This window comes from Pecten maximus, chromosome 2 (genome assembly GCF_902652985.1).
Source record: "Pecten maximus chromosome 2, xPecMax1.1, whole genome shotgun sequence".
In the NCBI taxonomy this organism is placed as follows: domain Eukaryota; kingdom Metazoa; phylum Mollusca; class Bivalvia; order Pectinida; family Pectinidae; genus Pecten; species Pecten maximus.
Window position 1 is genome coordinate 7,495,722 of NC_047016.1, and position 72,089 is coordinate 7,567,810.

Genomic DNA, 72,089 nt, shown 5'->3' on the forward strand with positions numbered 1-72,089 from the left:
GTTTCCAGTGGTTTATTTGTTTGTATATGTAGGTGACATATTACAGTTTCCAGTGGTTTATTTGTTTGTATATGTAGGTGACATATTACAGTTTCCAGTGGTTTATTTGTTTGTATATGTAGATAACATATTACAGTTTCTACTGGTTTATTTGTTTGTATATGTAGGTGACATATTACAGTTTCCAGTGGTTTATTTGTTTGTATATGTAGGTGACATATTACAGTTTCCAGTGGTTTATTTGTTTGTATATGTAGGTGACATATTACAGTTTCCAGTGGTTTATTTGTTTGTATATGTAGGTAACATATTACAGTTTCCAGTGGTTTATTTGTTTGTATATGTAGGTGACATATTAGTTTCCAGTGGTTTATTTGTTTGTATATGTAGGTGACATATTACAGTTTCCAGTGGTTTATTTGTTTGTATATGTAGGTGACATATTAGTTTCCAGTGGTTTATTTGTTTGTATATGTAGGTGACATATTACAGTTTCCAGTGGTTTATTTGTTTGTATATGTAGGTGACATATTACAGTTTCCAGTGGTTTATTTGTTTGTATATGTAGGTGACATATTAGTTTCCAGTGGTTTATTTGTTTGTATATGTAGGTGACATATTAGTTTCCAGTGGTTTATTTGTTTGTATATGTAGGTGACATATTACAGTTTCCAGTGGTTTATTTGTTTGTATATGTAGGTGACATATTAGTTTCCAGTGGTTTATTTGTTTGTATATGTAGGTGACATATTACAGTTTCCAGTGGTTTATTTGTTTGTATATGTAGGTGACATATTACAGTTTCCAGTGGTTTATTTGTTTGTATATGTAGGTGACATATTAGTTTCCAGTGGTTTATTTGTTTGTATATGTAGGTGACATATTACAGTTTCCAGTGGTTTATTTGTTTGTATATGTAGGTGACATATTACAGTTTCCAGTGGTTTATTTGTTTGTATATGTAGGTGACATATTACAGTTTCCAGTGGTTTATTTGTTTGTATATGTAGGTGACATATTACAGTTTCCAGTGGTTTATTTGGGAAATCCTACTGTGTAGTTTATAATGTAAAAATGTTGGTATTTCCATTCCAACGCCATTAATGTTGGCTTGGTTAAATGGTTATGCATTGACAGGATATCGGTGATCACGAAAATCAAGGAAAAATATTTTGTTTGTGAAAATTTAACATCGACATATAAAGGTGGAAATAATTTCCAAATACCGAATTCAGAGTTATTCAAATATTACTATTTCACAAATGCACATGTAAATAAAATAAAATTATGCCACATTTGGCAGGTACATGTACACACCATTTTTTGAAAGTTTGATAAGCCTAAACATTTAATCAGATAAAGCTTAAGTTTAATGATATCTTTAACAGAAACAGTATAAGTGGATAGTTTAACCACAAATGTTTCATGTTTAATCAAGTTAAATAGCGGAATATATTTTCAGATAATTTTGCAACAGTTTTAATGAAATTTGGATGTGTATGTAAACGACATGGTCTAGATAAGCTTTACCAAATACTTTCTAGAAAATTGGTGTTTGTCATATTGTCATACTCATTGAAGTAAAATGTAGTAAGTAGTTACAATAAACATACATCAAGTCTTGGATTGAGATTTTTAGCCAGACAATTTTCAAGTGTAAAATGGAATACAGACTTGAACAAAACTATTTCTTACTTCGACATAAAAAGTCATAAGTAAACAAGGGAAATAACTCGAAGTGTTCCGAAAATATAACAATCCCCTCTTCTATCGACAACAATCACGACCCAAATATAGTAAAAAATCAAAGTAATTATATTCTATCAAAAATGAGGAAAAAATGTAAATTAGAAAAATGCATTTTTATTTAAAATCAACAGTCATACAGCTACACACATATAATATATATCTTCAATCACATGATGATCGAGACTGTGAGAATAAATTGAAATTACTCCTCACAACGTAAGAATATATAATTTTTTTAGATTGATATAGCCTAATGGCGAGTTTGACTTGGAATCAATTACACCAACCATAGATAACTGAATATTCCATTGGTACGTCAGTATTGTTGTCTTAAAAATAAAAATACTGAAATCAAAATATGCAATACATTACTTTGGGCTAAAAAAAGTGAATTTTAGAATACACAAATTTCATACATAATAAACAAAGATTTGATTTGAATACTATACCAGCATACCAGCAAAGAATGATGAAGTTAAATTTCGTTTTTCATCTGGAATTCAGTATATTAGAAACTAGAAAACAGTAAACCAGAGCAATGACTGATGGTAAACAATTTAAAGTTATTTTACGTCATTAGGTTTACAAGTATATAGAAAAAGAATTAGCACTAGTTTTCAAATATTCTCGTATTGATGAGTGTATTCAGACTCAGTAAGAAAACACATTACAGTTCACATGATCTGTTTCACTTTCCAAACAGAATACAAATCTGCAGACAAAAACCTAAATCCTCATGTTTGTACAGGTATCCAAATAAAGTACAAAGCTACGTGGTTAGTACAATCACACTTGTTATACAAATGAAGCAGAACTAACCAATGTTGTGGAGTTGGGACGTCAATGTTTACAAATAACTGGATGTCCACAAATACCTCACAATTAACTTGACATATCTAGATATTGACACATATAGACATGAATCAGTTACTGCACAGTACAATACAATTAGTATATCGTGTATATTTCTTCTAGCTACAAAAGTATAAACATATATTGTTACAATATTAATGCTTGTTTGTTTGAATCTGAGAAAAAAAGTGTTCATTGACCATTAAATTGTGAATAGTTATCCACAAGTATAATATTAAAGTTTGATATAAGTTAATGACCTATCAGAGTTTGTAAAACTTAAAAAAAAATTACAAATCAATAGCAACTATTAAAATCATTGAAGCATTCTATTTGTATAAACACCAGTATTACAGACTGGTCTTACCATGAAGTCCCACAGATATAATCAAGATCTCTCTTTTCTGAGGCTGTTTAATTAAAGCTTTCCCCAGACATTTCAAACTGAAGGCTTACTTTTCTCTTGAGCAAGACTTCTTCAAAAAGCCTAGAAAATGCTTGAATGCAAAAACAATGCCCTTGCTTTTCGTGATCACATATTTTAGATTGAGAAAATACCTTCTTCAAACAGCCCTAATCAAAGTTTTAGGTTAGCACTTTTTCAGAATGTTTCAGTTTATAATAGCATAATAACCCCTTTTTCATTATTTCTTTCAAAAAACATGAAGAATTAACAAATGCCTTTACTGCACGATAGAACTCTGAGCAAAAACTACATTACGACCTTAACTTGATAAAATAACACTCATTTAATAATTAAATGTAATTGTCATTTTGTTACTTTAATATTCATATTTTCTAATTTATGACCAGGTTTATTAGGGTCCAACCTTCCTTGAGGGTAGGACAGAGAAACTGAAAGACTGTCTAACCTGAAGAAATCCCTTAAATGTACAATACTTCTCTGATCTACCCTCTCCTCTCTGATCTACCCTCTCCTCTCTACCCTTTCCTCTCTGATCTACCCTCTCCTCTCTGATCTACCCTCTCTGTTTTGCTGTCTCCTCCCTGTTCTACCCTGTCTATTCTACCCTGTCTGTTCTACCCTGTCTGTTCTACCCTGTCTATTCTACCCTGTTTGTTCTACCCTGTCTGTTCTATCCTGTCTGTTCTACCCTCTCTCTTCTACCCTCTTCCCTCTGTTTTACCCTCAAGTAGGATTCATTTTGTACCACTTTTTCTACATAACAAATTACAACAAATTAAAGTGATGAGACACATGTAAATGGCATACAGAATGACAAGTTATTTTATTTCACAATTGTTTAACAAAGACAAATTTCACAAATGTAGGCAAGCCTTGCACCAATCAGTTACAATGTACAACCATACAGTGAAGACCGTCCCAATAAATTCACCAGGAGAATGCGTGGGAGAATGTGGCATGGTTATAAAAAAGGTTGCACTACGCCAAATTGTCTCCTCAAATCATTTGCTATGTTCACAACTTTCAGGGATCTAATTTGAATATGTTCACAACTTTCTAAGAATCTGATTTGAGCATGAATACCATCTGTACTGATGTAAGTGTACTAGTATGTAGTAGTACCCTAAAGCATCAATGGTATGCCTCAGTATAACTGTTTGTAGATCTGAAAGATTTCCTATACAAAAAAAAAAAAAAAAAAAAACAGAACTGTAAAACAAACCTATGCATCTAGAGTAATCACTTTATAAAACAAAACTACATTTATAAAACACAAGAGTTACATACAAACATACACAATGGCACTCGGACTGAAGTACTGGATTCCATAGAATTTACACTTCCATAATACAGGTATTACAATGTAACATTGTACAGGGTTTGGCTTTCCCTGCACTGCTGTATTTTGTAATCAATGGTTCATCAGTAGTTACAGACAGTTTTTGTCATTACAAGTTACATTTAAGACAACTAAAATGTACACTGCCAACATTTGTAGCAGTAAATCAAACCAATATACTAAATTAGATTACATGTATATTGCACATCATAAAGGATGCATGTTATAATGACATACACAAATATTATCACATTTCACATAAAATTAACATTACAGTACATATGTGACCTATTTAATATCGATCCCCATTTGATATCATTTGTTAATAACATCTGTTCTATGTGTTAAAAGGTTTCTACTATTAAAGATGGTCACAGCCGAAGCAAATTACAACTTTCTGATTAAATTGAACAAAGTGAGATTAAAGATTGTAAACATCCCTAATCAAATTGTGCAATAAACAAAAATGGTTGAAGAAAAACGTGCTTGAAAAAATCTTTAACAGATCAGTCTGCCACAAAAAGAGGAAAAGATTATGACACAGACAGTATTTCAAGATATTTTTTGGTGAAGATAGATGGTGGGAATGTCATTCAACAAGAAATGGAGAAGCCAGCATCCTACTTGATACCATAGGCTATGCCTTGTTCCCTGTCTTACTTTTTTGTTCGCTATGCCCTGTTCTGTATCTTACCTTTTTGTATGCTATGCCCTGTTCTGTATGTTCCATTTTTTATGCTATGCCCTGTTCAATATCTTCCTTTTTGTACGTTATGCCCTGTTCCGTATCTTACATTTTTCGTACGCTATGCCCTGTTTCGTATCTTACATTTTTTGTACGCTATGCCCTGTTTCGTATCTTACATTTTTTGTACGCTATGCCCTGTTTCGTATCTTACATTTTTTGTACGCTATGCCCTGTTTCGTATCTTACATTTTTTGTACGCTATGCCCTGTTCCGTATCTTACATTTTTTGTACGCTATGCCTTGTTTCGTATCTTACATTTACTATGCCCAGTCCTTCCTACTGCTTTCTTATGCCTACACTATAACCTTAATGATTATTTTAATCTCAATCAGTCTTTATGAATGAAAATCTAAAACTTTGTAAAAAACTAAATCAAACATTTGATCTTTGATAAAGCTGTAGTTCAAATGAAAACAAAGTCCACAATGTGGGTACTGGAATCTTGCTCAGATCTGGCAAACAATTTACACTCAAACCAATGTTACGTAGTACATGATGTAGTTTCACTTTCAATAATATTGCATCACATGCTCAAATATAGCATTTAAAAGGGCTAGTCATAGGAGAGTTTTTTCCTGATCAAGCTGGACACTAGACTATCCAATAAAGTCAATGAAAGTAGAAATGGACATCTGATGACAAAATGTATCTATTTATGAAATTTGATATTTTCTCAAATTTATATTATTACGCTGGCGAAAACCACCTTTAAACACAGTTGATAGAGGGGCTCAACCTACCAGGATTTTCTGACACCAGAAATTTAAGTAGAACTGTATTCAATGCTGCATATAACTTACTGAAGTTCAAATATTTTTGTTTCTTTGGCTTTTTTTCATACATCTTAGATATTCTGCCGTTTCATTTGATCCCTTTTACATCAACACAGACCTAACATAAGATTCACTAACCTCTTCAGATTGATTGAGGAACTTTTTTCAATCCTTCATTGCAAATTCATTAGGTGGAGACTTCAATCCTCTTAACATATGAAGACGGAGAGCTATAAAAATGAATATAAAATCAGCTGTATGCCTGCTTCATTTTTACCTCAAAAGGTTAAAATACACACCTTCTGCTTTGAGGATCTCCTCTATTTCAAAGTTTGAAATTCCTAAGTCTGGCCAACAACAAATCAAAAACATCTTAAATGAAATTGCTATATGTAGACATCATTACATCATCACAGATCATGCTTTTTAAAACTCTATAATAGTTTAATATTAAGTTCATAATAATATATATTGTATGGAGACCAACATAAATTATCTATAGATGATTGAGAAGGCAAATAAAAATTATTACCAGAACATTTCTGGTGAGACTTAATATACAAATTAAACCTGCTTATGTTTACCAGAACTACGGAAAAAGTGTTGACGGGTGGTTCGACCTACCAGGATTTTCGGACACCAGAAACCAAGTTGAAATGTAGAACTGTTAAGCTGCTGCACATAACTTACTGAAGTTCAAATATGGATTTTTTTTTATACATTTTAAGCATTGTGCAGCTTCTTTTTTACCCTTTTGAGAGTGATGTGTCAAAACAAATCATGAGATATACATTTTGATGACATAATCAATTGTATATCAATCCTTTGTCAAAATAATGATACAGTGTATTACAAAGTACTCTTTTTACTATTCCAGTTTCTATTCGGGCAACTGAAAAAGAATGATCTGTTCAAATTAGGAAGGGGGCATTAATGTCAATATGATTTTACTGCAGCAGAGAATTAACTATTATCACATTTTAAACATCATCATGACCATGCATGACAGAATTTCTTTTAATTACATAATGACAGTTCTGATAACTTATCATACTATTCTCACATTTGTTTTTCCCTACAGATATGACACTTTCAGCAGAACAATATAATAGATTAATTACACAATGTGGTGACCAATTCAGGTTTAAGACACATAAAACTGTGTTGTAGCCTAAGTGTATGATTCCCTACACACAGTACACCCAAAAATATAACATACTGCATTACTACTCTGAAGACTATTTGATTACACCAACACTTTCATACAAACATGTCCAGGAGATTCCAGTGTTTAGATTAAACCCGATGTAGCTACAAACATCCAGGTTTTCTGTCAATGTCCAGCAAATTTAACTACCCAGGATTTTAAGCCACAGTAACAATAAACATCTAGGTTCACAAAGACAGCTGTATAAATACTTATATAGTCCACAACTACACTACTATCTGGGTAAGACTACTCCCTCCTATATACCCCCAGTAGTCACAAATATCTCAGAGACAATGTATAAGTTACAGTCTGCAGAACTACATTACCTAGATTTTATAATTAAAACCTTCGTCAGTAATAAGCACATAGCAGCCACAGACATCCAGGTTGTCAGTTCTTTAGACTCCACTTCCTCTTTCTATGGGTATGACGCCTACACCGACCCCTCCCTCGTGGGCCATCATAGGAGCCACAAATATCCAGGAGTCTGACTCTGGATTATACATCTCAACTGAAGTCAAATTACTGATACCGTCATAGCCACCTATGGCATACAGCTTCCCATAGACTGTTACCAAGGCAACACGGCTACGTCTTACTTGCATGGATTTGATCTCTGACCATTTGTCTGTTATGGGGTCATAACACTCTACGGTATTTAGAAACACCGACCCATCATATCCTCCTGCTGCATAAAGTTTCCCATTTAAGACTGCCACACCAAGACGACACCTCTTTGTCAGCATGGAAGTGACATAGGCCCAGTGATTGGTTGATACATTGTAACATTCCACCTGAACAAAATAAAAGACACTACAGTTCATACAAATTAAAAAAAAGTCTTATGATACAGTAACCTTATATTCATGACAAATTTATTGATAAAAATATTCAACTTTAAATATCTAAAACAAAATACAGTGAATACTACAATAATAATATCCCTATCTACCCTAGTTATCACTTACAGAATCAAAAATAGAGAGACCATCATGTCCTCCACAGGCATAGATAAGACCATCTAAACAGGCCACACCCGAGGCACTGCGAGGCTTCAGCATGTTACAAAGAGGGTTCCATCTGTAAACAATTTCATTCCATATTTAACACTTTGATTAAACATGATGTAATGATAAACCTGCTCTCAAACCATTTTATAGGTAATCAATTACTGTATTTATCCTCAAATAAGCCTTCTCCTCTTGGCTCTTATGCTTAAGTTTAGTGATGTAGTTATCCTCAAATAAGCTCCCCCCTTGCCAATGCAAAAAAAAAATAGCATAATTAAAGCACAGGTAAGGGCTTATCAACCACTTTTATAGCTTACCAATTTAAAATTCATGATTCTACAAAAGTGAAGAAAGGGCTTATTTCTGGGAATGGGCTATTTTGTGAAGTATTCTTGTATAGTAGTTGTCACAGTTGTGTGAGGTTATATTTATAGGCAAAATACTTACCTTTACCCAACAACAAGTTTCCAATTAATTTTTGTTTATACTTTTAATACCTACCTGTGAACACTTAATCAGCATATCAAGTTTGTTTGCATTGTTTGACAAACTATGATATGGAAATGAATATTGATGGATACTGGATGTCTTGTAATGAAGTTGAATTAAACCTATGTGATGGGAAGTCCCAGACACATGTTGAATTAAACCCATGTGATGGGAAGTCCCAGACATATGTTGAATTAAACCCATGTGATGGGAAGTCCCAGACATATGTTGAATTAAACCCATGTGATGGGAAGTCCAAAACATATGTTGAATTAAACCCATGTGATGGGAAGTCCCAGACATATGTTGAATTAAACCCATGTGATGGGAAGTTCTGGACATATGTTGAATTAAACCCATGTTACAGGAAGTCCCAGACATATGTTGAATTAAACCCATGTGATGGGAAGTCCCGGACATATGTTGAATTAAACCCATATGATGGGAAGTCCCGGACATATGTTGAATTAAACCCATGTGATGGGAAGTCCCAGACATATGTTGAATTAAACCCATGTGATGGGAAGTCCCGGACATATGTTGAATTAAACCCATGTGATGGGAAGTCCCGGACATATGTTGAATTAAACCCATGTGATGGGAAGTCCCGGACATATGTTGAATTAAACCCATGTGATGGGAAGTCCCAGACATATGTTGAATTAAACCCATGTGATGGGAAGTCCCGGACATATGTTGAATTAAACCCATGTGATGGGAAGTCCCGGACATATGTTGAATTAAACCCATGTTACAGGAAGTCCCGGACATATGTTGAATTAAACCCATGTGATGGGAAGTCCCAGACATATGTTGAATTGAACACTTAAATGGCCTTTCATTGAGATATATAGGCAAACCATTGTCTCAACAAGAAATCAGACAATGCCAAAACAAGATGCTGATGTTAAAAATCAGTTAGACACTTATACCAACAAAGTCAACGAGGAAATACTCACTGGTCTCGTTCAGTATCGTACTTCTCCACAGAGCGTAGGGAGGACAGGCCGTCATAACCTCCACACACGTACAGGTGACCATTCAGTGAAACAGCTCCCAGAGCACTGACAACATATCATCATTCACTTTATACCACATGCTATTTCTTTTTAGTCCAAACTTTTCAATTTCAAATTGCCTTGTCATCCAAGTATCAGGCGAGCAGTCAAACACTAACAGAGTATATGAACAGTCAATATCTGTGTTAGGTAAATAAAACATTAGGGAAACGGTCCTTAACGGTCATCTGACAATTGAACCATTACACATAGAGGATCTAACACTGGTGTCCCAAGTGATTTGACCCTGTTCCTCAGTCGGGAGGTGTCAGACCTGCTTCATTTATATATAAAATATGATTGTCCTCTCCCAATGATGTTTCACACCAAATTTGGTAGAAATTCACTTAAGGATTTAAGGGATAAGTGTTTTGAAGCAAAAGTGCAGCCAACTTCCCCTTCGGGACCCCACCACTCAGACACAATTGGTCACACCATGACTGCTCTCCCCAAATGTTGTTTCATATTAAATTTGGTTGGAAGCCAGCCAGGTTAAGAAGGAGTAAGGTTTTAAAACAAAATATCAGCAAAGTTCCCCCTTTTGGATCTGGCCCCTAGCGGGACCAGCAACATCTATATAAAATATGATCACACTCTCCCAATGATGTTTTACATCAAATTTGGTAGTAATCCACTTTGGGGTTAGGAAGGAGTAGCATTTTAATGTAAAAGTTTTAACGGCGGACAACCGACAACGGCGGACGACCGACAACGACGGACAGAGCATGATGGCCTATATATAGGTCATCCTGAGCCTTTGGGTCAGATGACTTGCATACTAACATTACTGTTTTGTTATTTTAACATTTCAGTGAGGACAGTGCACTGGTAAAAGGCATGACCGTACATGTTTTCCACTGATAACAGATACTCACCTTCTCTTACAATTCATGCTAGCCACACATTTCCAGGTCTTACTGTCCCTGTGGAAAACTTCCACGGTACTGAGTCGTTCTGATCCGTCATATCCTCCTATGGCATACAGACAGCCTGCAGTAATAAAGTTTGTATAGAAAATGTAGGCCAAGATGTACATTTGGTTTACAGAAAATATTCTTGTGAAATACACTATCATAATGACATTTTATCAGGTGTGAATTCTAATTCTACTCCAAGTGACTGTTTTACATTTGTATCCTTTCATCTGCCTAAAGCTCACCATTGAGGATGGCAACACCGACTCGGCTGCGTATTGTACTCATGGCCTCCGCTACAGCCCACCTGTTCACTATGGGGTCATAGTTTTCTACTGTGCTAAGTGAGTCACCTGGCGAAACAAATGATTTCAAGCTTGAAATATAAATATAGTATGTATTGACAAATAATACTGCTCTACTGCTCTGCTATCCCATCAAAGATTAATACTGTAATTATCATGTATGCATATGTATGGAAGAAAATTAAAAAAAAAAAAAAAAATAAAAAAAAAATAAATACTGTAATTATCTGCAAATGAGCCCATGTCCACAAATAGGCCACCTTCAACACTTTTGCAGAATCATCAATTTAAAATTAAAGTAAGCACGAAATTGTTCATAAATATGTTTTACCAAAACTTTCATAATAGGCTTTTACATTAGAGGAAAGCTAGGGCTAATTTGAGGATAAGTGGGGTGTGTGTGAATCCTACTGGGCAGCAGATCACCTGTATTGCTGAGCAATGTCAGACTTACAGGTGCTATTTACAGAACGTGTGATGTACAATATAAGAATACCTCAGACTGAACAATATATGCTCAGCAGACAATAACATACTGCAATACAAAATGGACATCATATGATTTCATCAAACTTATACCAGAAGAGGTAAGGCCTCCAACAGCATATATAATTCCTGGAATGTCTGAACAGCAGCGAGGCCGGGTCTTGAATGTCTGAAGGAGATATCGGCGTTCTGGCATCAAGTGGTAGTCCTTCGCCTCGTCAACAAGGTCCCTGGGAAAAACACAAAATTAATATCAACAAAAATGTGGCTCTAATTATGTTCTTTTCCTCCAACTACTGTTCCCAGATTCATTCATTCTCTTTGTTTTTTTAGCCTAAGGCATCTGATTTCTAGACAGCATCTATCCTGATATCTTCGATGTCAAAGTTGGGAGTAGAAATACAACTGTACCAGTATTATCTGTGATAAGTTATATCCAGACTTATCACATGACATGAAATTTCTCACGCAATTCATATCTATTAACAAACCTGCACAGAAGACAGTTTTTGATGAGATCCTCAGAGGCGACTCGATCAGAAAGGTACTGAGGGGTGAGGAGAGGCAGTCGCACATTAATCATTAGCTCTGGTAGGATTAGCTTACGATCAATATCATCTTCCTTTTTCACCCAGGATATCACAGACTCAAACACCTGTAATTTACACAGACTAAGACTGAGAATTGACAACCAAGACATCATATACATTGTACCTTGAGAACCACATGGTCTATTACCGACATCAGGTTAGACATAGAATGGAAATGTTTGGAATTTTATGTCCCAGCTTTGACTCTAAAATGGCTAATAAATTTTCAAGATTAAAAAAAAAAGTTGAGTGATTGGACAAAATATCTCATTCACATGTTAAACAGCCATTTGTTTATAAAATGTACATGTATATGCAAAATCTTAAGTAAACCTGAATATTATTGAAAATATTTACTTCTAGGCTAATTCTCAACATCCACTGAAATTTCTTGTTTTTCACCCAAAAACTAGATCTATGTGTTAAAAATTCTAAGATGAACATCCATAATCTAACTATTTGCCAAATATGATTTCTGTAATTATACTAAAACAATGAGATAAACGTAAATTTTAAATTTTTAAATGAATGATGATCCTGTTGATGAGAAACTTAGATTCAAGACACTACAGTATTGATTCCACTGTCTCATTCTGGATGGTAAAAATTTATCATCATTACAGATACCACAGACCTCTTCCTCAGACTGTACATGGAGCTCGTCCCTACTGATGATGTCAATTATCTCAGTTTTACTGAGGTTGAGGAACTCCTCGGTATGGGCCACATCCTTGAAATTTTTCTGGATGTGTTTGTCAGCCTCAGCAACTAGGCCTGGACACATGTACTGGTCAGCAAACGACCGGATACCCAGCACATTCTCGGGATGTAATCTGAACCAATAAATAGTGTGTATTAGAGTTTTATTTTGATGCCACAGATACATGTACATGTACTACCATTTTTATTATTTCTGTGTTCTTTTGCAAAAAATCATGAAATCTATTGAGTCATATTTGTTCAAAAAAATGCTAATTATAATATAAGCTTTTTTCACACTTGGCTTTGGAAATTGTCACATTCACCTGAATTGCTAATTTCGCATTGTTACATCAGGTGGGCATATAATGTTTTACATGCAGACGTGACAAAATATGTCGTCCCCTGTAAGGGATACTGGTACCTGTATCTACATTGACAGATGCGAGTGATTTAGTGATATTTCATAAATGACTACAATCAATGACATCATAAACATCTTACTTGACCTTATAACTCTAAAGGCAGTATTTTTTCTGTCTTTTGGCCCCAATTTTGATACTGATAAAATGATTAAGTGCTTCAGTATACTATGATACTTAAGAAATTAAGGTGACATGTCAAATCATGATCTTAAGGTCCCCTGGGATTGTACCAATTTTTTTCCCAAATTTAATCTGCCTACATAAAATTACCAATGCTCTAAACTGTATGTTAACTACGCAGCAAAATAACTGTTTAAGACACGTCTCACTGAATGAATCACTGTTTAAGACACGTCTCACTGAATGAATCACTGTTTAAGACACGTCTCACTGAATGAATCACTGTTTAAGACACGTCTCACTGAATGAATCACTGTTTAAGACACGTCTCACTGAATGAATCACTGTTTAAGACACGTCTCACTGAATGAATCACTGTTTAAGACACGTCTCACTGAATGAATCACTGTTTAAGACACGTCTCACTGAATGAATCACTGTTTAAGACACGTCTCACTGAATGAATCACTGTTTAAGACACGTCTCACTGAATGAATCACTGTTTAAGACACGTCTCACTGAATGAATCACTGTTTAAGACACGTCTCACTGAATGAATCACTGTTTAAGACACGTCTCACTGAATGAATCACTGTTTAAGACACGTCTCACTGAATGAATCACTGTTTAAGACACGTCTCACTGAATGAATCACTGTTTAAGACACGTCTCACTGAATGAATCACTGTTTAAGACACGTCTCACTGAATGAATCACTGTTTAAGACACGTTTCACTGAATGAATCACTGTTTAAGACACGTCTCACTGACTATCAATTAGTATATTCTTTATATGATAATAATGCATATATTTTCATTAAAATATTGGATATCAAATGTACAATCCTATTGAAGGCTCTTACTGTACCTTCTCTGTAGGAAGTTACAACATCCCTCCTTCACAGCCTGTAGATGTAGGAAGCTGGCCGCCACCAGTAAAGACTGAACGTTGTGAGAGTCTATCTCCACTTTACCATTGTATGCGTAGTTCACCAACGATTCTAATGCACTGTAATAAACATTTAATGCACTGTAATACAACATTTAATTTAAGTCATTAATGTCAGAATATCAACTTTTTTAGAAAAGGAATCTGCATTCCTAAGTTTAATTCTAACAAGCTTAAGTGATTAGAAGTAAATGATCAACGGATATAGTGTACAGGGTAATTATCATTAGTAATCATCATTAGTAATAGGTCAAGGGAAACACATTAGATGTGTGAAATTCAAGGGCAACAAAGTAGCCGTGTGAGGGTCAAAGGAAACACAGAAGATGTATGAGAGTCAATGGAAACAATAGATGTCTGAGAGTCGAGGCAAACACACACTATATCAACTTACTTGGGGTCGATACCCTGCATGGATATTTCATCCTGTTTTGACTCCACCATGTCATGTGTAAACATAGCATGGAAGTAGGGAATGGTGGCTGCTAACACTATACGGTGGGCTGTAAACTTTCTATCCTCCACCTAAAGAAAAAACAGGAAAACAGTTTATTTCAAATAATAAAAAAATGCAGAAGTACTTCAAGCATGTTCTTACGTTAAATGATGATGTAATGATATTTTCCAAACAATTTGTCTGCAGATTTGAGATATTTAAAGCTCTACAATACTTACATGTACGGTAATTACATGCATGCAATAATATAAATCAAAGTACTGGAAGTACTGTAAACGAACATTATTGTTTAATGCAAAATCAGTAATCTTCTTAGTTTTAAGTTGATAAATTTACTGATATCGGTTTAGGAATTAATTGCAAATAATTTGAAATGTTTGCAGCTGTTCTGATTTGATTGTACACATGCATGTTTTTGTAAGGTCCTAATTGAAATTGGAAGTTTGTTGATCTATCTTGGATCGATGAAAATAAAATATGTCTTCTTTCTTTCGGGAAGGCATCATCAGTTATAATACAGCCAGGACTATGTGACCTTATTGATGCCAACTTCTAATATGAACTAAATTTAGGCTAGTTCCATCGTTAGTTTGTCATACATAGTTGTATTTCAACTTAATATGATGAAACACACAAAGAATTACTGAAAACCAAAACCAGAGCTGCTAATCAAGGCCCGAATTAGGAATGTATCCTATTGAAACTGTACTCAAGCATTTATGGTACTTCAAAACAAAAAACTTGACTCCTTTTGTTCAGGAATCATTTGAAGTTAATAAATCTGTATATGAGAAGATAAACTTCTGGTATAATTACAGGATGGTAAACAATGTGATAAAGAATTACAACCAGATAAAGACTATCTTCATCGAATAATTCAGCAAACAGGAAAAGAAAACTTCAAGATTCATTTTCAACTTCAAACCTGATCACAAAGATTACAGTCCATTCGATGGGACGACACATTCCCTATTTATTGTCCCTTTCCAATGTTGATCATCCAATCATACTGAACCACACAATTCAGCAATGTAATTGCACAAATCACACCTTTTGGTGGTGAGAACATTTTTGGGGGTGTTATAAGATTCCATAACTGTATGCAAATTGTGAAGCATTCCATATCTATAACTATATATATATATATACATACAGTACGTATGTGATTGTATTTGTGATTTTTTGTGTTTTGATAAAGGGGCGGATTGCCTCGAAAATTTAACAAACCTTATTGTTTACACTGTTTGAATTACTTCTTTGCCCCATACAGTACGTGTATATATTTACACATATCAAAATTGGAATGACACAGGAGATTTGCAAGTTTAAGTTCACCATCAGTCATGGGAGGTTTATGTAAAATGTTTTATTTACCGGGGTAATTAGTAATTTTGAGAATATATTGATGAAGCTCTATTCTGTACATTCTACCAGTGCTTAGAGAATGGACACAATTTTATGTTCTCCAATGTCAAAATTAATCATATGTAAAATATTAGGGGTTTATTCGCCATTCTAGGCCTGATTGCCGTCATAGTAAAATTACCAAAATGGACTTGAAATCAATATTTTTAAGAGAATGATCTATGACTTAAATATTTCATAAAAATAATGTAATACATCGTTCATTCACTTCATTCAGATCTTCAGACACCACATAATTTGTGAAGTCATATATAGAAATATATGAACCATTTTGTTATTGATTTATAGTTCACACAAGTAAGCACGAGATGTAAGCAGTACGTATATGTACCGCTATCTACCGGCATGACTGAGTACAGTAGACTACACTCGCTTTGTGGATATTGACAGTATAACATATATTTACATACAAATTCAATTTTAGAATTATAACTGAAATCTTGTAACAGCATGGCACAAATAGTCATCTGAACATGTGTTGTATATTGAAAAATTATTTAGGTAAATATTAACTCATTTGCTTGACTTCAATTTTCAATTTATCAATTCATTGATTACTGTGTTTGAAGTATGGTGTAGCGAGAATTTCAAGTCTTGATCATGACTTGATGAACGTTCTAAATTGAAAAATTATCAAAATGAATTTGTTTGAAAAATAACACAAGTTCCACAGCAATATTATATAGAGAATCGATCACACTATTTCAGAAGTTATAAAACTACAAATAACAATTAATGGCTGAATGTCAAATTAAGTGAATATCACAAGTCTTTTTGCATTTGTTTTTAGATAATCCGGATTTCCGTTTTCCGTCTTTGAAAAAAAAATACGTAGGCGTATATGTATTGCATAGTAAACGTAGCCATGTGTACATATGTAACGGCTGATTTCAATCAGATTGACTTAACATGAACTTAACACCGTCTCAGTAGTTCGTCACAATCGAAAATTTGATCGTGAATTCGGTATTTTGCAAATTCTTTCAAAATACTTCCAGGTAAAGGAAAAAAATGCATATGGTCTCTATACACACACCAAAGATTAATAGATCCTATATTGGGTCCCTTCTCTCGTAAAAATATCGATTTGGGTCCACTAGCGGCCATTTCGGTAATTCAACTCTAACGACAATCGGGCCGCGATTCGCAAATGAAAAATTAATTTAAAATTCGTAAACCTCTAATATTTTAAATATGATACAATTAGGCATTGAAAAACATATATGTGGGTCAATTCTCCTAAAATAATGCCAATTTATATTATAATTGAGCCCCATTTTTCTTCGTTTCGGTATTTCCAACTCTGCTTCACCTGTGGTCCGTTTCAGTAAATATTCTCGACTTTGCCGAAATAAAAACAAGGTATATAATTGTTCATTTTAAACATGACAACTGCCGACCACACGTATCTAAAAGTGTTATTGTTATATTGCCGTAGTTATCTGTCACTTCGATTGTGAACCCCCTGCCAAAGTCATGGAAGAATCGACCAATCAAATTGGTTTAACGTTTGATTTCCGTAATCTTGCAGTTACCTCCCTTACAACAGTAAATACGTTCCAAGTATCGCCTACAACCAATCCCGTGCACATGGCAACAAGATATTATCATTTGCATTTGATTTATTGGTCGTTTTTTTTTCAAAGGAAAATGGAATATGGAAATCGATGACAATGTTAACGCTATGACCAGTCACCCTGACCACAAATGCCACCTAGTATCTACCTTTCTCGCAAACATGTACTGTACGCAGTACAGTAACCTATATAGTATGATACAATGTATCGTCTCGTATGCCGTTATTGATATATTTCTTTCTCTAAATTATAGAAATACTCATCTAGTTGATAATGATGTAACATTCTAGAATTTATATAATACACATTTAAGTAAATCGCGGACATATTTGCAGACCGATGCTATAATGTCAGCCGTTTTGGAATGAACACGGAAGAGCAAAACTTTCTAAACATCCGGAGACGAATGCGCCTGCGCAATATTTGTTTACATAAATATATTGACCTGGAGTTATTCGCAAAGTTCAGGTTCATTTAGTCTTCACATTTCGCTAGCGTTATGCATTTCTCAAATCGTATGCATATTGAAAACATCTACTGAATACATTTCAACATTTTCGGTAAAACTACTACATAAAACGAAGATGTTTTTGCAAGTAAATTATTTGAAGCGTAAAGCAATGGGGGCAGCCATATTTCATTGAAACAGACAGTAGATGGCGTATTGGTGAATGTGGCTACCAAATATGGTCATATTTCTCAGTCCAGTTCTTGATGGCAATAACCGAACATTAATGTTCGTTTAAAAAGAAAAATGTATTATTTATTAGCGAAAAAAGGAAAATGTGCTATCTATTAGCGAAAAAAGAAAAATGTGTTATTAATTAGCGTCTCTCTCTTTCTCTATATATATATATATGGTAATAATAATAAAAAACACAAACCAGAAAATCACAAGCGCTTTCACATGCTTTGAGAGCAAGCTCTTCAGCTTGTGATTTTCTGGTTTGTGTTTTTTATTATTATTACTATGTATATCCATCACAAGGACATTATTTACTTTTAATTATATATATATATATATATAAATATATAAGTCAAAGAGTCGTATTAATGGTAATAATCCAGGTAACACTAGATCCTTGCGAAGGTTTGTCTGCAGGATAAGAATTACTTGAAATTTTAATATGGTACGTATACAAAGAAGTAATTCTAACTGTGTGGACATGAAAAATGTCACATTTTCAAGGCAATCCGCCCCTTTATCAAGACACAGAGAATACAAATACAATCATATAATATATACACAGTAAGACAATAACAACTATATGAACCCTTTGGTTGGCGTGGGCCAAAGGCGGTGGCTAGCGGGACATGTATATATGTACAAAGCCATGTTCTGTGATGGAAGGCTATGTGACCAACAGCCAAGACATGCCGGGACATTTCGTCCCAAAATGATTTAATATAGATACAGCGTATACGTAGGAACAGGTGGATGATATTGCATAAATACTTGCAAATTGGTGCATTATATATGTCACACCCGATTTTATTGTATTTGCACCAAAATCTATAGTTTTCAGGCCCTACACCAGACATGGTGTCAGGACCAGAGGAAACTCAGGCTAATCAATAGCATACATTATAAGCACAGGGGCATGTCTAGTTTTATATTAAAAAAATTGTCAGAAATACGTCTGACTATTTTTTTAAATATAAAACTAGACATGCATAGTCATATAGACGCAATAACCCGATATTAACAATTAATTTGTTCAAATCTTATTTCACGACAACGTGTTGAATGATAAGTAAGTAGTAATGTTCGAACTGTCCTCGACCACAGGGGCTCGGCTTCGGATTCTGAGTAACATCCGACATCAGTAAACAACCACAACACTATTCATATATATATATATATATATACATTCTAAAACCTTATAAAAATATACATCGATAACCCCGATTTTTATAATGTTTTAGAATGTATATAATACTTAATCTATAGTGTTGTGGTTGTTTACTGATGTCATATGTTACTCAGATTTCCGAAACCGAGCCCCTGTGCTACTGACTGCCCGGGTGTCCGCGTCACAGTAACCATTATGAAAGTCGAAGACGGAAAATGCTGATCCATAAGGTAGCATCGTATACATTGGATAAAACAATACCTTAAGTGTGACATCGCATAGCTTGCCTTGTCGTCTGATGTCTTCAAACACTGGAAAAGCACATCCAGGCAGGTCGTCTTTGTGAAAAATAACAACATCCTCCGACATCTTTATACCGGAAGTAATATTACCTAAATGCTGGAGTAGTCTCCCTTAGTACTTGACATTCTGGCGGGGAAAAAAGGTTTAGGAGGTTACTGCTAATATCAAATAGTAACCTCCTAAATACTTCTTTAATATAAAATTAATAATTGCTTCAAAGATAGTCTATATATATATAGAGAGAGAGAGGATATTGAAGCACTCGTGAAAATATCGATAATCTGTCATACTCGTGAAATATATATAGGCAGAGATAGGTCTATATGTTATATTAACCAGAGACGTACACTGATTAAACGGGAAACCTTTCAATTTTCATTTTATTGTATTTTATACTTTAGTAGTATACATGTATTAGAGGTAAGGTACTTGGAGTTAGGTAAAATTGGTACTTTTGTTAATAAAAGAACACAGTTTTGTGTTATTTGACTACAAAATGAAATAGGATTTGTACAACTTGGAGTTCAACACAAAGATAGAGGACGCTGCATTCGGAAAAAAATATAGCTATTGTCTTGATCTGGGACTCCGTCACACGCGAGGAAAAAAGCAAACTTGTATGATGATAGGATCAGCAGGGCATGCCTTTTATGAAGTTTCTTTTAAACTGTGACATGAGTTCATTTCACCTGGCCACTACAGTTTTAATACCCTCAAAGATCAACCTCATATCCAAACAAGCTTTAGGTGTTAAGTTTCCATCGGTAGTAATACATTCCGACCCTATTAGATTTTACCCCGGAATATCATGCTTGCCTTTCATTTACAATATGTCATCATAAGCTCTGAGAAGCACCTTGAACCATCATTGTAATAACATGTTTAAAACTTGAACTAAAACGTTACAGTATGCGAAAAAGTTTTGAATATTTATTAATCAATATATGCTATTATAATGATTGTCATTATGGAATTACTCCGTTAGATAAGAAAAACGCTTTTACCTGCGAGTATTATATCGGCGTGCGCGTTTCTTTGTATTCGTAATGTACATGTATATGGTGGTAGAGAATGTGTGTATCCCGAGCCGAGCCCGAGCCGAAGACCCGAGCCCGAGCTTTGGATATTTCCGTTTTTCTCCTTCATTACAGAATGGATTAAAGTGATTTTTTCTACAAAGATTTGATTTCAGGTTTAAAATCAATCCGTGTAAGTGGATTTTCTTAAAATGTATTTTAACGTCCTAAATCGACGATTTTCATTTTTTAGGGGGAGAATTTGTGTAGCCCGCAATCAAGCGTGACTATTCATGTTTTTTGCTAATTATTTCCGATACATGCTATTATTAGAATATGTTTAAATCAAAAGTCTGATTGAAATTATTTTGAAAGTATTATGTGCGTGATGTCAGAGACGTATATACCTGATATACAAGTCTCTGGTGATGTATACTTTTGATAGAACTAATTACTTTGTCTGGTAATTTATAAAAAAAAAAATATTTAATTAACTGAATACATCCCTAGCTGCACGGACCACGGGTATTTGTAGGTAATCAAATAATAAAAACAACGTATTTTATTATCATATTTTATAATGCAGCTGAACGAAGACTCATAAAACTTTTACATTCGGATGCTCTCGTATTCGGATTGTCTCTAGAGTGTAGCTTGTTTTGTTAATCCGAAAACGAAGATGTCTACACGCTTTGTAAGCGACTCTCATTTGGACTTTCACACGAAAGGTCCGGGTAGTCTATGCTTCCGTAGGTTTGTTGATTGGAATATCAGTATTGTTTGTATTTGGATATAAGTATTCTAACTGGGACGCAGCCTTATGGGGACTGACTTCCGGTAAGTGACAGTACTTACAAACATAAATCCTACACTGTCAGTACACATACGACATATATATACAAGAACTTTACAATCTGTTTAAGAAGTAATACCATGGAAATAAACTGAACACACTGATGGATGCAGCATTTACAGCCATGTGTGTTCAATTCGTTAGTTAGTCGTCTGTAAAATAGCCTACCACCTGTGACCATATTGTTATATGTCAACATACATGCAGATCTACATGTATACATGTGTGGCTATCAGGGGTCAAGAACTGGGTCGAGGCATGCCATTCACAGGCAGGGAATTCGAATAAGATAAGATCTGTCTTCGCATTAAACATGCACAGGGACCGATATGAATTTGCATATGGAATCTAAAAAACAAGACTTTAAAACTTACTTGGAAATATCGATTAACAAACTTTAACAACTGCCAACTCTATAAGATGGGACCCTTCGTGTCTGGCGTGTAATTTTATTACGCCTTATGTAGATACACTACATTAGACTATACCCACGTAAATTGAGATTCTATACCTGCTGAATCCACAGTGCTACCACATAGTGCTCCTAGAATTTAGGATGGATAACCTGTCGACCATTTTGTTCATTTTATCAGTCTGAAATTTGCGATCCAATGTAACTTAAAAAAGATTCATGAAACATTTCCTGCGAAATAGAGATGAATAAATTTCACTTGTCTATATTCAATATACAGGTAACTGCCTATTAAATATTTTATTGTAGGATATAGCCCTATAGGTAGTCTAACTTTATAAGGTATAGGTAGTCTAACTTTATAAGGTATAGATAGTGTAAAATACAATAAAAAGAAAATTGAATGGTTTCCCGTTTAATATAACATATGTTTCACTCGTATGACAGAATATTTCAATATTTTCCACTGGTGCTTCTGCATACACTCGTGAAAATATCGATATTCTGTCATACTCGTGAAATATATGTTATATTAAACAGGGAACCATTCAATATCCTCTCCATATGGAATGTAGTATCGGTTTGTGTTTCTCAGGTATATGAGAAACATGTCGGTCGGTGCTGTCGTGGTTGTGTCTTTGGGTAAGACACTTAACCTAATGCCATGCGACAAGTCTCCAATATGTTGTTTAGTGAGGTAGTCACCAACTACAACAAGGTGACTCCGCCTCAAAACGACCCTGAAACAAACCAATAAAGTAATCCAACACAGTGACACATGCAGAGGGCATCATAGTTTTATTTAACTCTATTGAATTGGATTATTCGACGTGTCGTCTGTCTAAATGGGGACACCATATATATCGTTCATGATTGGTTTCCTTATTTAGTAAAATCATATCCAATCCTGTGCTTACCGCCACTCTACGTATCATTGTCATAGCACCTCATAACGCTTCACTCTCGCTCAAAATTACAGATCATTTTTCGTTATTTAAAAAAATGTGATGAGTATAATGCTGAATTCCTTCATAATACACTATAGAATACCTGTTTTCTAATATTTAAGGAGTTTTAGTATGAGTACACGTAGCCAGAGTTTCCTCTGACTCTGACATATGGTGTCAGGACCAGAGAAAACTCGGGCTAGAGTAAACGCCGGGCACGTCCGTCAAGCCCTTTTGCTTTGGCTTTAATGTCTCAACCGCAAAATAAATGGTTTTGTTTTTGCATGTAACACTGTTCATTATGTCACTGATACATATAAACGCCACCATAAGTCCATCCTCGATACTTCAGGGGATCACATACGCTCTCTTCAGCTCTTGAATACATTTGGTATGACATGGGGTGAAGGGAGCGTATGTCATTGTGGTCGTAAACTCTGGAGTATCAAGGATGTCATAAGTCATGGTTACTATGACGTTATGTCTCGTTTGTCAAAGATAATTGTAAAGTAGAAAACAAGTGGAACATCCCAGTGGAAATCTGAAATGTACGCAAACCATAAGACAATCCTGTAAAGCTATACAATGTTATACGGCGTTAAAGGGAAAACAAGAAAAGAAATAATCACTGTTAAATAGCTCATTGTATCATTTAACTTGAAAATATCACAAATCGCTTGTCACTGCAGCGTATCGATCTTTGGTCTATGACAGATTAACCCGTGATCATCCAGTCTCATAAACAATTTCTATGCATTCAACACGAAACTGCCTGGTTCATTTTATTACTATTGGCGTAAGGCATGTAAAGGAAATAGTATACAGTTGTCAATGTACAACTCCCCTTATACGATTGCCCGAGCACTGCCAACAACTCTTAATCAAGTGTTATAACTATAGTGTGTACCTCTTACACCACCTCTTGAACATTATGTAGATAATTACGGTAAACAATCACTCCCACATCCTGACCACTCGTACAGTACTCATGTACTACCTCTTGTTGGCCAAGGGATGGTTCAAGATAAATCTATTTAGACATTCTGGACCTCCAATTATTCAGATGGAAAATGAACGGACGGAAAAAACAAGGAGACTATGTTTGAATAATTACTAATTTACTGTCATGCAATCAGACATTATCTGTGGGGCAATATCATGAATAGAGAAAATCAATCTAAAGTCTAGATGGTCATTCTCACTACGTTACATGTTCCTAACGTAGTGAAAATGACCATCTAGATTTCAATTAGATTGAGAGAAAATAAACACATTTTGTGTCTGAGCTGAATTTCAATAAGGGTACTATTATTATGAGTCTGTCTTTTATAAAACTCCGTTGTTTCTCTGTTTATCGACAGGTTTAGTGGCGGGCCTGACATTATTACTACATATCCAGTACTACAGGAAGATTTCCAAAGGGCTCTACATAGAACGTACTTCGCTCAGTAGACTGATGCTGTTAGGATGTTTTATCCAGTTAGCGGGTGTGTGTGGCTTCGTCGTGTATCTCACTCTAGCAATCACACAAGGACAAGGTGAGACAATTAACTCTCGACAGGTACACTTATCTAATATTTATTTTAATTTTCGGTGGGACATATTTACTAGTTCATATGTTGTTAAATCGATCAAAGCCTTGCATCAATCTGATCCATTGTGTATTGATGTGATCCATTGTGTATCAGTCTGATCCATTGTGTATTGATGTGATCCATTGTGTATTGATGTGATCCATTGTGTAATGTGTATTGATGTGATCCATTGTGTATTGATGTTCCATTGTGTATTGATGTGTTCCATTGTGTATTGATGTGATCCATTGTGTATTGATGTGATCCATTGTGTATTGATGTAATCCATTGTAAATTGATGTGATGCATTGTGTACCGATGTGATCCATTGTGTATCGATGTGATCCATTGTGTGTCAGTCTGATCCATTGTGTATCGATGTGATTCATTGTGTATTGATGTGATTCATTGTGTATTGATGTGATCCATTGTGTATTGATGTGATCCATTGTGTATTGATGTGATCCAATGTGTATTGATGTAATCCATTGTGTATTGATGTGATCCATTGTGTATCGATCTGATCCATTGTGTATTGATGTGATCCATTGTGTGTCGATGTGATCCATTGTGTATCGATATGATCAATTGTGTGTCAGTCTGATCCATTGTGTATCGATGTAATTCATTGTGTATTGATGTGATCCATTGTGTATCGATGTGATCCATTGTGTATTGATGTAATCCATTGTGTATTAATGTGATCCATTGTGTATTGATGTGATCCATTGTGTATTTATGTGATCCAATGTGTATCGATGTGATCCACTGTGTATTGATGTAATCCATTGTAAATAGATGTGATGCATTGTGTATTGATGTGATCCATTGTGTATCGATGTGATCTATTGTGTATTGATGTAATCAATTGTATATCGATGTGATTCATTGTGTATCGATGTGATCCATTGTGTATTGATGTGATCCATTGTGTATCGATCTGATCCATTGTGTATTGATGTGATCCATTGTGTATCGATGTGATCCATTGTGTATCGATATGATCAATTGTGTGTCAGTCTGATCCATTGTGTATCGATGTAATTCATTGTGTATTGATGTGATCCATTGTGTATTGATGTGATCCATTGTGTATCGATGTGATCCATTGTATATTGATGTAATCCATTGTAAATAGATGTGATGCATTGTGTATTGATGTGATCCATTGTATTGATGTGATCCATTGTGTATTGATGTGATCCATTGTGTATCGATGTGATCCAATGTGTATTGATGTGATCCATTGTGTATTGATGTAATCAATTGTGTATTGATGTGATCCATTGTGTATTGATGTGATCCATTGTGTATTGATGTGATCTATTGTGTATTGATGTAATCCATTGTAAATTGATGTGATGCATTGTGTATTGATGTGATCCATTGTGTCTTGATGTGATCCATTGTGTATTGATGTGATCCAATGTGTATTGATGTGATCCATTGTGTGTCGATGTGATCCATTGTATGTTGATGTGATCCAATGTGTATTGATAATCCATTGTGTATTGATGTAATCCATTGTGTATTGATGTTATCAATTGTATATCGATGTGATTCATTGTGTATCGATGTGATCCATTGTGTATTGATGTGATCCATTGTGTATCGATGTGATCCATTGTGTATTGATGTGATCCATTGTGTATTGATGTAATCCATTGTGTATTGATGTAATCCATTGTGTATTGATGTGATCCATTGTGTGTCAGTCTGATCCATTGTGTATTGATGTGATCCATTGTGTATCGATGTGATCCATTGTGTATCGATGTGATCCATTGTGTATTGATGTAATCCATTGTGTATTGATGTGATCCATTGTGTATGGATGTGATCCATTGTATATTGATGTAATCCATTGTGTATTGATGTGATCCATTGTGTATTGATGTGATGCATTGTGTATTGATGTGATCCATTGTGTCTTGATGTGATCCATTGTGTATTGATGTGATCCAATGTGTATTGATGTGATCCATTGTGTGTCGATGTGATCCATTGTATGTTGATGTGATCCAATGTGTATCGATGTAATCCATTGTGTATTGATGGTATCCATTGTGTATTGATGTGATCCATTGTGTATTGATGTGATCCATTGTGTGTCAGTCTGATCCTTTGTGTATTGATGTGACTCATTGTGTATTGATGTGATCCATTGTGTATCGATGTGATCCATTGTGTATTGATGTAATCCATTGTGTATTGATGTGATCCATTGTGTATGGATGTGATCCATTGTATATTGATGTAATCCATTGTGTATTAATGTGATCCATTGTGTATTGATGTGATCCATTGTGTATTGATGTGATCCATTGTGTATTGATGTAATCCATTGTGTATTGATGTAATCAATTGTATATCGATGTGATTCATTGTGTATCGATGTGATCCATTGTGTATCGATGTGATCCATTGTGTATTGATATGATCCATTGTGTATTGATGTGATCCATTGTGTATTGATAATCCATTGTGTATTGATGTGATCCATTGTGTATTGATGTGATCCATTGTGTATTGATAATCCATTGTGTATTGATGTAATCCATTGTGTATTGATGTAATCAATTGTATATCGATGTGATTCATTGTGTATCGATGTGATCCATTGTGTATTGATGTGATCCATTGTGTATCGATGTGATCCATTGTGTATTGATGTAATCCATTGTGTATTGATGTGATCCATTGTGTGTCAGTCTGATCCATTGTGTATTGATGTGATCCATTGTGTATTGATGTGATCCATTGTGTATCGATGTGATCCATTGTGTATTGATGTAATCCATTGTGTATTGATGTGATCCATTGTGTATGGATGTGATCCATTGTATATTGATGTAATCCATTGTGTATTGATGTGATCCATTGTGTATTGATGTGATCCATTGTGTATTGATGTAATCCATTGTGTATTGATGTAATCAATTGTATATCGATGTGATTCATTGTGTATCGATGTGATCCATTGTGTATTGATGTGATTCATTGTGTATTGATATGATCCATTGTGTATTGATGTGATCCATTGTGTATTGAAAATCCATTGTGTATTGATGTGATCCATTGTGTATTGATGTGATCCATTGTGTATTGATGTAATCCATTGTGTATTGATGTAATCAATTGTATATCGATGTGATTCATTGTGTATCGATGTGATCCATTGTGTATTGATGTGATTCATTGTGTATTGATATGATCCATTGTGTATTGATGTGATCCATTGTGTATTGATAATCCATTGTGTCAGTCTGATCCATTGTGTATTGATGTGATCCATTGTGTATTGATGTAATCCATTGTGTATTGATGTAATCAATTGTATATCGATGTGATTCATTGTGTATCGATGTGATCCATTGTGTATTGATGTGATTCATTGTGTATTGATATGATCCATTGTGTATTGAAAATCCATTGTGTATTGATGTGATCCATTGTGTATTGATGTGATCCATTGTGTATTGATGTGATCCATTGTGTATTGATGTGATCCATTGTGTATTGATGTAATCCATTGTGTATTGATGTGATGCATTGTGTATTGATGTGATCCATTGTGTGTCGATGTGATCCATTGTGTATTGATGTAATCAATTGTGTATTGATGTGATGCATTGTGTATTGATGTGATCCATTGTGTGTCGATGTGATCCATTGTGTATTGATGTGATCCATTGTGTATCAGTATGATCCATTGTGTATCAATCTGATCCATTGTGTCTTGATGTGATCCATTGTGTATTGATGTTCAATTGTGTATTGATATGATCCATTGTGTATTGAAAATCCATTGTGTATTGATGTGATCCATTGTGTATTGATGTAATCCATTGTGTATTGATGTGATCCATTGTGTCTTGATGTGATCCATTGTGTATTGATGTAATCAATTGTATATCGATGTGATTCATTGTGTATCGATGTGATCCATTGTGTATTGATGTGATTCATTGTGTATTGATGTGATCCATTGTGTATTGATGTGATCCATTGTGTATTGATGTGATCCTTTGTGTATTGATGTGATCCATTGTGTATCGATCTGATTCATTGTGTATTGATGTGATCCATTGTGTATTGATGTGATCCATTGTGTATTGATGTGATCCATTGTGTATCGATCTGATTCATTGTGTATTGATGTGAGCCATTGTGTATTGATGTGATCCATGATGTATTGATGTGATCCATTGTGTCTTGATGTGATCCATTGTGTATTGATGTGATCCAATGTGTATTGATGTGATCCAATGTGTATTGATGTGATCCATTGTGTGTCGATGTGATCCATTGTATGTTGATGTGATCCATTGTGTTTTCGATGTGATCCATTATGTAATGATGTGATCCATTGTGTATTGATGTAATCCATTGTGTATCGATGTGATCCACTGTGTATTGATGTTCCATTGTGTATTGATGTGATCCATTGTGTATTGATGTTCCATTGTGTATTGATGTGATCCAATGTGTATCGATGTAATCCATTGTGTATTGATGGTATCCATTGTGTATTGATGTGATCCATTGTGTATTGATGTGATCCATTGTGTGTCAGTCTGATCCTGTGTGTCAGTCTGATCCTTTGTGTATTGATGTGACTCATTGTGTATTGATGTGATCCATTGTGTATTGATGTTCCATTGTGTATTGATGTGATCCATTGTGTATTGATGTTCCATTGTGTATTGATGTGATCCATTGTGTATTGATGTTCCATTGTGTATTGATGTGATCCAATGTGTATTGATGTAATCCATTGTGTATTGATGTGATCCATTGTGTATTGATGTGATTCATTGTGTATCGATGTGATCCATTGTGTATTGATGTTCCATTGTGTATTGTGTATTGATGTGATCCATTGTGTATTGATGTGATCCATTGTCTGTCAGTCTGATCCATTGTGTATTGATGTGATCCATTGTGTATTGATGTGATCCATTGTGTATCGATGTGATCCATTGTATGCCAATGGGATCCAGTGTATTAACGATGTATGATTTTGTACCTACAGGTTTACAGATCTATGGTGCAGGCTACTATCTGACCCTAGTATGGTGTTTTATGACATGGAAGTGGGGATTCATTCTGTTGTTGTCAGCACGGAGGTATCGCAACAAATTTTACGAAGTTTACACAATTTTGCCGAAATCTGATAAATGTTAGTATTTCAGATTAAATTTGATATACTGCCACCTTTCAAAACCTGACTTACAGCACTACCGCATGTTTCAACAAGGTGCAGAAACAGTCAGGGACATTAACTTGAGAAATCACATATTTTCGTTGGTTGACATTTATGCTACCAATGAATTCTAAAATGAGCATTAACTGGTGCTCTGATATTTACTTTACTCTCTGCTTCAGCTCAATTAGATAAGTCAAATTTATGTTTTATTGCTTTTTATTTTTTATAATATTAATTATTTGTACACAACACACAGGTTTAATGAGGTCCGATTGCATCCTTATAATTACGTTATATATATAACAATAGAAAGGATAGTGATGTTTATGTAACGTGGACCCCCATATGGCATCGTACACCTTTCATTTTGAAATAATGGTAATGTAAACCTCGTTATGATAACACAAAACTACACCTTTTCTCCAAACCTACCTATGTTAAAACATTCACCTGTGAAATTCCAAGTAGCTTTTATTAGGATGAATTATTATGGTCAAATACGAAATGTAGCTGTAAAATATTAGATAAAGTTATCTCTTTACTTCATATAGAAAGGTAGAAACGGCAACTTACATGTATGTGATACAGATATGGTTTAGTTATTGTTATCTATGATACGTAGGTAAACACTTGTGTATGGTATATATATATATATATATATGTGATAGGTAAACACTTATGTATGGTATATATATATATATGATAGGTAAACACTTACGTATGGTATATATATCATTCTACCATGTTTGCTATGCAACGCCAGTTTTGATTGGTTTAAAACCATGTATTATTTTCCAATAATACACGCTCGTGCCAATAATACACGCTCGTGAGTCACGGCTGTAACAATTTTATATATCTAATATTCACCCTTTTTAGCTCACCGGTTACGAGTAACCGAGAGCTAATGCTGTCACCCCGGCGTCCGCGTCGGCGTCGGCGTCCGGCGTCGGCGTCCCACCCCAAAACTTTAAAGTTTTTGGAGTAAGTTTTTGGAAAGCTTGTAAGTCCAAAAGTATACACCTCAGGCCCTTCGAAGTTGGTTTATGCATTCATTAGAGGCATAGGAGTGATGTTATGGCAAAATTATGCGGAAAAAAATTGTGATTTTTTCACATTTTACCATTTAGTGGACTTAACTTTTTTGGCACCAAAACCCACTTTAAAGTTTTTGGAGTAAGTTTTTGGAAAGCTTGTAAGTCCAAAAGTATACACCTCAGGCCCTTCTAAGTTGGTTTATGCATTCATTAGAGGTCTAGGAGTGATGTTATGGCAAACTTATGCAGAAAAAAATTGTGATTTTTTCGCATTTTACCATTTAGTGGACTTAACTTTTTTGGCACCAAAACCCACTTTAAAGTTTTTGGAGTAAGTTTTTGGAAAGCTTGTAAGTCCAAAAGTATACACCTCAGGCCCTTCTAATTTAGTTTATGAATTCATTAGAGGTCTAGGAGTGATGTTATGGCAATATCATGCGGAAAAAAATTGTGATTTTTTCGCATTTTACCATTATGTGGACTTAACTTTTTTTGCACCAAAACTCACTTCAAAGTTTTGGGGGTAAGTAAAAAAGTATACACCTATCACCCTTCTAATTGGTTTATACATTCATTAAAGATCCAGGAGTGATGCTGTGGCAAATCATACAGAAACAAAATTGGCAGTTTGGCATTTTACTATTTAGTGGACTTACTTTTTTTTGACACAAAAACTCACTTTAAAGATTTTGGGGGTTAGTTTTGAAAAGCTTGGAAGTCCACACCCTTCTTATTTGGTTTATACATCCATTAGAGGTCTTGGAGCGATATTATGTGACATACAATTTCAAAATGACATGCTTATACATACATAAAAAATGAAAGCATATTGTGATTGCTGCCACCGGTGAGCTTTCGCAATCATTGATTGCACTTGTTATAAAAGGTCTTTTCCAGATGTCCTGTTGATTTCGCTTCGAAAATAAATGTTACTGGATGCAGTGTTGGCATGGAAGCATAACAGGACAAGAAGGTCGGTATCCTCTCCAACTACCTCTACAGGCTGCATTCTTGCACAAGACACCGCAGTCTGGACGATAGACAGATCTGCATCATCTTCAGCATGAACAGTGACAAATCCTTTGTCTTGTAGTTTGGAACTAAGTAAATTAATGAAGGCCTGCTTGTTTTCCGGATTGGATAGGAATGCTTCCTTCTTCGTTCTACATGGCATGTTCTCAGTAAAGTCCGCTATTCTTCTCGAATAGGTCCCCCTGTTACGCCGCATGTGAGTAACATCTTTGATTGTTGGTCCATTAAGGTAGCCATCAAATACAACAGTTGGTTTGTCATATTTCCTACTGACATACTCGACATATGCACTACAGATGGATGAAAAAGATGCTCCTAGTGCCCATGGAATTCTCTGAAGCAGAGAACCTCCGTCAATAACACTTATGATGTCGCATGGGAGTGACTCCGAGCTACAATTTCCTGTATTCCATATTGCATCAGCTAGAGCTGGTTTCTGAGCCTGTCTCGGCAATCCCGAAGAATCAAATAAAGAAGATGGAAATCCACACAGTTCGTATTTGAACAATTCAGTCGGATCATCATACATGTGGCCTGAAGCCACAGTAAGACGCTGAAATAGAAGCTGGGGGTCCACTTCAATCCTATCCCCATCAACTTTAACACATGTTTTTGTACCAAGAGTAACAACTTGCTTTGATCTTTTGAAGGAATGTTCAAGAATGCTATGGCCAGTCATTTCTTCAATTATTGCCTTTCCTACTTCTCGTGCTGAATCCTGGTTCACGGCATCATCTGCAGTTTCCCCGGTTTCTAAATTACGTAGCGATGGGTCATCTGAAAATGGATTTCGCTCCTTCAACACTGCAAGAATTGTCTTTACATCTTGGCAATCTTTTTCCTGTCTTGCTGTCGAAGTCTCTTTGTGTTGCTCACTTGTCTGATACCCAGTCCCAGTTAAGGCTTGCATCGCATTATTCACATCAGCACAAGCTGGCATAGACATCAGCCATTGAGATCTCTGGACCTCCCCCATCCCCCGTCCTCTTGTCAAGCCGCCAGTCGTCTTTACACTCCTCATCAACTCCTGCTCAATGACAAGATCTGAAGACAGACCAGCCCAATATCTATCACTTCTTCTCAGAACATGGTATCCATTCTTGAATAAAGCGCAAACATCCGGATGTGTGGAGTTGAGGTTCTGCATTGTAGCAAGATATGTGTATGCAGACTTTGCATACAAATTGTGCCCCGAAGCAGCAAAATATGGCAACATCTCGTGGACACATTTCAGATGAAGATTCCAATCCCCTATTCTCTCGGCTCTGATGTAGGACTTGAGGAGTTGCACCATATCTGTGTATCGAATCCAAAGATTAGCTGTTCGTCGACCATTCAGTGATCCGACCTCTCTGGAAAGCGCATTTGCTATATCTTCTATGGCATCACTTGACATTAATGTGTCCATGGGTATATCGCCTGTGGTAAAGCTGTCATAGAGATCAGCAGCTGTAGCAAGAAGGTGTCCTTCTTCATGTTGTCCGGTCTCTGTGTCGGTGCCAAAAGCACGGGAGACAAGAAGAGCATGTATCGCAGTATCAATCAACATATGTCCCCTGACGGCTCGCGCAACGGCCTTCCCGCTCAGAATGTGTGTGACAGCGTTCGGTGCATATACTGTTTCTAGTATCTGTTGAAGACCGGATCCGTCCATTATGTAGCCAATAGCTCCAAGAAAACTCATCTGGAGATGAAATCCTCCGAGTCGAAGGACGGTAGTCTTGATGCTACTTCCCTGAGGTTCGTTGGCAATGATGGTGTATGCCTTCCAGTACAGAGGCTGATCAAAAGTAATAATTGGAGTTGTTCTGTTTTCCCTAGCCAGCTTGCATGTGAATTCCAGTGTGGAGTAGATACACGTCATGTCACTTGGGCTCATGTCGATCATAGGAAGAAATGTGATTGCTGATTTCCCAGGATGGCTTCCATTCTGGACCATCTGCATAACTCCAGCCCACCCTGGCATTGGTGACCTTAATGTCCAGATTGTCTTCAGGAAAACATCAAGCCGTACAGCCGAATCTGTCCTTTCCATAACTCTCAGTTTGGGAAAAGATAATGACGCCATAGAGTTGGTGGGTTGTCGGTAGCTCGCTATCTCTATTCTTCCCAACAGCTTTAGGTAGTCTGGTGCCACATCCACACGAGAAATAGGCCGGCTAGTGTATATCCCCGGTGTCACTCCTGCAATGATTCCCATTCCATGGAAGCTGTTATTTCCGTCCAAGGTTCGGACATTGTGATCAACATTGTCCGCGACAAACTGGATGCAGCTCCCAGGTAATATGCCATGAATGGAAGTACCGAGAGATGCTGCTGCACTCGCCTCAAACTTCTGAACTTCGGCGTATGATGAGCAAAATCCAAGGCTGTGGCAAATGTCAATCAGGAATTTAGAAGCAAAATGATGGTGAAGTTGAACTCCTAATCCAAGCTGAAGTGGTGGTTGTAAGACTCTTGGTCGGGTTGCTTGGATGATAGCTTGGCCTATAGACGATACTTTTAAGTTTGAATCTTTCTCGCTGAAGAGCAATCGTAGAAAATTTTGGAGGTTGTTTGGGATATATTCCAGATTGTGTTCAATGGAAGATATGTCGGATGCTGCTGGGAAAAATGTCTTTGAAGCTGGAATTGACTTAATTTCAGATAGCAGGAGCTTTGCTGCAGTTTCAATGATGGCAGATCTTTCATCCTCTTGATTCTCTTTAGGTCGTCGATAAAATTCTTGGATGATTGATTTTGCTGTTTCCCGCAGAGTTACAATACCTGGATTTCCGCTTTTATCCGTTATCAAAATGGCCTCTCCAAAGTGTTCAAGAAGCTTCTTCTTCATGTATACTGTACTGTAAGCTAGATCCCCACACATCATTGACATTTTGTCTACAAGATCCTTAACTGTAATTTGTTCTGTGTCATTGTTTTTAAGGTAAGCGACAATCTTCAAAAAATATTCATGACTTAAGTTAGGCCGCCCTTTAACTGCTTTGCTTTTCTTGCTGTCTGGGGTGAATGCCAATGGAATAGACTTCTTTGTCCTAAAATTTACATTACATGTCTGGTGGTAAATGGCATCTGCTGCATGCAAATCATTGATTGACTGAATCCGTCCGATTACCTGTGACGCCCATTCATCTTCTCTTTCCTCACATGCTTTGATGATGACATTTTGAAAATCACTCGTCCGTACCTGAAAAACATCCATACCTCTTTTCTTGTTGGAAGACTTTGCTACCTGTCCACAGAAAAGGCAATGAGTGGCAAACTGGAAACATATCTGAGATCGGAGAGAAGGTGCATATGCGCTGCCATCTTCACATTTCCTTGGCGTCAGCTCCCTAGCAAGGTTGGTAGGATGGGTATATTTTTTCCTGCATGCTGTATGTACATACTCCCCGGGCTTTGTAATTAAGGAATCGCCCCTCTCTCTACTTACATTATTGATCGTTATGCTGCCTTTTTCTCTTAACTGAACTGCATGGGATAGATTGCTGATTGACGTTCTGCATATGACGCATGGCACAGACTCCATCTTGATAGTCCTGCAAAGTAAGGAAACACTTTCTTGTTGTATTTTGATGTAAAGTTATAATGGAAAGTATAAAACTAAAACTGAAAACGTCATCAAAACTCAAGAATAAACCTGTCTATTGTCTGAAGTGTTTTATTAACTGTATATAAACCAAACTTAGCTAAAACCAAGGAACTCCACTTCTATGAGGGCGTAGAATCAATCGGCATCAACGACATTGAAATGAAACTGTAAAAAGGAAAAATTAAACGAAAAAAACAAAACAATAAAGCAAATAAATAGTAAACAAATCATATAAATGCCATTGATCATACTTGAATATGAATATAAATTTATATAAGGACGTGATATTTACGATCATATGTTCGTGTAATTTGATTTTTTGGAATTATTTACACTAAAACAAAATACGAAAACTTACACTTATGCGCTGGTCATTATTATCTGTCATGTGTTGTTTTCGCTGCCGAACTAAGTTAGAAAGAAGCTGAAAATGAAGAAAAATATGTGTAAATATGAAAAAAACCAGAATTATATGATTAATTAATAATGCTTTGTACAGTTTGTACAGTTATTGAACCCGAGGAATTTGAGAATAAATTATCAATGCAGTATGCAGTAGGCCCTTCTTTACTTTAACGTTATTTGAATGTATCTAAGTAACAACCCCCCCCCCCCCCCCCCCCCCCCGCTAACAGCGCTAAAGAGGAATATACCACCCGAGATCCTCATGTATGCATGATTTCTAACATTATTCTGATAATTATTAGTTATAAGAAAGGATTTTCCAGCCGAACCTCAATAGGTCGTTTATCTATCGCATTATTCGCAAAATGTTGACGTAATGACGTTTTGAGGCGGCATGCATGGGCTTCCATAGTTTATTTTTCGATGAAAATGCGTCTGCTAGTTTGTGTTGACTTCACTCAAAAGTTAGGGTTTGTCTTCTATATCATGAATAAAACTGTTGTTCTATAAGGATACATGGCATAAATAAGGACATTTATATCATAAAGAACGGGAAATATACTTTGTATGAGCGGTTATTTTGGTTCTCAAATGTAAACAAATCGTCCTTTCCCGAGAAGGTCTGATTTGCGATATCATATGTTTTAGACGCTAACACTAGAAGAAAACTTCACCAAAACTTCACCAAATTAGCTTTGTTTTTAAAGCACAATTAGTTTCATAAAGATAATGAAATGAATTGAAGATTTTTTAACTTACCGGCACAGTTCGCTCTGCAAATCGGGAAAATTGTTGTTGTCGTGTTGAAACGAGTTGCGTCCCTTTGATCAAATACCGCGCTACGGTAGCCCTGAGGTAGCGTAACACTATTGATACGATAAGTGTACATTAAAAGTGATATTTTTTCACTTTCCCCTTCGTAGATTTTTTGGGACTTTTTTTTGGTTGTTACTCGGCTATTTTTTCTTCGAAAAATAGTAAAATTGTTTCTTTTGCAATTAGTTTGAGGTTAAACCTTAAAATGACTGGACTATTACCATATACCATAGCCGAGTGGGCTAATGGGTTAGTCTTTCAATAATTTTTTATCACGACGCGAGTTCGAATCCTACGGAGCCCCCCCCCCCCCCCCCCCCCCCCCCCCCCTTTTTTTTCTTCTTTTTTCTTTCTTTTTTTATCCTTTTTTATTTTCAAAATCAATGCTATATGATAGAGGCTCTTGATCGTAGTACTGTATTGCCTGTATATTTCATCAACAAATAATGCAATACTCAAGAAATAAATTACAAGGTTTTCTCGGGGTTTCTTTGCTGTTTTTCTATTAGAAAGAGGTCGATCTCAGAACTATAAACAGTACATGGTAGAATAGAAATAATCAACTTTGACTCGTGTATTGTTGCAGAATATACAACTCGGACTCGGATATTTTGCAATTTTAATTAATAACTCAGGCCTACGGCCTTCGTTATTAATTCAATTGCAAAATATCCTCGTCCTCGTTGTATATCCTGCAATAATACACGAATCATCGTTTATTATTTCTTAAATATGATAGTTGAACACTTAAGTATTATATATATTTTAATATGATAGGTAAACACTTATGTATGGTATATATATCAATATGATAGTTGAACACTTATGTATGGTATATATATTAATATGATAGTTGAACACTTGTGTATGGTATATATATATTTATATGATAGTTGAACACTTATGTATGGTATATATATTAATGGTATATATATTAATATGATAGTTGAACACTTGTGTATGGTATATATATATTTATATGATAGTTGAACACTTATGTATGGTATATATATTAATGGTATATATATTAATATGATAGTTGAACACTTATGTATGGTATATATATTATAGGATAGTTGAACACTTGTGTGTGGTATATATATTAATATGATAGTTGAACACTTATGTATGGTATATATACATGTATTAATATGACAGTTGAACACTTGTGTATGGTATATTTATTACATTTTTACCAGTGAAATATCAAAAATTATTCATTCTATAAAAGTGATATTTTTCACTAGTGAAGAATATCATATTTTTCACTAGTGAAAAATATCACTTTTGCTGATTTGACCAATCAAATTAATGATTAGAAAATACCAAAATAATTGACCAATCAGAAAGCCCGACATATATGTCAGCACCTGGACAGGGGAAACTACTTTTTTTGTTTACAAATTATCGCTGTAGTCCTAGTTAGCATACGGGGTAGGGTTTTTGTTGATAAAAAATGTAATAAACAGAATATCTAACAGTGTCTTCAGTAAAACCAAATATATTTCACGAGTGGGGCTAATATTTTGATATTTTTCACGAGTGCGCAGCACGAGTGAAAAATATCAAAATATTAGCCCCACGAGTGAAATATATTTGGTTTTACTGAAGACACTGTTAGATATCCTCTATATATATTTATATGATAGTTGAACACTTGTGTATGGTATATATATTAATATGATAGTTGAACACTTATGTATGGTATATATATTAATATGATAGTTGAACACTTATGTATGGTATATATATATGTATTAATATGATAGTTGAACACTTATGTATGCTATATATTTATATGATAGTTGAACACTTATATGTGGAATATATAATTATATGATAGTTGAACACTTATGTATGGTATATATATATTTATATGATTTGCTTGTTTATTTTTTAAATACGCATTTATTTACATTACCTATGAACGTGTAGTTTACATGTTTTATGTTTTAAAAGATAACTCTTCTATTTTGATTTGGCTGTGACAAGATAATATAAGATCAAACGACTATTTATTGAACATATTGATGCTATTTAAGTGATGTATGTCGCTGATTTATACCATGACGTAGAACCTGAACGGTATATACCACGTTAACTAGTGCCTTTCCTATAGGGTTATGTAAGAGTTATTCCTCTTCACATAAGGTACTGTCAAACGGGTCACTTCATGTTTAATTTACAATTATTTATATATTTTAATGTTCTATAGCTGTGCCATTAGTTCGTCAGTTCGGGGAGGGTGGGGATGGGGTTGGGGTGGTTGTGGATTGGGGGGGGGGGGGGGGGGGGGGGTATTTTCGTCGGCGTCCACTTCTCAGATTTCTGGCAAGGTTATCAATCAGTCGATCGGCCCTGGATAATTATTCTCATTAGGCCTTTGAATGCATGCTTAAACAGCCATATGGATTGTTACCAACAGGCTGAATACTATTCTTTTGTACATTTTATATATGTGGCCCAAAAAGGCGTTAATTTGACCAGTTCCGTGAAGTTGAAGTTTTTTCAAGCACTACTGGATCATCACTGTCGAGAAGGTAATCATTAAAACAGTAACATGTATTGATACAATTTTTTTAGATTAATTGTATTTCTCATGTGCCAGAAAGGAATTTACCTTTGACAAGGTTTTCAGCAAATGTATTTGATCACCATCATCAAGAGTCTTTAAAGATCGCTTCGTTAAAGCAATACTGTGTATTGTTATCAATATACTTAACCATATTGTTCATATTCATGGGACCCTGAATATGATAATCCTTATTTACGTTTTACATTATACAATTTATCAACGATTTATCAAAGCCATGTAGCTCTTGACTATTAAACATTTTAAGCGTTGGAGAGCTGCTAATATACAAACCATATTTTCAAATTGAAGGGGATCAAGGTTACTTGAATATTATTAAAGTTCCACAGTGGATTTTACATTACAACTCTCCTATTAAAGAATCAAAACAATTGTATAGAGTACAAATTAAATTCAAACTCGTGTTCCGTATTGTTTTAGGTACAAAGTGGTACATGTAATGTGAATGGATTAATTGATTTATTGTTTTGTACATCTTTGAATATAAACTGTTCTCAAGCAGTTGTTGTTTAATCATTTTAAACGTTTGTAATCAAAAAACGTATGCTTACAATAGTGTTTATAAAACGTGTTTAGTATGACTCGAAATTGTATTGTATTAAGATTTATGATAAAGGACTACATGTATATGGACTTGTTACTTAATGACGTAAAAAAAATGACGACCGTTTCGATGTGAAATTGTTTTTAGCCAATTGAAGAATAATATAATCTTTTCCACCATGAGGGTGTGATAAAGAAATCGTTAACCATTGAGGCAATAATCTTGGTTGTCTGACTCAATGGTTAATGAAGAATATCACCCTAGTAAGGTATACTTATTGTTCTCCTGTCATACCTTTTATTACGTAGGGTCCAGTTGTTCAAATGTTACGGGATTGAAATGTCGATGTGACGTCATTGTATTGTTGCCAGCTTGTGCTATCTGTTATACTCTAAAAGTTAGCAGAAAAATCACACCCTAGCGGATGATAGGGAAATCATATCCTAGGGTGTGACGGAGAAATCACACCCTAGGGGTTGACAAAGAAATCACACCCAAGGGTTTGACGGAGAAATCACACCCTATGGGGTGACAGAGAAATCACACCCAAAGGGTTGACAAAGAAGTCATACCCTTGGGGTGACAGTGAAATCACACCTGTTATTTCATAAAGTTTCTTTATATGTAGTAATGAAGATAAATTATATTTAAACATTAATTTCATTAAGTTATATTAATAGTAAAACATATGATTTGCCGAATGTAGATTCTTAGTATATGGAGTTCCAGACCTGTCTCTAAACTGTTATTGCCTGGGATATGATAACATAATTATATCATGTGATGTATCTAAAGTATTACTCGGTTGTGTTAATCTTCATTAGGTTTCCCTGTATATGAATAGGGCATTATTTAGTATATTTCGTCCGATTGTGATGAGAACTTTAAGTGGCTTTGTCAGCATTGCCCTCCAAGGACATTTTCATGTTTTCCCTAGTCTTGTGTATGGTTGTGATTAAACTACCGTTGAAACAATTTCAGCGTGATATGTAGAAATGTTGGTTTAATGGTAAAGCATTCGTTGTTTTGAGTTAAAGCCTTGTTTTAATGACATCATCGAAGGAATCTACTGAAGATACATTGTACATCATGTTGTCTGTTCGCGTGCATTCACGACAAGGTAGACTGATATTGTCATTGTGCACATTTGATTGAATACATATGCCCTTGATTTGCCATATATGACTAAACAGATCCAAATAAAATGGGCGCTGCAAGATCGTCGTGATCACATGGAGTTATTACAGCATGTCGTGATGCTAAAGATATTAAAACCTCTGAGAAATGCTTTAAAACTATATACCGTTATTTGTTTTTAATAAGTTTCTCTTTCGTCAATTTGCTATTGCATTCCTGATACGATATGTATTTGTTCACTTATTTATTCATGTTTGTACGTATGTTTTTATTCTTTTTTATAAAAAGGGCATCAACACAGATTAACTAGAAATATTATTTTCTTGAACGCTTAAAATATTCTCATCATTGTATCAAACAAGATATTGTAATAATGTGCATAGTATTCTTTCTTGCTAAACTGTACTCGTTAATATCAGCCTGTAAGCAAGGTACAGAATACTTCATAATTTCTTTTCAGCTTTCATTTTAGTAGATTTATGATTTTTTTTGTAAACGGATAAGCAACAGCACAAAACAGTATTTCCTTTGATTTGCAAACTCTCAATCAAATTGATATATTTTCATATAACTTGAGCAGTACGTTATACAGCTGAAAAAAATACTGTATGTCTGCATTTCAGCACAAATATCTTGCTTCTGCATTTTATCGTAATACTTCGGAAAAGCTTGTTATCATCATATTGTTACTTTTGATACATTTACATATTATTTAGTAATCGATCTGCATAAAATATAGAGTTATGTTATTCATTAAGGCATTACAATTGCAGTCAAATAAATACAAACGAAATACACCGTTTTGTGTTTGTCATGATATATAGTAATATAGGTATGAGGAAGAACACCGACGTTAACAGTGGGATTTCCGGGTATATCCACAGCGTTTGGTTATGACAACTGCTTCATAATTATGTTGATTCGCATGGTAGCGTTACTCTATTGCGCTCCTCGATTAAGGTTCGTTGTGATGATTGTCTGAGTTTGGTCTCTGCAGACTCGCCTTAGAGTTCGTCAAAGACAAGATCTGTTTTGCAGTCATGACTTCTCAATACAGTGACAGTTGATAATCAATAAGGCATCGTCTTAATGAAGCGTTAAGTTGTGGGTCGAAGGTCTGGAGGACGTCAACATTCTATTGGATCCTATACACGACGGCACATATGGTGTTTGGCATGCGACATAGACTACCCGAGGACAACCTAGCCCGCCTGGAATCTGCCCGGTCCTGAGAAGGCACATAATGGACAGGGCACCCGTATCGCCGGAGGGGGATACAAGCACCGGCGACAACGGTTATCGACCCCCTCACGTCGACTTGACAGAGCTTCAGCCGTGAAAAGAGAGGAAAAATCCGTAACCCAGTTCAATCATCCTATCCCATCGATGTGTCCTTCGTCTGATAAATACGATCACCGAGAAGGGTTCCCTCGTGTTAAAGTATGAAAAAGAAATCATTTTTTACGTTGGGAAAGCAATGTAGGGTCATTTAGAGGATATCTGATTGATCCGGATCTATTTAGTTACAGCATATAATGCTTGCCTGTTCGACAACAAGCATTTTATCTTTAAAATGTGTCCAATTTTTCAAAGGAAAAAATAAATACAACGGAATCGAAGGATTGGAATGAAGGAAGACAATAGTTCCTTGAAAAGAAGGTGTATTGGTATTTGTATACATTACTTAGTTTTATAGCGTTTTTCCGAGCAGAAATGGGTGGCCCCATTGCGGATGAATCTGTGTTTACATTCAAAGATTGATCTATATTAGTTGTAATGCGGTGTTTAATCGTACCCACTTACTGTCGATGGTGTTGGGCTGATCAACGTGCTTATTTCATCGGAATGACAACACCCATTGTCATTAATCTCCTCAGTCGTGGTTTGATGTATCTAGAAGCTAACATATCTGCTGTACTTAACAGTACAATGCTGTAACTTATTAACAGTAAAATGTCGTAACTGATTAACAGTACAATGTAAAAACTAATTAAAAGTGCAATGTTGTAACTAATTAACAGTACTATGTCGTAACGAACTAACAGCGCAATGTATTAACTAATCAATAACGGTACAATGTAGTAACTAATCGATAACAATACAATGTAGTAACTAATCGACAACAATACAATGTAGTAACTAATCGATAACAGTACAATTTAGTAACTAATCGATAACAATACAATGTAGTAACTAATCGATACCAGTACAATGTAGTAACTAATCGATAACAGTACAATGTAGTAACTAATCGATAACAATACATTGTATTAACTAATCGATAACAGTACAATGTAGTAACTAATCGATAACAGTACAATGTAGTAACTAATCGATAACAGTACAATGTAGTAACTAATCGATACCAGTACAATGTAGTAACTAATCGATAACTGTACAATGTAGTAACTAATCGATAACAATACAACGTAGTAACTAATCGATAACAGTACAATGTAGTAACTAATCGATAACAGTACAATGTAGTAACTAATCGATAACAATACATTGTATTAACTAATCGATACCAGTACAATGTAGTAACTAATCGATAACAATACATTGTAGTAACTAATCAATAACAGTACAATGTAGTAACTAATCGATAACAATACAATGTAGTAACTAATCAATAACAGTACAATGTAGTAACAAATCGATAACAATACAATGTAGTAACTAATCGATAACAATACAATGTAGTAACAAATCGATACCAGTACAATGTAGTAACTAATCGATAACAGTACAATGTAGTTACTAATCGATACCAGTACAATGTAGTAACTAATCAATAACAATACAATGTAGTAACTAATCGATAACAGTAAAATGTAGTAACTAATCGATAACAATATAATGTAGTAACTAATCGATAACAGTACAATGTAGTAACTAATCGATAACGGTACAATGTATTAACTAATCGATAACAGTACAATGTAGTAACTAATCGATAACGGTACAATGTAGTAACTAATCGATAACAATACATTGTAATAACTAATCAATAACAGTACAATGTAGTAACTAATCGATAACAGTACAATGTAGTAACTAATCGATAACGGTACAATGTAGTAACTAATCGATAACTCTACAATGTAGTTATTAATCGATACCAGTACAATGTAGTAAATAATCGATAACGGTACAATGTAGTAACTAATCGATAACAATACAATGTATTAACTAATCGATAACAGTACAATGTAGTAACTAATCGATAACGGTACAATGTAGTAACTAATCGATACCGGTACAATGTAGTAACTAATCGATAACAGTACAATGTAGTAACTAATCGATAACAATACAATGTAATAACTAATCAATAATAGTACAATGTAGTAACTAATCAATAACAGTACAATGTAGTAACTAATCGATAACGGTACAATGTAGTAACTAATCGATAACTCTACAATGTAGTTACTAATCGATACCAGTACAATGTAGTAAATAATCGATAACGGTACAATGTAGTAACTAATCGATAACGGTACAATGTAGTTACTAATCGATAACGGTACAATGTAGTAACTAATCGATAACGGTACAATGTAGTAAATAATCGATAACGGTACAATGTAGTAACTAATCGATAACGGTACAATGTAGTAACTAATCGATAACTCTACAATGTAGTTACATATCGATACCAGTACAATGTAGTAAATAATCGATAACGGTACAATGTAGTAACTAATCGATAACGGTACAATGTATTAACTAATCGATAACAGTACAATGTAGTAACCAATCGATAACGGTACAATGTAGTAACTAATCGATACCGGTACAATGTAGTAACTAATTGATAACAGTACAATGTAGTAACTAATCGATAACAATACAATGTAATAACTCATCAATAACAGTACAATGTAGTAACTAATCGATAACAGTACAATGTAGTAACTAATCGATAACGGTACAATGTAGTAACTAATCGATAACTCTACAATGTAGTAACTAATCGATAACGGTACAATGTAGTAAATAATCGATAACGGTACAATGTAGTAACTAATCGATAACGGTACAATGTAGTTACTAATCGATAACAATACAATGTAAAAACTAATCAATAACAGTACAATGTAGTAACTAATCGATAACAGTACAATGTAGTAACTAATCGATAACGGTACAATGTAGTAACTAATCGATACCAGTACAATGTAGTAACTAATCGATACCAGTACAATATAGTAACTAATCGATAACGGTACAATGTAGTTACTAATCGATAACGGTACAATGTAGTAACTAATCGATAACAGTACAATGTAGTAACTAATCGATAACAGTACAATGTAGTAACTAATCGATAACGGTACAATGTAGTAACTAATCGATAACGGTACAATGTAGAAACTAATCGATAACAATACAATTTAGTAAATAATCGATAGCGGTACAATATAGTAACTATTCGATAACAATACAATGTAGTAACTAATCGATACCAACACAATGTAGTAACTAATCGATACCAGTACAATGTAGTAACTAATCGATAACTGTACAATGTAGTAACTAATCGATAACAATACAATGTAGTAACTAATCGATACCAGTACAATGTAGTAACTAATCGATACCAGTACAATGTAGTAACTAATCGATAACAATACAATGTAGTAACTAATCGATAACATTACAATGTAGTAACTAATCGATACCAGTGCAATGTAGTAACTAATTGATAACAATACAATGTAGTAACTAATCGATAACAGTACAATGTAGTAACTAATCGATAACAATACAATGTAGTAACTTATCGATAACAATATAATGTAGTAACTAATCGATAACGGTACAATGTAGTAACTAATCGATACCAGTACAATGTAGTAACTAATCGATAACAATACAATGTAGTAACTAATCGATACCAGTACAATGTAGTAACTAATCGATAACAATACAATGTAGTAACTTATCGTTACAGTACAATGTAGTAACTAATCGATACCAGTACAATGTAGTAACTAATCGATACCAGTACAATGTAGTAACTAATTGATAACATTACAATGTAGTAACTAATCGATAACAATACAATGTAGTAACTAATCGATAGCTACAGATTTACACGACGACTACAGAAAAGGCACAAGGAGATATATTAGTCGTTCCAGAAAGGAAGGCTTTATTGACAATTGCACGTTCTCAAATGAAATCTTGGTGGTGACACCGGAACCATCGGGTATAGTAATGAGCAGAGAGCACTTTTGTAACACACAGTCTGGATAGAGCGCCGTAAAGAGGTGATGTTATCGTTTATGAAACTATCTCATATGTAGTCTTTATTAAACCGGATATCTTGAAACACTGTGTTTATTATATCAGAATATAGCACGAAGATTATGGGATAGGGAGCAAGCCTTTAATATCGAATCAAGATGACGGGTAGGTTGATGAAACAAGAATGTTAAAATCTAAATAAAAAAAAATCACAAAGAAACTGAGACCACCTCGCTTATCACACAGCGTATTGCTATTTCTTTGTCAGATTGACTTAATTCTAGTTTTTATCTAAAATATTCCAGATACATCCTTTATTCTTTGCATATTGAATTTCAATTATGTCAAATCAGGTATCTTCTTAACGTGATGTTTTGTTTCTGAACAAACAACTATTAGTATTGACTAGTATTTCACATTTGAAAATAAAACTAATAAGTAGAAATACCAAGATTACCAAAAAACAAAACAAAAATCCAAGAATTTGACAAGTTGACAGACAAAGATCGTGTTACTAAAGTACTGTCTGCCGACAGAACAAATAGGCATGTTATTGATCAGTGAGCTGTGGTGGTGTTCAGTCCTGATATCCTACGCTATTTTGTAATCATTGTGCTGATCAAACCCAACCTGAAAGTAAATCCAATGAAACCTGCGGTCGTTTTGATGATTGTTTTCCCAAAGAATATATATAAAAAAAATCAACATATTTGATAGTAGGAGTCTCTCGATACGTCAGACTGTAGTTGAACAAGGGGACACCTAAACAACAGCTACTAACTATTGCGGCCTTGGCTTGAATATTTAACCATGAACATTAACACTTTTCTTTGAAATTGTTAACTTAATCATCTGTAGTTCTCTCTTCATATACTGTATTGAGGAATTACCTTTGGGACGATTTTCTTTTTGTCAGTGTTAATTTTGTAAGGTTGAAAGATTTCATACTATACCGGCGAACTCCAGCTGCGCGTTGAATATAGTGCCCAGAATGACGGTCAGTACTGTTACCTAACCTAATAAAACGTGTCATAATAGCAAGCGGCGTCCATTGACCGTTCTATGAGAGTCTCTAATTCTTATTCCACTTCATGCATAGACACCAAATTGAGTTTTCCTAACACTTCCAACTAAAGAGTACAGACACCACGTACAAACGTCCAAACTTAGAACAGGGGTTTAGAAACCTTTAATGTAACAGTACAAAACATGCCCCAGTCTCATCAATGTTCCTTAACTAAAGGAAAATCCTTCACATAAAAGTTTCCATCGGAAAGCATTACATTATTTAAATAACACCCTTCCTAAAAATTGTTATGTTTTTCTACGAAAACAATTAAGTTATTGGATTTCCAAGTTAAGTAATAGTGATGAAAGTGTCCCAAATCTGATTTTATCAATGCAAATAATGAACATGTAAATTTGTTTGATGCAAGCAAATTATGGCAATATCCGCGAATAATACTTGATTGTGTGTGTTTGTTTTATTTGACAAAGAATTAGTTTTGTTTTCACCATTTTCCGGTAGATATAGTATATCAGGTATATTTTGCAATCTTGTATGAGCTCTACAAAGATTTTATATTGCAAAAAGAGGATACTGAATATCTGCTTTTGATATACCAAAAGTATTTTATGTTTTCCCAATACAGTGTATTTATGTTGTAGCATATAATATGATTCGTTGTTAACACTATGCCATGTAACGCTTTCTCCTGTATACACTATGTATTTCATAGTGTTCTGGTTACACGCACATGTATATAAACACGTCTTAGCATTGTTTTAATGTTTACTCCGCTTGATGACGAACACATAAGGAACGCGTACTGATATTCTTTGTAAAAGCTGTAACAACTTCGAGTGATGATGATACTAAATGTTGAAGGTACATATAGGTACTGTCCAATCTAATTAAAATTAGACTTGTAATTTCCATTCCTCTACGATACACTACGATACATTGCAGTACAGGATCTAACAATACCACTCAGGAAGTCATCTCAGCATGACATTTGAGCTTCAAATATAAGCCAATGAAAACTGGTCAATGCCGTCATTTATCAACCAATGACAAAGAGTCTTATACGAGCCTTCGGTTGCGTCTCCTTAGTATTTACGACTCAATATTCAGCTTTTGATTCGTAATACATAAAATTTCATAAACATTATTGGTAGACTATCTTAATGGCCATGGTAATAAAAAAAATGCTAATCCTCTGAAAGTTTTATTGAAAGAAAAAAAGAAAACGATTATACAATATCTCGTCGACAGAACGGATTGTGTTGCAAACTGGATTTCGAAAATGTATTCCCTTTCAAACCATTTTTTCACGACGCTGTTACCTTCACTGTCTGTCTCTCGTATGATTAAGGTTAAAACACACACACACACACACACACACACACACCCACACACACACACACACACACACACACACACACACACACTTACAGCACACGTTTCTAAAACTATAGATTAGTTGAGATGTTCTCAGCCAGCCGGAGTGGGCGAAGAAATATTGTTTACCGTTGCTATCGTTACGTAAGCATTTATACTTCCGAAGAACGAAATCACACCGAAAATTTCATAGACGACGCGCTGATTGGTTGAGCTCAAAGGTCATGCTGAGAGACCTCCTACGGGGAATTGTTAGATCTTGTATTGTACTGCATCACAGATGTGTCGAAATCACAGGTCTAATTTTAATTATATTGAGGTAGTGTTCTATTTTTGTAAAACGACGGTCGTGAGTTGTCAAACTCCTTGATGTGATGAGCAAAACCGTGTATGACATTGAAGTGTGATGGGTCAAGCCATGTATGACATTGTGGCAAAATGAGTCAGGCCGTGTATGACACTGTGGTTTGATGAGTCAAGCCATGCATGGCATTGTTGGTGATGAGTCAAGCAGTGTATGGCATTGTGGGATGATTTGTCTAGCAGTGTATGACATTGTGGGTACTAGGTCAAGCAGTGTGTGACATACTGGGATGATGAGTCAAGCAGTGTATAATATACTGGGATGATGAGTCAAGCAGTATATGAACTTGTTTCAAAACATTACTTGAGCCTCTTTTTATTACCTAATCTCCCTTTCGCGATTTCCACTATTTTGATTTCTAACATTACTGCAGTGTCTCAAAAAGGACAGCAAACCTGTATGACGCATTAAGGCGCAGCTTTATACATTAACCTATATCTTCCCTATCTAATACTGTATAAAAAGTGATATAGCTTCCCTACAATTCTTTCAAAATGAGTCAGCTAAACGACATGTAAAAATAATGTAAGGAATCGTGCAGCAGGAAGTTAATGTCGAAATTGTCTCATTCAAAGTGAGTTGTAGTCAACAAAGTAGGGAACAGGGATTATGATACAGAGCATGGATCATAAATATTGCAAAAAAAATCAACTTCCGGAATTGAAATGCGGTGAAGTTAAGAAAAAAAGTATTCATTAAAAATATCGAATTTAACACATCTTTTTTTATGGCAATCTGCCGTCATCAACCAGCATACAGGGTATCATTTCCGCTATGATATCCCAAACGTAATAAAAAGCCCTAGTGGGATACCAAACACTGCTGTATAAGCGAATACGAAGCGCTGTCTACTAGAGTGCATTGACAAGTTTGATGAAAGTGGCAGATATTGATATAAATAAATAACACGAATACATTACACCATTTTAAGGCAGAACAGATATCATCGGGCCTAATTCTTAAATTAACATTTTCGTTCATTCTAAATGATTCTTATAATGCAACTTTAGAGATGTTTCTAAAGATCTATGTAAAATATCTTCCTAACATCTCTTGTAAGTTCATGAAATGTTTTATCCTGAGGGAGCAATGTCGCTACAGATGATTCCAGTGTAATTCCCAAATACATTTCAATGCATGCTACATTACTTCTCTGAATCACCTTTCAGAACACCGTTTGAAAATTTAATGAAATTGTCTCATGTGTATGTAAAGCACTGAATCAGAATGCATCATATGGAATGGAAAATCTCCGATACTGAAACTTTGATATTTATTCTTAACGCAGGTATGCAAGCCTAAAGTTGTCATAAAAAGGAAAATAAAATCAGATTTAAATCAGCATTATTTAAAACCCTTTATTTTACACATACTGTCATAAACATATTGCCTTTCATCATGCTTCAAAGTCTTATTAGCAATTCAGGACCATAATGTTCATTAAAAGTAGCAATATCATCTTGAATTTTGTCACAATATTGCTTTCTCTTCCAGTTTTCAGTGTTTAAAAGTATCGCAGACTATTTAATATAATTTTACCTGTATAATTGAAAATATTAAACACAATATACATTTAAGGATATATTGCAGGTGGTACATGTGCAGAACACATATTTATTGTATTGGTATCATACAGAGTTATGGTTCTTGATGATAAAATGTTAATGTGGTCATCCTCGGTATTAAAACCTCCAACCTATTAAGACCACTTTAACTCAGTCCCTCAGGTGGTCTCAAAAGAGAAGTTTCACTGAACTTTCAACACGGTACATGGGACTTAAAGATGCAAAATGTCCACGCATTTCGATTGCTATAGATTGTGTGTTTTTGGTCGTGATGGTACCCTGTAGATAGTTGATGAGGTATTTTGATGGCTTCAAATATATATACTAGTCACTGAAGTGTTTGACATGGACACATTAATTAATCAAGGTTGCTCCTTCTACACAGCGTTTATAGGAACGGGAATAGTAGAACAGCGAGAAACCCCACTTCCATGTCATGAAACACCACACCATTGTCAAGTAAAACCCGTCATTATAAATCTGCAGTCCTGAAAAAACAACGTACATGTGTTAATTTGGCAAGGATTCCTTTTCAGCAGTCATCCATTAAAAAAAACGACAGTACCGACATGCAAATGGAACCGTAATTCTCAAAGTCGGTAAAACAATAGTAAAGTATGAATAAATTATGCAAATTGCATGGAGACCCTTGGAAAAGTACTAGCAATAACAATAATAACGTCCTATTAACAGCTATGGTCATTTAAGGACGACTTTCATCCGTGTGCGAGCTGTATGTGTGTAGTTACTGTGGGATTATGGGGTTGATGTGTTATGAACTAACGCCGACCCTTTAGTGCTAACTCACTGCAGTATTCTGCCGAAGACAACCGTTAGTACACCACACCCGTTAGTACACCACACCCGTTAGTACACCACACCCGACTTAGCCAAAAGTGAGTGAGTTTTGAGAAGAAGTCCTAATTGTAAGTAAGAAAATTTAGTTTGGGTACTTTTTGAATAAGAGATAAAACAATGTATTTTGAGCCAAAAATCCTCCTCCACTACCTTTTAAAAATATATTCTGAAAGCCAAAACATACCTTCCCATTGCAACCTATCAATATATCACAAAGTCTTAAACGTGTATAATCCACTGCCAATAGATGGTGATTATTAATTTTAAGCAGAGAAATTCAGACTGCTGGAGAATGATATGGTCCGCTTTTCCAGAATGATAATGATTATAAAAAACTTATGTCCATCCTTAATTAAAAACAATTACCTAGATTTGTTTTTATCTGGTGTGTTAGATACGTAATGTATGGTATCCACCCTTCATTTGTTTTTATCTGGTGTGTTAGATACGTAATGTATGGTATCCACCCTAGATTTGTTTTTATCTGGTGTGTTATATACGTAATTATGGTATTCACCCTTCAAGGCTTTATTGGTAGTTTGATTTACAATATGACCATCATTTTGTTTGAGGATTTTTCCTTAATGTCTCGACTTTTGGGGGCAAATGCTTTGATATTGTCTAAGTGTATGTGGTATCGTAAATGGGTGCATATCCCCATGGGAAATATAAAGTTAAGGAACTTACACTTATAGATCTGGGCCTGGGTATTGTGAAGAGTTTAAGACACTCGCTTTATGTATACACATCCCCATGGGAAATATAAAGATAAGAAACTTCCACAAATAAATCTGGGCATGGAAATTGTAAGGAAACTTTTGTTTTAATCTCCTTACAAAACAAATCAATATACACCTGTCTTTTTATACACCAGGGATCCACCACACACTAAACATATATGACAACTACGTGATTAAAAGACGTTAGGTGTTAATGCTAAAGACAATTTACCCATCAACCAAACTATCTCCATAGGACGCGTTTCTCCCTCAGCATGTACGACTCACATGGATCGTGGACTTTAGGGCTTATTTAATAATATTTAATAACTACATCCGGGAACCTAAATATTGTCAACAGATAACAAAGTGGTTGTGATTTATTTCTCCGCTTAAAGAGTACAACCGAAGAGTGTATGCTAAATTCACTTTCATCAAATTAAACATTGGGGGTAGCTCAATTCAAACTCCTGAAATATTTCATGATGGACCTGAAAGGAGAAGGCATTTCAAATAGACCGGTGTTACAAAAATAAATAAATAAATAAGTAAGTAAAAAAAAAAAATCACATTTAGTAGATTGGTATGATTCCATTTTTCGTATATCGAAGAAAGAAAAAATCGCTTTTAAGCATTCAAATTGTGCAAGCGTTCTTAGTTTAGGTCTTTAATTACGTAAATATGTAATAAGCCATCACTTGATTTCAGTGACATGTATGGTCGAAGGCATAAACTTTGGGGGAACTTTTCTTCAGGCCGATCCCTATGAGAAATTTACATAGCTGGAAACATCTCAATAAGTCCCCTCTTACAAAGCATGATATTAGGGCTGCAGAAACTATTCCTACATTCTACCTGCAGGGTTCAATAGAACAGGAGCTGGCATCATCTCGTCACTGAACGCGAAACAGTTGTAAACTCCGTGGTTAAATAATTATATTTACACAACTTACATTGTATGTAAATAAAACCGATTCACACCATATAATAGCATTCAAATTACAAGTAATTGACATTTCGATTATTATAACATCGCACATTACACGGTAATCGGATTTGGTATAAGCCCACATGTGAACACCGACATATGAGCCCAGGTGGTGATGTTGTTGGACTATTCGAGAATAAACCTTCATTTTTCTCACATTTTATACATGTTATTCAATCATTACCTTGTTTTTCGACGATAGCGAGTGTCAGGTATGCTGTAAAGCCACAAACGCCCATCAATTGGAAAAAACATCCCGTCAGCATCAATATTTTGAGTCTGCTTATGTTCTTGTTGGATACACCTCTCGTGCTATAAATATGTACTATCAGCGTAACAAGCGCAACGATACCTTAAAGAAACGAAAAAAAGAGTGATCTACATATATATTTACAATAAATAATCAAAATAAAAACTAAAATGGCCTTCATATTCTTGTTTATAAAACCTCGCAGTAATAACTTAATTTGTACTCTCTACAATGGACACAGTCCTAAATACTTACTTTTGTCCAAAACATTAACTTTGTCCTAAATAATTACCTTAGTCCTCAATCGTTAACTTTGTCCTAAATAATTAGCTTCTGTATAGTGATATATATATCTACGTAGTGTATAGTGATTATATATATTAACGTAGTGTATAGTGATGATATGTATTGACGTAGTGTATAGTGATGATATGTATATACGTAGTGTATAGTGATGATATGTATTGACGTAGTGTATAGTGATGATATGTATTGACGTAGTGTATAGTGATGATATGTGTATTGACGTAGTGTATAATGATGATATGTATAGACGTAGTGTATAGTGATGATATGTATTGACGTAATGTATAGTGATGATATGTATTGACGTAGTGTATAGTGATGATATGTATTGACGTAGTGTATAGTGATGATATGTGTATTGACGTAGTGTATAATGATGATATGAATTGACGTAGTGTATAGTGATGATATGTATTGACGTAGTGTATAGTGATGATATGTATTGACGTAGTGTATAGTGGTGATATGTATTGACGTAGTGTATAGTGATGTTAGGTATTGACGTAGTGTATAGTGATGATATGTATTACGTAGTGTATAGTGATGATATGTATTACGTAGTGTATAGTGATGATATGTATTGACGTAGTGTATAGTGATGATATGTATTGACGTAGTGTATAGTGATGATATGTGTATTGACGTAGTGTATAGTGATGATATGTATTGACGTAGTGTATAGTGATGATATGTATTGACGTAGTGTATAGTGATGATATGTATATACGTAGTGTATAGTGGTGATATGTATATACGTAATGTATAGTGATGATATGTATTTACGTAGTGTATAGTGATGATATGTATTGACGTAGTGTATAGTGATGTTATGTATTAACGTAGTGTATAGTGATATGTATTGACGTAGTGTATAGTGATGATATGTATGGATGTAGTGTATAGTGATGATATGTATTGACGTAGTGTATAGTGATGATATGTATTTACGTAGTGTATAGTGATGATATGTATTTACGTAATGTATAGTGATGATATGTATTGACGTAGTGTATAGTGATGATATGTATTTACGTAGTGTATAGTGATGATATGTATTTACGTAATGTATAGTGATGATATGTATTTACGTAGTGTATAGTGATGATATGTATTGACGTAGTGTATAGTGATGTTATGTATTAACGTAGTGTATAGTGATATGTATTGACGTAGTGTATAGTGATGATATGTATGGATGTAGTGTATAGTGATGATATGTATTGACGTAGTGTATAGTGATGATATGTATTTACGTAGTGTATAGTGATGATATGTATATACGTAGTGTATAGTGATGATATGTATTTACGTAATGTATAGTGATGATATGTATTGACGTAGTGTATAGTGATGTTAGGTATTGACGTAGTGTATAGTGATGATATGTATTGACGTAGTGTATAGTGATGATATGTGTATTGACGTAGTGTATAGTGATGATATGTATTGACGTAGTGTATAGTGATGATATGTATATTTACGTAGTGTATAGTGATGATATGTATATATGTAGTGTATAGTGATGATATGTATTGACGTAGTGTATAGTGATATGTATTGACGTAGTGTATAGTGATGATATGTGTATTGACGTAGTGTATAATGATGATATGTATAGACGTAGTGTATAGTGATGATATGTATTGACGTAATGTATAGTGATGATATGTATTGACGTAGTGTATAGTGATGATATGTATTGACGTAGTGTATAGTGATGTTAGGTATTGACGTAGTGTATAGTGATGATATGTATTACGTAGTGTATAGTGATGTTAGGTATTGACGTAGTGTATAGTGATGATATGTATTGACGTAGTGTATAATGATGATATGTGTATTGACGTAGTGTATAGTGATGATATGTATTGACGTAGTGTATAGTGATGATATGTATTACGTAGTATATAGTGATGATATGTATATACGTAGTGTATAGTGGTGATATGTATATACGTAGTGTATAGTGATGATATGTATTTACGTAGTGTATAGTGATGATATGTATTACGTAGTGTATAGTGATGTTGTGTATTGACGTAGTGTATAGTGATGATATGTATTGACGTAGTGTATAGTGATGTTAGGTATTGACGTAGTGTATAGTGATGATATGTATTACGTAGTGTATAGTGATGTTAGGTATTGACGTAGTGTATAGTGATGATATGTATTGACATAGTGTATAATGATGATATGTGTATTGACGTAGTGTATAGTGATGATATGTATTAACGTAGTGTATAGTGATGATATGTATTACGTAGTGTATAGTGATGTTGTGTATTGACGTAGTGTATAGTGATGATATGTATTGACGTAGTGTATAGTGATGTTAGGTATTGACGTAGTGTATAGTGATGATATGTATTACGTAGTGTATAGTGATGTTAGGTATTGACGTAGTGTATAGTGATGATATGTATTGACATAGTGTATAATGATGATATGTGTATTGACGTAGTGTATAGTGATGATATGTATCAACGTAGTGTATAGTGATGATATGTATTGACGTAGTGTATAGTGATGATATGTATTGACGTAGTGTATAGTGGTGATATGTATTGACGTAGTGTATAGTGATGATATGTATTACGTAGTGTATAGTGATGATATGTATTGACGTAGTGTATAGTGATGACGTGTATTAACGTAGTGTATAGTGATGATACGTATTGACGTAGTGTATAGTGATGATATGTATATACGTAGTGTATAGTAATGTTATGTATTTACGTAGTGTATAGTGATGATGTGTATTGACGTAGTGTATAGTGATGATGTATTTACGTAGTGTATAGTGATGATATGTATTGACGTAGTGTATAGTGATGATATGTATTGACGTAGTGTATAGTGATGACGTGTATTAACGTAGTGTATAGTGATGATATGTATTGACGTAGTGTATAGTGATGATATATATTAACGTAGTGTATAGTAATGATATGTATTTACGTAGTGTTTAGTGATGATATGTATTGACGTAGTGTATAGTGATGATATGTATTGACGTAGTGTATAGTGATGATATGTATTTACGTAGTGTATAGTGATGATATGTATTACGTAGTGTATAGTGATGTTGTGTATTGACGTAGTGTATAGTGATGATATGTATTGACGTAGTGTATAGTGATGATATGTATTGACGTAGTGTATAATGATGATATGTATTGACGTAGTGTATAGTGATGATATGTATTGACGTAGTGTATAGTGATGATATGTATTGACGTAGTGTATAGTAATGATATGTATTTACGTAGTGTATAGTAATGATATGTATTGACGTAGTGTATAGTGATGATATGTATTGACGTAGTGTATAGTGATGATATGTATTGACGTAGTGTATAGTGATGATATGTATTGACGTAGTGTATAGTGATGATATGTATTGACGTAGTGTATAGTAATGATATGTATTTACGTAGTGTATAGTGATGATATGTATTGACGTAGTGTATAGTGATGATATGTATTTACGTAGTGTATAGTGATATGTATTGACGTAGTGTATAGTGATGATATGTATATTTACGTAGTGTATAGTAATGATATGTATATACGTAGTGTATAGTGATGATATGTATTTACGTAGTGTATAGTGATGATATATATTAACGTAGTGTATAGTGATGATATGTATATACGTAATGTATAGTGATGATATGTATTTACGTAGTAATGCAGTGATTATCATACATTGCATAAGGATTGTTTATTTTGCACAGATTTTCATTTTGCATGGGCCTGGCTAAACGGATTTTTACACCTGACATAGTTATCAAAAATGATATTAGTAATAACAATATTTCCCTGTATTTATGGATCTTTTTGTGTCTATGATTCAGTCGAGAGTTTTTCCCTGTATTTATGTATCTCTGTCTGTCTATCAGTCAGTCGAGAGTAGTTCCCTGTATTTATGTATCTCTGTCTATGATTCAATCGAGAGTAGTTCCCTGTATTTATGGATCCTTGTGTGTCTATGAGTCAGTCGAGAGTAGTTCCCTGTATTTATGTATCCCTGTCTGTGTATGATTCAGTCGAGAGTAGTTCCCTGTATTTGTGTATCCCTACCTGTCTATGATTCAGTCGAGAGTAGTTCCCTGTATTTGTGTATCCCTGTCTGTCTATGATCAAGTTGAGAGTAGTTCCCTGTATTTATGTATCCCTGTCTGTCTATGATTCAGTCGAGAGTAGTTCCCTGTATTTATGTATCTCTGTCTATGAGTCAGTCGAGAGTAGTTCCCTGTATTTATGTATCCCTGTCTGTGTATGATTCAGTCGAGAGTAGTTCCCTGTATTTGTGTATCCCTGTCTGTCTATGATTCAGTCGAGAGTAGTTCCTTGTATTTGTGTATCCCTGTCTGTCTATGATCCAGTCGAGAGTAGTTCATTGTATTTGTGTATCCCTGTCTGTCTATGAGTCAGTCGAGAGTAGTTCTCTGTATTTATGTATCCCTGTCTGTCTATGATTCAGTCGAGAGTAGTTCCCTGTATTTGTGTATCCCTGTCTGTCTATGATTCAGTCGAGAGTAGTTCCCTGTATTTGTGTATCCCTGTCTGTCTATGAGTCAGTCGAGAGTAGTTCTCTGTATTTATGTATTCCTGTCTGTCTATGAGTCAGTCGAGAGTAGTTCCCTGTATTTATGTATCTCTGTCTGTCTATGAGTCAGTCGAGAGCAGTTCCCTGTATTTATGTATCCCTGTCTGTCTATGATCCAGTCGAGAGAAGTTCCCTGTATTTATGTATCTCTGTCTGTCTATGATTCAGTCGAGAGCAGTTCCCTGTATTTATGTATCTCTGTCTGTCTATGATTCAGTCGAGAGAAGTTCCCTGTATTTGTGTATCCCTGTCTGTCTATGAGTCAGTCGAGAGTAGTTCCTTGTATTTATGTATCCTGTCTGTCTATGAGTCAGTCGAGAGTTGTTCCCTGTATTTATGTATCCCTGTCTATCTATGAGTCAGTCGAGAGTAGTTCCTTGTATTTATGTATCTCTGTCTGTCTATGAGTCAGTCGAGAGTAGTTCCCTGTATTTATGTATCCCTGTCTGTCTATAAGTCAGTCGAGTGTAGTTCCCTGTATTTATGTATCCCTGTCTGTCTATGAGTCAGTCGAGAGTAGTTCCTTGTATTTATGTATCCTGTCTGTCTATGAGTCAGTCGAGAGTTGTTCCCTGTATTTATGTATCCCTGTCTATCTATGAGTCAGTCGAGAGTAGTTCCTTGTATTTATGTATCTCTGTCTGTCTATGAGTCAGTCGAGAGTAGTTCCCTGTATTTATGTATCCCTGTCTGTCTATGTGTTAGTCGAGAGTAGTTCCTTGTATTTATGTATCTCTGTCTGTCTATGAGTCAGTCGAGAGTAGTTCCCTGTATTTATGTATCCCTGTCTGTCTATGATTTAGTCGAGAGTAGTTCCCTGTATTTATGTATACCTGTCTGTCTATAAGTCAGTCGAGTGTAGTTCCCTGTATTTATGTATCCCTGTCTGTCTATGAGTCAGTCGAGAGTAGTTCCTTGTATTTATGTATCTCTGTCTGTCTATGATTCAGTCGATAGTAGTTCCCTGTGTTTATGTATCTCTGTCTGTCTATGAGTCAGTCGAGAGTAGTTCCCTGTGTTTATGTATCCCTGTCTGTCTATGAGTCAGTCGAGAGTAGTTCCCTGTATTTATGTATCCTGTCTGTCTATCAGTCAGTCGAGAGTAGTTCCCTGTATTTATGTATCCCTGTCTGTCTATGAGTCAGTCGAGAGTAGTTCCCTGTATTTATGTATCCCTGTCTGTCTATGAGTCAGTCGAGAGTAGTTCCCTGTATTTATGTATCTCTGTCTGTCCATGATTATGTATCCCTGTCTGTCTATGAGTCAGTCGAGAGTAGTTCCCTGTATTTATGTATCCCTGTCTGTCTATGATTATGTACCCCTGTCTGTCTATGAGTCAGTCGAGAGTAGTTCCTTGTATTTATGTATACCTGTCTGTCTATAAGTCAGTCGAGTGTAGTTCCCTGTATTTATGTATCCCTGTCTGTCTATGAAACAGTCGAGAGTAGGTCCCTGTATTTATGTATCCCTATCTGTCTATGAGTCAGTCGAGAGTAGTTCCCTGTATTTATGTATCCCTGTCTGTCTATGATTCAGTCGAGAGTAGTTCCCTGTATTTATGTATCCCTGTCTGTCTATGAGTCAGTCGAGAGTAGTTCCTTGTATTTATGTATCCCTATCTGTCTATGAGTCAGTCGAGAGTAGTTCCCTGTATTTATGTATCCCTGTCTGTCTATGATTCAGTCGAGAGTAGTTCCCTGTATTTATGTATCCCTGTCTGTCTATGAGTCAGTCGAGTGTAGTTCCCTGTATTTATGTATCCCTGTCTGTCTATGAGTCAGTCGAGAGTAGTTCCTTGTATTTATGTATCCTGTCTGTCTATGAGTCAGTCGAGAGTTGTTCCCTGTATTTATGTATCCCTGTCTATCTATGAGTCAGTCGAGAGTAGTTCCTTGTATTTATGTATCTCTGTCTGTCTATGAGTCAGTCGAGAGTAGTTCCCTGTATTTATGTATCCCTGTCTGTCTATGTGTTAGTCGAGAGTAGTTCCTTGTATTTATGTATCTCTGTCTGTCTATGAGTCAGTCGAGAGTAGTTCCCTGTATTTATGTATCCCTGTCTGTCTATGATTTAGTCGAGAGTAGTTCCCTGTATTTATGTATACCTGTCTGTCTATAAGTCAGTCGAGTGTAGTTCCCTGTATTTATGTATCCCTGTCTGTCTATGAGTCAGTCGAGAGTAGTTCCTTGTATTTATGTATCTCTGTCTGTCTATGATTCAGTCGAGAGTAGTTCCCTGTATTTATGTATCCCTGTCTGTCTATGATTTAGTCGAGAGTAGTTCCCTGTATTTATGTATCCCTGTCTGTCTATGAGTCAGTCGAGAGTAGTTCCCTGTGTTTATGTATCTCTGTCTGTCTATGAGTCAGTCGAGAGTAGTTCCCTGTGTTTATGTATCCCTGTCTGTCTATGAGTCAGTCGAGAGTAGTTCCCTGTATTTATGTATCCTGTCTGTCTATCAGTCAGTCGAGAGTAGTTCCCTGTATTTATGTATCCCTGTCTGTCTATGAGTCAGTCGAGAGTAGTTCCCTGTATTTATGTATCCCTGTCTGTCTATGAGTCAGTCGAGAGTAGTTCCCTGTATTTATGTATCTCTGTCTGTCCATGATTATGTATCCCTGTCTGTCTATGAGTCAGTCGAGAGTAGTTCCCTGTATTTATGTATCCCTGTCTGTCTATGATTATGTACCCCTGTCTGTCTATGATTCAGTCGAGAGTAGTTCCCTGTATTTATGTATCCCTATCTGTCTATGAGTCAGTCGAGAGTAGTTCCCTGTATTTATGTATCCCTGTCTGTCTATGATTCAGTCGAGAGTAGGTCCCTGTATTTATGTATCCCTATCTGTCTATGAGTCAGTCGAGAGTTGTTCCCTGTATTTATGTATCCCTGTCTGTCTATGATTCAGTCGAGAGTAGGTCCCTGTATTTATGTATCCCTATCTGTCTATGAGTCAGTCGAGAGTAGTTCCCTGTATTTATGTATCCTGTCTGTCTATGAGTCAGTCGAGAGTAGTTCCCTGTATTTATGTATCCTGTCTGTCTATGAGTCAGTCGAGAGTAGTTCCCTGTATTTATGTACCCCTGTCTGTCTATGATTCAGTCGAGAGTAGTTCCCTGTATTTATGTATCCTGTCTGTCTATGAGTCAGTCGAGAGTAGTTCCCTGTATTTATGTATCCCTGTCTGTCTATGATTCATTCGAGATTAGTTCCCTGTATTTATGGATCCTTGTGTGTTTATGATTCAGTCGAGAGTAGTTCCCTGTATTTATGTACCCTGTCTGTCTATGAGTCATTCGAGAGTATTTCCTTGTATTTGTGTATCCCTGTCTGTCTATGAGTCAGTCGAGAGTAGTTCCCTGTATTTATGTATCCCTGTCTGTCTATGATTCAGTCGAGAGTAGTTCCCTGTATTTATGTACCCTGTCTGTCTATGAGTCAGTCGAGGTATTTCCTTGTATTTGTGTATCCCTGTCTGTCTATGAGTCAGTCGAAAGTAGTTCCCTGTATTTATATATCCCTGTCTGTCTATCAGTCAGTCGAAAGTAGTTCCCTGTATTTATGTATCCCTGTCTGTCTGTCTATCAGTCAGTCGAGAGTAGTTCCCTGTATTTATGTATCCCTGTCTGTCTATGATCCAGTCGAGAGTATTTCCTTCTTTTTATGTATCCCTGTTTGACTATGATCCGTGGAGAGGTTTGATTGAACATATCGCGATCCTGCTTGACAAATGTTATCTTTATTGAAAAGAAGAAAACTATACATGCATCTTATCTCCAACATTACGTACCTGACAAAAGTCCCCAACCGGCAGCATTCCAGTTATGATATTTTAGTCCGAATACGGCAAATACAGACAAACCGACGAATACCCCCACTACAGCAACACAAATCCTAAGGCGGATCCATATTACAGGGACGTCTTCCATAGTTGAGATGTTTTCTACAATTTGTATGTTATTATTTAAACATTTACCTTTCTTTCGTAATAACTACCATGTGTGTGTGTGTGTTTCACCTCGCGTACATACGAAGCTGGGTGTCTCGGCCTGTCTTCATGTGTCCGATAGCGTATCTCGGGGACAGTCTCCAATGTTGACACACACTACATAAACAAACAAACAGTGAACCAGAGTAATGTGTATTGTGTAATTTTGTTATGAAACGATATCGTTATTTTGTAAATCAGCATGTGAAACAATTATGGAATATTAAGAAAAACATCTTTTAAATGAAATGAACACATTATTCATTTATTTCAACGCATGCACAGGTGATGCAATAGCTATTTCGTAAATGATGAGCTATAAGGTCACAGATTAGAACCATCCGTAAAACTTTGTAATGTTATGTTATAAAGCGCATTAGTAACTAGAGATAAATTAACGAATAACGTGGAAACTTTCCCATTTAGACAAAGATTAACGGTCGCTTTCCCCCATCCTGATCTAGGCCACGTACTGCGATAGTGCATGTAAAATATCACATGGCCTATTGTGATTCTCACAATACCAAAACAGAACGCCATAGTCCATTGCGGATATGTAGGCAATCAATACGATAAGAAAGACAGTAAAACTGACATATTAACTAGATATTAGCCGTGTATGTATCCAGTCGACGTTGCAGTGTATTGCCATTTTACTTTGAACGATAGGGAGTCAATCGGTTTGTTGCACTTTTTTATCCAAGTTGAATTTCCATTTCAACATTTTTATCTTCATACTCAATATTACATATACTTTTAATGTTGAAAATATCTTTCAAATATGATCAACAAAAATTAAATGATATTCGCTAACACAGCATAGTATAAAAGAAAAATACATCTTGGTGATTCGAAAATTTTAAATTAGAATATTTCAACAACCTTCTTTTCGATACTAGGCTATCGGAGGACCACTTTTTATAAATAAGATTTTACTTGTCTTTTGGAACAAAGATTAAAATAAGACATTGTAAAAATTGGTCTTCCGATGTGCTCTTTGTTAAAATAGACGAGCTCGAAGGGAAAACAACTGGAAAGTTGCAAATAGTCCCGCTGATGAAATTTCATGGTCATATTATGAAATACCTATTAACAAAGCCAGTTTTCGCAAATAAGATTTACGACTTGAATTCAAAAACTCAGTTTTTCTTTATTTGAAATTGTCACCGTTAGGTTGAAACACCCAAATATGCGCCAGACCATTCACCCTGTGTATAGTTTCGTTGTTTTCTTTTGATTGACATTTCCATATTTTTTCTGAGATTGGCAGGAACATTGGTGACACACCAATTAGCAAATATGTAAACTAGATTCAAGTACCAAAATAAATCTTCTTTTTACCTTCCTGCAACAGTCCGGGTAAGATAAGGACGTATGTCAAGGAGAAACCAACAATCATGGCCAGACAAGGACATGTGTCAAGGAGAAACCAATAATCGTGGTTAAATGAGGATATGTGTCAAGGACATAACTACAGCCAGTGTCAGATGAGGACGAGTGTCAAGGAGATACCAACAGTTAAGATCAGATGAGGACGAATGTCAAGGACATACGACGGTCCGTGTTAGATGAGGACTTTTGTTAAGGAGATACCAACAGTTAAGATCAGAAGAGGACGGGTGTCATGGATATACCAAGAGTCAAAATCATATGAGGACATGTCTCAAGACGACACCAACAGTCAAGGTCAGATGAGGTCGTGTGTCAAGGAGATACCAATAGTCAAGGTCAGATGAAGACGTTACCAATAAGATACCAACAGCCAAGTTCAGATGAGGACGTGTGTCTAGGAGATACCGACGGCCAGTGTCAGATGAGGACGAGTGTCAATGAGATACCAACAGCCAAGATAAGATGACGTGTGTCAAGGATATACCAACAGTCATTATAAGACGAGGACGTGTGTGAAGGCGTTGCCCCACCAGTCAAGGTCGGATGAGGACGTGTGTCGATAAGATACCAACAGTCACGGTCAGATGAGGAAGTTTGTCAATAAGATACCAACAGTCAAGGTCAGATGAGAACATTTGTCAATAAGATACCAACAGTCAAGGTCAGATGAGGACGTTTGTCAATAAGATACCAACAGTCAAGGTCAGATGAGAACGTTTGTCAATAAGATACCAACAGTCAAGGTCAGATGAGAACTTGTGACAAAGAGACAGCCAAATAAAGCCATATCAAATGAGATAGTTACATAGGTAAGTCAACAGTTCTAGTTTGAATTGACCTCTACCAGGGGAATGACACACGCTTTCCACGTTGCCTCTATTGCATAATTGCTATCTGATTCACAAACTACGGTAATTCGGAATCCCCGGGGTGTCACGTTGGCTATAGTAGGTGTCATGTGATTCATTACGGCCCTTGTCGGGATGTGGAACAGGGATGCGGCAGAGGATACAGATGGTGTTTCGTGGAACTGGTTGTGAAAGAAGATGTCACGTGATCCTGCTGGACAAAGGTTGTGTATCGAGCCAGTCGTGCCTGTGGTAGAAACCCATATCTAATGAGCAGCATGTAGAAATGAAACATTTCGATTTGGAGAAAACAATAAAATCATGCATGGTACACATTTGTTTTAATAATGTAGCACGAAAGACAAAATTAACATAAGATAAAAACGCCGCACTTCCAAGCTCACAAGATAGTGGACGTAACAGTTCGACAACATGGTTTAGAAATCATCACATAACATGACACAATATTTATACATAGTATGTATTATGCAAATGTAAAATGATACATTCTTGGGGAAAAGCAGCTTTAAAAAAAAGAAAAGTCTGAATGTTGACATTAAGTTGTTTTTAGTCACATAATTCCTGCCTGCTTTTAAGTTTCACTAATAACAGTTTTGGTGAGTAAATGTAAACTGTAATATTCTTGGTTTACCGTATCAAATATGACCAAAGATGAAATCTAAATTGTTTCCGCTTGCTAAGATAATTTCACTAAATTTGTTTTATATTCGTGTTAATGTGATCATATAATTTATATGAATATACTTACAAGGAAGTTGTACTGTGTCTGAAAATAAACAATGTAACTTTGTAAATAATCAACGTTTTACATTTTAGTGTAGACAATGGACAAAGTGGATGTATAGAGATTATATCTGTCGTTTAGGTCGACAGGGGAACCTTAGGACTATGGGAATACAGGTCACGTATTAAGAATCACGGAATCCACAAGATTGTGTTGTGTGTATTATAATCACATATCTCAATAAAAATGACATATTACGACAATTAACCTGAACTATTGAAAGGTTGAATTAAGATTTTATAACATAATATTGATTTAACAAATCTAAGAAATCCGAAGAAAATAAAAAGAAAACCGGCACATTTTTGAAAAGTAGTCTTACTATTACCTGGGTCGTTAAAATGTTACCTTACCTTTCAGCCAGCCGAGAAGACTTGTGATGAAATTCTGCTGCTGTCTCAGTGTGGTAGACATATCCTGAATGGTGGCCGCCTGAGTCTGGATCCTGTCATCTAACGACGAGGTAGCAGTGGACATGGCGGCTTTCTCAGACGTAAGGTTTTGAATAACAAGTTGCTGTCTATTAAGATCCAGAGTTAATTTGTGAATTTGTGAGGTCATATCATTCAAAATGGTGCCTTTTGCGTTTAATGTCTGATCCTGTTCATACAGCTTTTGTTGAAGGGTCTGAATCGTCATATCCTGTTGGGATAATTTATTATCATTCGTACTAATGCCTGCTTTCATATTATTTAGGTCAAGCAATGCGGATTGGTATTTCTGGTCCAAAGTTTTAATTTGTGAAGACAGGCCTGACACATTACACTTACACGCGTGTGATTGAGTATGTGCAGATGCTATGTTGTCGAAAATAGTATGCAAATCAGAATTCTGCAGCTCAAGTTTGAGTTCATGAGCAGCGGGTAGTGATATGAGTTCTTCTAATAGTTGATATGTCCCTGATACTTGTCTTGAAATGCTTCCAGTTATTGATGAGAGGTTACTGGTTACCAAATCATGTTGGTGTACATCATTTGCTATGATCTGAATTTGCTGAGATATATTTTTGAGTTCCGGCGAAGATAGTCCAGGATTACCGGTATTTATGTCATGCGAGCAAGAACAAGAAGTTCGATTTCTAACGAGATCATTAATTAATGCATCTGACCTTGACAGGTGCGTATTCAAATCAGCAATTTGTCCACCAAGCTTCCCCATATCCCGTTCCTGGCTAGTATCATGGGCTCGAAGACTATCCAGCTGTTGCTGTATATCACTGTATACTGCAGCAGGAATGGGACTAGTCTGCTGGTTATCAACCAGAAAACGCTTGTTGTCTGAGGATGTGACACATCCTGATAAACAGACGAAACTGTAAATGAAAAGGAAACCCCTCATCATTATCGACAGACTATGAAGAATTCATGAATTAAATGGGCTTATCTCTTTGTGACACAGGTTGTGTAGGCATACAAGAGTACAGAAGATAAGACATTGTTAATATACTTGGTGATAAAATCACCAAAGACTTCCTCGTCAGATAATGATACACACGTGTCGACAAATTTGGTTAAACGTACGTTCATCATAAACGTATGTTTATATCACAAGTCACCAGGTGATTTGTGTTTTGCATATTTCACAAAAAAAAGAGGTACCATAAGGAATATCGACATTAACATGTTTTAATGTGTCTGTTACCTGTTACAAAATCTGTATTTAAATGCTTTGTCCTTATCATTAAAATATCCAATATCATGATTATCACGGCAAAGTTTGAATTTGGGCATTTGATTTAAAATGATATAAGTTTCACTGTAGATCAAATCCATAATTATAGATGCTGAATTTGTGTCAAAGCCAAAAATGCTTAATGTTCTTTGGCAGCTTTTTGTGTGGTAGCCTATTCAATCAAAGCCACAAAGGGCCAGATGAGGAACTCTATTCACAAGTCCAATAATTGATCAATAATGATAGATTTGCTTTGAAATGGTTAAGTGTTATTGTGCTTATTGCATAAAGCTTAATCTGACGCTTGTCCAATTAAAGCATTACTTTGATTACCCGTCATACAACAATTCATATCACAGTCACAATATTAATTAATTAATTAATTGTCACGTGTTAATTAAAACTTCAACATAGGTAGAATACGTATTGTTTATAGCATTACAAAAATATACATTATAGTCAATTTTCATAAAAACACATGTATGCTTTGGTTTTATCTGTTAATATGTGTGCCATCAGTACCACCTTTTTGTATTGTTGGCGGCAGGCTCTGCTAGTGGACTTTAGTCCCGAGGTTTATCGTTCTTGGTGGATTTTAGTCCCGGGATTTGATGTTACCCCGCTGACTGACATTAGTTCCCGAGGTTTGCTGTTACCCTACATGACAAGTTTATCTTTAGACACATATTTCATGTAATTTACTGTTTTCTAATTTTCTCAAATAAAGAATGGATTAAATCTAGAGGTATATTCACATCTAATCCTATATTTCAGCATTGAAAGCCGATTTTGATGTCCGCACTTTCCCTACTGAATAACCGGTATTTTATCACAGCTTTGCAAAAAAAGACGAAAAAGCTATATGATTCCCTAGTATCACTTACGCAACCAAACTGGAGGAAGCAGTTGTATGATATCCGTGGTATCACCATCGAGTCCTAGAAGGACGAACCAGATACATGCTGTCCCCAGTATCACTAATGACTCCTAGTAGGACGAACTAGATACATGTACATGATGTCCCCAGCATCACTAATGGATCCTAGTAGGACGAACTAGATACATGTACATGATGTCCCCAGCATCACTAATGAATCCTAGTAGGACGAACCAGAAACATGATGTCCCCAGTATCACTAATGAATGCTAGAAGGACGAACCAGCTATATGATGTCTCCTGTATCACTAATGAGTCCTAGAAGGACAAACCAGAAACATGATGTCCCAAGTATCACTAATGACTCCTAGATGGACAAATCAGATGCATAACGTCCCCAGTATCAATAATGAATGCTAGAAGGACGAACCAGCTATATGATGTCTCCTGTATCACCATCGAGTCCTAGAAGGACGAACCAGATACATGCTGTCCCCAGTATCACTAATGGATCCTAGTAGGATGAACTAGATACATGTACATGATGTCCCCAGTATCACTAATGGATCCTAGTAGGACGAACTAGATACATGTACATGATGTCCCCAGCATCACTAATGACTCCTAGAAGGACGAACCAGCTATGTGATGTCCCCAGTATCACTAATGACTCCTAGAAGGACGAACCAGATACATGATGTCCCCAGTATCACTAATGACTCCTAGAAGGACGAACCAGATACATGATGTCCCAAGTATCACTAATGAGTCCTAGATGGACAAATCAGATGCATAACGTCCCCAGTATCAATAATGAATGCTAGAAGGACGAACCAGCTATATGATGTCTCCTGTATCACTAATGAGTCCTAGAAGGACAAACCAGATACATAACGTCCCCATTATCACTAATGACTCCTAGAAGGACGAACCAGATACATTATGTCCCCAGTATCACTAATGAGTCCTAAAAGGACGAACCAGATACATGATGTCCCCAGTATTACTTTTAAGTCCTGGAAAGACGAACCAGATACATTATGTCCCCAGTATTACTTTTAAGTCCTAGAAAGACGAACCAGATACATGATGTCCACAGTATTACCTGTAAGTCCTAGAAGGACGAACCAGATACATGATGTCCCCAGTATCACTAATGAGTCCTAGAAGGACAAACCAGCTATATGATGTCCCACTCAATTACATGTCTCGTTTTTCCCATTATCAAATCTGTCAACATTCTACATTATAATTTGCTAAATCATTAATTCTTATAATTCACCCTAATGAGATATTTTCACGAAAGTAAATCATAATTCCTTTAGAAATGAGAAGCAAACGCGTCTGATATATAACAGAACGTGCCCTGTGTAAACCTTCAACTTGACTATAACGTAATCTATATATCAAATAGAGAAACAATGAAGATGCTTTTCAATTTCACTTTTTTTCTTCTAAAATTAAAAATGAAAATAAAGCCAATGGATTAATTCATCTGATGGGTAACGATGTATGTATCATAAAATGTATTTATAATCTGTGTTTGATTGGAATAACTCTGTATTACTATTTTTTAGAATGGTTTAAACTTCATAAAAAAACACCGTGTCCATTACCTGCTTTACTCTACGACAGCGAATGTCTGTCGCCCACACCACCACCGTGTCCGCTGTCTGCTTTAAAAGAGGATGTTTGCCGTCCACAACATAACCATGTCAAGTGTCGGCTTTAATTTACGACATCGTATGTCTATCGTCTAGTGTCTGCTTTAAAGAGAATGACTGTCGTCCAGGATACAAACTTTAAAAGCACCTCAGCGTCCTACTCGAGTATATACAGCAATACCGTATGAGCTAATAACAAGGCTTATATCAATCCTCCCATTCCTTAAAATAATTTGTTAAAAAATGTATTAATTGCAAAGGTGCTTATTAAATAACATACTTGACATTAACTGAAGTTTAATGCATTTCATTACAGATTTAATCAAACCAGTTTAGCTTTCGATCGTCTCTACTATTTAGATATGTAAAAAGAATGTAATGATGATTTGTCTTTTGATTATCTGTCTCCATTTGCTCCTAGAAGGGCAATTGACGCGACCATTAACGTGACCGGCCGGTATGCAGCTGATCTCGTCTGCGTCCTAACCTTTTACCACTGTCCCGTCAAGTGTGTTGATCTATTAAGTTAGGCCATTATGTTTCGCGTCTAGATGAAGAAATTGTCGTTTAAAATGTTTATCATCGTGCCCGCTGTTCATAATGAATCCTCTGGGTGTAGAGAACAACACCTCGCACTGAATCCCCTATTGCTTAAATAGCGTTTTCCTACTTCGTCTAGTAATGATAAAGACATTTCGTATTCACTCTGAAATGCGATAATCTAATTTTAAAACCATTTCGAGAGAAATATACATGAAATTATAATGCTTGTGTACGTGGGTTTCTTTAGAGGAGTGATCAGCTAATGTGCATACTAAATCTTTGTGTGCGCGTGTGCGGTTGTAAAGTTTGTTATCGCGAGTTTCCATAGTAACTGTTTTTGTCTTACTATATAAGACATCATACCAATAAACAAAAACATTCAAAGACAAGATATCTGACCAGAAATGGGTTTAATTGCTGCTCAAATGCTTCCGATAGTAATTTTCACGACATATGTTCTCATATCTCAAAGAATGTTGGCTGTTGAGAGCCGAATGATCTGTTCTGAGATTGACATTAATAATCCGTCCGATAAAATAATCCGATTCTGGATAAGAAGACAACGACAGCAAGCATTGAGTCCACAGATCGAACTGAAAAGACCAAACTTCCATCCGTGGGCAGGAAAGCGTTCTGAGAAAAACACGCAAGAAGATTTTTCTGAAGTTTTCCGAAGAGCTTTTCATGCTTGGGGAGGAAAGCGTTCTGAAACAAACCCAAAAACAAATATCCCAGAGGTTCTTCGGAGAGCTTTTCATGCTTGGGGTGGAAAACGTTCCGAAACAAACACACAGGCAAATATCCCAGAAGTTCTCCGAAGAGCTTTCCATGCTTGGGGAGGAAAACGATTGTCTGGCCCACAGGATATAGAAAGTGACTTCATAAATCTCGAACAGGAAAACGATTCAACGGATTCTGCAAAAGTTGAAATATCTGATGGCAAAAGTCTACCCGAAAAGGAAAGCATTCAACATTACACAAGCGATACAGATGCCAATAAACTGGACATGAAGAGAGATTTCGGTGCATGGGGAGGAAGGTATGTTTGAAACAAATGATACCAATTGTGGTAAATGGATTATTAAGGTAATTTAAGGATAGCATGTATACATGAATGATAATATAAAACATCATACTAACGATTTGGTATATCTTATGCTACTTATTGTCATTCAGATAAAGAAGATGTTACGATATTCAAATCATATGAAGATTACGCTTTTGTGAACATATCTTAACAAAAGGTCTCATTATATAGCTAATATTGTAATTTCAAATTGTCTGAATATCTAAGGATTTGTTCAAATTATGTGCATAGATATATCAAAAGAATTTATTATTAATATCTATAGATATCAAAAGATCAAAGTCTTTGTTTTAGTATGTATGTTTATATAGTTCGCAAAATATCTTTAACATTTTCATGGTTCACATTTGTTTGGAATGTATAAATAGCAAATAATTTATTCAAATTATCTTAATGTTGCATTTACAGTTGAAATATTTATAGAAGTCCTTATATATTTTGTCAATATATAATGTATATTTTTGTGATATATAATGAGGTAATACGTCCAGTAGATCCGTTATATTGTAGTAGGTAAACTGTACCTATTTTATTCACCTGTTTGCTTTCTGAAGTCTATTTACCTGTCTATTTTGTTATGAAAATTGATTATTCCTTTTGATGTGCGTGATCACGGTAAATACAGGAACAAGTGGTTTATATAACAATGTACCATGACCTTTTCTGTTGCTTTAAAATCGTTATCGAACTATCTGTGAATGAATAGCTAACGTCAAGTGAGTATTTTATCAAAAACTGGTCTGAATATTTCAGAAATACAACCAATTTATCTATCTCCGCTTCGATTGGAAAAATCGGCAAGTTTCAATGAGATGAATAGCTCGCTCTGATTGGTCAAACACGATTAACTTATATTTTCACTGTTAAATCTTATATTTTCACTGCTAAATCTTATACTTTCACTGCTCATCGCTGCAGGCCTCTGTAGATATACGTGGCAATGATACAGCATATTTCGTCATTAAAGCT

General features: G+C 35.4%; 3 protein-coding genes across 3 annotated transcripts; 1 reads left to right on the top strand and 2 right to left on the bottom strand.

The window, feature by feature from the left end:
- Positions 1–1,847: 1,847 nt before the first annotated feature.
- On the bottom strand, positions 1,848–19,832 carry LOC117315626 (kelch-like protein 18). The gene is made up of 11 exons (XM_033869905.1): positions 19,718–19,832; positions 14,539–14,669; positions 14,064–14,204; positions 12,586–12,784; positions 11,853–12,016; positions 11,455–11,591; positions 10,816–10,923; positions 10,532–10,646; positions 9,558–9,662; positions 8,068–8,179; positions 1,848–7,893 (listed from the first exon to the last, which is right to left on the bottom strand). Exons 1-11 carry the CDS (start codon positions 19,823–19,825, stop codon positions 7,498–7,500), a joined length of 1,716 nt encoding a protein of 571 aa, XP_033725796.1. The 5' UTR covers positions 19,826–19,832; the 3' UTR covers positions 1,848–7,497.
- An 894-nt stretch (positions 19,833–20,726) lies between these two features.
- LOC117340815 (heme transporter hrg1-A-like) lies at positions 20,727–30,455 on the top strand. The gene is made up of 4 exons (XM_033902595.1): positions 20,727–20,739; positions 21,475–21,612; positions 24,349–24,525; positions 29,597–30,455. Exons 1-4 carry the CDS (start codon positions 20,727–20,729, stop codon positions 29,746–29,748), a joined length of 480 nt encoding a protein of 159 aa, XP_033758486.1. The 3' UTR covers positions 29,749–30,455.
- Positions 30,456–63,363: 32,908 nt separating this feature from the next.
- On the bottom strand, positions 63,364–66,616 carry LOC117340825. The gene is made up of 3 exons (XM_033902605.1): positions 65,632–66,616; positions 65,243–65,260; positions 63,364–64,720 (listed from the first exon to the last, which is right to left on the bottom strand). The coding sequence occupies exons 1-3, from the start codon at positions 66,614–66,616 to the stop codon at positions 64,449–64,451; spliced, it is 1,275 nt and encodes a 424-aa protein (XP_033758496.1). The 3' UTR covers positions 63,364–64,448.
- Positions 66,617–72,089: the final 5,473 nt, after the last annotated feature.

Bases quoted from the DNA above. Each gene is read 5' to 3' on its own strand.
- LOC117315626 (XM_033869905.1), bottom strand. From the start codon at position 19,825: ATGTCGGAGGATGTTGTTATTTTTCACAAAGACGACCTGCCTGGATGT. The intron at 14,670-19,717 runs GTATTGTTTTAT...TTTTTTCTTTAG, and splicing joins TATGCGATGTCACACTTAAG to GTGGAGGATAGAAAGTTTAC. The intron at 8,180-9,557 runs GTGAGTATTTCC...AATTGTTTACAG, and splicing joins TACGATACTGAACGAGACCA to ATGGAACCCTCTTTGTAACA.
- LOC117340815 (XM_033902595.1), top strand. The intron at 21,613-24,348 runs GTAAGTGACAGT...GTTTATCGACAG, and splicing joins CTTATGGGGACTGACTTCCG to GTTTAGTGGCGGGCCTGACA. The intron at 24,526-29,596 runs GTGAGACAATTA...TTGTACCTACAG, and splicing joins AGCAATCACACAAGGACAAG to GTTTACAGATCTATGGTGCA.
- LOC117340825 (XM_033902605.1), bottom strand. From the start codon at position 66,616: ATGAGGGGTTTCCTTTTCATTTACAGTTTCGTCTGTTTATCAGGATGT.